This window comes from Toxotes jaculatrix, chromosome 13 (assembly GCF_017976425.1).
Source record: "Toxotes jaculatrix isolate fToxJac2 chromosome 13, fToxJac2.pri, whole genome shotgun sequence".
In the NCBI taxonomy this organism is placed as follows: domain Eukaryota; kingdom Metazoa; phylum Chordata; class Actinopteri; family Toxotidae; genus Toxotes; species Toxotes jaculatrix.
This window is the reverse complement of record NC_054406.1, coordinates 1,792,053-1,843,494: the sequence shown is the minus strand read 5'-3', so window position 1 is coordinate 1,843,494 and position 51,442 is coordinate 1,792,053. Positions and strand designations below refer to the sequence as shown.

The 51,442-nt window shown below is 43.9% G+C and overlaps 1 protein-coding gene across 2 annotated transcripts; it reads right to left on the bottom strand.

The window, feature by feature from the left end:
* Positions 1-1,349: 1,349 nt before the first annotated feature.
* fam131ba (family with sequence similarity 131 member Ba) lies at positions 1,350-38,970 on the bottom strand. Of its 2 annotated transcripts, XM_041053755.1 has the most exons (9): positions 38,821-38,970; positions 21,393-21,430; positions 7,320-7,538; positions 6,715-6,855; positions 5,071-5,226; positions 4,807-4,976; positions 3,561-3,695; positions 2,459-2,596; positions 1,350-2,308 (listed from the first exon to the last, which is right to left on the bottom strand). In XM_041053755.1, the coding sequence occupies exons 3-9, from the start codon at positions 7,522-7,524 to the stop codon at positions 2,078-2,080; spliced, it is 1,176 nt and encodes a 391-aa protein (XP_040909689.1). In that variant the 5' UTR covers positions 7,525-7,538; positions 21,393-21,430; positions 38,821-38,970; the 3' UTR covers positions 1,350-2,077. The 2 variants fall into 2 exon arrangements, with proteins under 2 accessions (XP_040909689.1, XP_040909688.1); XM_041053754.1 differs by lacking the exons at positions 21,393-21,430; positions 38,821-38,970 and adding an exon at positions 10,775-10,874.
* Positions 38,971-51,442: the final 12,472 nt, after the last annotated feature.

Sequence of the window (51,442 nt, the reverse complement as noted above, 5' to 3'; positions counted from 1 at the left end):
AGCACATTTGTTTGCTTGTCATCACAAACTTACCTTTATTTTGACAGGTGACAGGATTCTCATGTCCACCTGTGGTTTCAGACCTTGTTCATAAATCGCTCCTGCTCTTTTACAGACCACTGTTAAGCGCCGGATTTGAAAGTGACGCTTCTCTTTCTGGGAGTTGGAATGGAAGCTGCAGAGGTAATTTAAAGTCATGTGACCACTGGTGTAGTTATTCAACATGACTGACGTCTCAGTCATGTTGAATCTGACAGAAAAAGAAGTTTCACTTCTGCTCAGAAAATGCTAGATTCCATTTTTTGGGCTTCCCTCGTTTTTTACAGCGAGATGGATCCTCGGATGCGATGCGAGTGTCTTGCGTGCTTGAACATTTGATTTACAGGATGAGATCTCTGAGCGACAAGAGGACAAACAGAGGAGAGATGATTATCACAGCGTTTCAGGGGCATCGAGGTCTGGATCAATGGGGTGTCGGAGTGAATCGTCCTCTCCAGCAGATGTTGCATGAGTCTTTTTTTGTCTCTGCAGATGACATGGCTCTGTGAATTTTTGTTGTCTCACTGAGTTATTGATATTACTGCACTTGTGTCTCTTTCTCCATGATTTGAGCTCACAGTCACTCACAACCCTATTCACATGTTCATGTGAATTCAATAAAACATATTGTTTTCAAGGACTGTTAGGCAACATTTTTCATTTATCCAGCTGAACTTTGATGTTGATGTAGCATCAACAAAAACACACCGTTGGATAAGAACTCAAGCATAATGGCACTTGAATGGACGAGGGCACTTCTCTGCCTGCAGACAACGATGAACTCTCAGCATGGGCCGATGTAATGACTGGGGCTGTTGCAATGATCACAACAGTTAAAATGCTTTAGTGGAACTGATGACTGTTGCAGCTCGGTAAAGAAAACATCCGACCTGCAGCTGCAGCTTTAGGACCTGTTTGAATTTTTGGCTGTTTGACTTGGTTAGAAATAGGACAAAGTAAAGGGGCGTTAGGCCATGTTGCAGTGTGTGCAGTGGTTGTGAGGTTAGGGAGCGTCTGCTCTGATCTCTGTGAGGGGCCGATGTGTGACCTTCAGTGTGAGGACATTTTTCTCTGGCCCTCTCCTCCTCTGAAACACATGGTGGAACAGAACAGCACCGAGAAGAGTCTGTTTCCCAGAATATATGTATTTTACACACAAACAAAGCTACATTCATACAAACATACATACGTACATACTATACATACATACAGTCTGACATTCATACAAATACATATCAGTTTATTGGATTTTTTTCTTTTATTACAAAAAGCAATTTGCTATATTATTACTTTGTATACTGTGTTATACTGTCAGGGTCTAGGTCACTGTTAAAAAGCATGCACTTTCTTTTGGTTGTGTCCAGGTCATGTGTTTGCACATAACTCTAAGAGCGTGCCGCACGCTCAGTGTATCAGGTCAGAACAGCTCACACAGGCCTCAGGAAAACTGTCAATCAAACCCACACACAGTCAGCACATCAGACAGATCCCAGACCAGGTACATTTTCTGTTTTTTCTTATATGTACTTCTAGTGCACTCAGAGTTAGTTGCAAATACTGTTTAACCCAAGTCTGGTCCATGTTTGTTGTATTGCACTGAATTGCTGAGACGACTTTCTTCTTCTTGTCCTGTTTTTTCTTTCTTTTTTTTTTTTTTTTTGAGAATTTCACATCCATGTTTGCCCACTGTTCAGCTTCCAGTCCTGGTTCTTTGATTCCCTTGGTCCAAACTTATTGGTTAATCCTCACACAGCTTGTTTCAGCAGTCACTGAATTCAAGTCTGTCATTTGATTCAGATTTTATTTGTTCGTTGTCACAAACGTAATATTCCACCTTTCCCGTGGTAACTTATGGAGCTTCTTGGCGTATAGTTTGTGTTCATTACATCCAGCGTTTCCACCTGGAAAAGTCTTCTCCTCTTTCCTCCGACTCAAAGTGGGTAAATAGTTGGGAAGGGGAAGGGGTTGGGATAATATCTTGATTGATTATTGGAGTATTTATTTCCTGTTTTTGTCAGTCTGTTTGTGACCATATGATTCAGTTGGTCGCAACAACAACGATGGAGCCCTCCTCCGCTTCTTCGTCCTTCTCCTCCAGCGATTGGACGACGCAGGGCGTGACGTCAAACGGTATCCTCTCCGCGACGGGTTCGGCCGTCTGTGCTGGCAGTCCTGGGCTTGAACCTCTGGTCGAGGGGGCCTCCTCCCTCAGCGGGGACGGGGTCAAAGAGCACGGCTCCGGCTCTAAGGTTAATGTTACCTCTTCTACCTGTTAAGACAGGAAATGGTGCTTATGAAAGACAGTTTATACTGTCTAACTTTTTAAGTTGATCACCTTCATTTTAATCTTATTGATTTATCAGTTTTTAGGACACAGGAGAAACCAAAGCCAAGGGAATGGGGCTGGTTGGTAACTTGCCTTCGTCAGCTCCTCTTCTTCCTCTTCATGCTGTTCAGGGATGCCTTCAGATTCGGGTTCTGGCTCCTCACCGACGGTCTCCACCACTCCTCCGACCATTTCAGCCATCTGTACACTCAGCTGCCCAGCGATATCCACCTGCAACCAGGTAAGTTTATGGATTTGTTTCTTGTTGTTTGCTGTTTCTCTGACTTTAAACTGGAAAGGGATTCAACAGGTTACTGGCAATTTAACATGTAATTAATCAGCAAATGACATCAGTTCTTCAGCTCCAGTGTTTCCTAGTTTCAGGCAACAGAAAGAAGAAAGAACAGACAAATGCAAGGAGAGAGAAATGGACAAGCAGAATATGAGGTCTCCTGTGCCAGAGTCACCGTGGCTTCCCAGTGCAGGACATCAGAGAGAAAAGGTTGGTAGGTACAACAGGCACAGACGCTGAATCCAAATGCCTAGAGTTGTAAACTTGCGGACTTTACAGCATGCTACTCTGAAGACCAGGCGGATTTAAGGATATCCGTTGTCAGAATTCATGAAATCCGCTACAGGCTGTCATGCAGACTTGTGCCAGTGCTCCATGCAGACTTCCAGTCTGTCTCCTACCTTGCCGACTTCCCTGGCAGTTTTTCCCCATCATTCACTGCACTACAGATGCGTGCTAAATATCCCTGCTGATATAAACAAAGCCAGACCCAGAAGACACAAAAAAAATGTGAGATATCAATGTCAAGCATGATGAAAAAGATCAGAAAAACTAATCTAGTGCAAATTATCAACAAGAACTTGATATAAGAACTTTCACCACCTGAGACTCGCCTGACAGATGGGATCCAACAACATAAACCTTAGCTTCCTACAATAGCAAGACAGTATTAAGCGCATGATAAGACATGCTGTCATGGTCATGTTGACTGTGTTGTGTCACTCATTCTACAACAGTGACTAAAGGGAGATGCCTGTCCTGTTTCCCTGTGACTGTATATGCAGTCACGCACCCCTGCGCCCTTGCAAACTCTCATAGCTGCACCATCAGAATACATTAAACCATCATCTCGTCCGCAAAGTCCGTAATCCGACCATTTGGATTCAGCAGGCGAGTGCCTACCTGGTGCGCCTCGACCTGCGCAGCTCCCCACAGGTCACTTAGCCGGGGGTGGGTGGGAGGACCGAGGCTGTGGATGGTGCTGTTGGGAGTGGCTTGGAGGGAATGGGAGGCACTGTGTAGCCTGTGCTCCATCGGCTGTGGGCAGAGAGAGAAAGGAAACGAGAGAAGGAAAGAGAATTAACGAGGATTTACTGTGAAATAAGCTCAGTATATTTGGTTGCTGATCACTGTTAATGATGCAACAGATACTTGGCCAGTTTCTACGTTTCTTGTTTTGAAAACTTTTGTTTTTCCCTGGGACAAAAATATCACCACCCACCAGAGATTTAAAGCAACCTCCACAGCTCCTGACATTTCCAGCTGCTCATTAGTGGCCAACAATGCTACAGTGAGCTACTGCATCACAACGCATTTCAGCGAGGACGTTTTAAAAGCCTCATGATGCCGAAACAAATGACGAAGCACTTTCATTCTTCAGTCTCTGTCACAGACTTTTGCCATTTTCACTTCCCTGTAGTCACTAATAATGTTCTGCATCTACTTTTAAAATGTCTGATATGAGTCAGGGATGTTGCTGCAGGGATCAAGTGTCTCAGCCTCCTATGCATTGATTGATGCTCTGAGAATTGACTGACTGAAAGGTTTTATTCTAAGTGTAAAGTAATATATTCAATTGTCTCCTTCACAGGTGAAACAATCTAATACACACAGTAAAGCTAACAAGCTCATTTCCATTGTGTCTCGGATCAGTACACCTTTTCTAAGACACAGTCCCTGACCTTTTCAGGTTATTATTTCGTAACCCTCGCTTGTTTAATGAGCTCTGAGAATAAACCAATGCAAGAGTAGTCAACGAAGACGAAAAAAGTCTTTGGGTATCACAGTTCATGGTTCACTTCATTAGCAGAAAACCTCCCAGCAGCCTGAGCTGGAACTCAACTGTTGATTTACACAAACAAAAGCCACAGAGTCTGCACTTCCACCCAGTTTAAAGGAAACGAGGCCTGTCATTTAAAAATGGATTTCATTTCCATTAGCTCAACAGTTAGATCGAATATGATGCACGTTAAAGCCTCACGTCAGTGTTTCAGTATGTTTGAAATGGAGGCAACAACAGAGACAGATTCAAGCAGTGATGGCAAAAGTATCTCGCACAGATTATGTTTGTACAACTAAACTGAATTAGTTGATGTGTTTAACTTCCTGTATCAGTCGTCAATGTACATCAGTACACAGCACTCCTGACCTGCTGTTGTTGGTACTGCAGAAGCTGCTGCTGGTAGTGGTGAAGCTGATGGAGCTGTTGCAGTTGGCTCTGCTGCTGCAGGGTGAGTTGAGCCTGGTGCTGCTGAAGGTAACCACCCACCGTCCCCTCATACCCCTCACCAGGTGTGCCTCCCGCTCCATTGCTGCCACCTGGAACAACCATAAAACACTTAGTGCCTAGAGCTCTGAGACACCGTCGAGAGTTTAGAGACAAGATTTAATCAAGACGAGACTTGATCCTAACCGGCAGCCATGATGTAGGAGCCTGCAGCAGGTGAGGCCACGCCCGAGGGCTGGCTGGTGATCGGGTCCCAGGCGTCAGAGGACGACAGGCAGTACAGCCCCTGTGAGACGTAGGTGTGAGGCCAGACATCCGCAGAGGAGTGGTGGAGCACCTGGTCTGTACAGGAAAGCACAAGACAGGTGGGAGGCGTAAGAGAGAGGAAAACATGAAGAGGGAAAGAAAACAGAGGACAGAAAGAGGAGAGAGTGAAAAGGGGAAGGGAGGTTGTTATAAATGGAGTAGTGAGCGCAGGAAAAGCAAGACTATGAAAACTTTATAGAAACAGCGAGAGGCAGAGTCAGAGATTCCAATAAACAGCTGTTTTAGTTTCACAGTGAAACCAAAAGAGACTTGGGATGCAAGCACAGGGATGAACCTGGTCTCATTCAGAAGCAACAAACTGTAATAACTGTGTGTGATTATTGTATCTGCAGCAGTGTTGTTATTACACAGCAACGCTCAAACGCCATGGAGAAGAAACATCCCCTCAGTCCTAATGCTGATATTAGCTTTTTAATTGTCGTGTTGTGTGTGTGTGTGTGCTGAGTGTGTGTGACGGTGCTCCATGCCAGATAAAGCACAGAGCAGAGAGCATATGGTGTCGTTAATGAGAGCAGGGCTAAGTCCTTGTGCTAACCTACAGGGTCCCTCGGGGTTTGGGCAGCGCTCTGCGTTGCTAAACGCCGACAAGAACTAAAAAAGAAACTGTTTACAGCGCTAATCTGTGTACACAGCAGCACGCAAACAGATATCGTCTCATCGTTTCTGAGCAGCCAAAAAAGACAGAATAAGATCCACAGAATTGTTGTTCTGTTTTGATTTTTCTGAGGTAACGTGGCTGTTCCCTGTGAGGTTAGACGGGGTTTCTTAATCTTGCCTGAGAAAATTGCTCTTTCCCTTCCTTTCTCTCTGTTTTATCATCCAATGTGCAACTAAACTGAACAGACTTCTTACCACCTGAGGCCGCAAACCACAAATCAGGATCTGAGTTTGTTTCCCCAAACTGTTTTTTGTTTTTATTCAAGTGTAAAGTGAAATCCTCCTAACTTTACTTTGCATGCATTCCTTTTCCTCATTTTAAATCAGCTCTTCTTTTCGATTTCGGGTAGATTCTCTCACACAGGCGCTCATGACACCCCATCAGAATGTGTTCTGATATTGCAGAAATGGCAGGCTGTCATCTGAATTTGTCATTTGGAGGTTTTTGAGTAAGTGCCCAGTAGCAGTGAGAGGCAGGAGAGTGCAGCTGTGTGCCTGCCCTCCAAAAGTCCTTTACAGCTGGTTGGGAGAATAACTGACAGGGCTGTTTTTAGTTTCCAGTGGGGCTCTATTTTCCCAAACTGTGCATCTGAGCACAACAGTAAATGTAATAGTTGAATATGTGTGCTCTTACATGTGCTGAGAGTAGAGTATCTGTAGTGATGCTTTAACTTCAGCCCTGTCCCCTGTATTTAATCTCTAGCTGTAGGTGACAGTTACTGTACAATCCCAGATCCTCACACTGGTCCCAAATGTGTCTTCTATGTGGACTGCACCTGAATACTGCAGCAGTGACCCTTGTAGCTTTGCCCATGGCCATTTGCAGTGAGCTTTAAAGTGCAGTACCTCTGCTGGTGATGCTCTCCTGGTTGACCTCACTAAGGTGAGCGACGCTGCCCTGGTTGGAGCCGGCTCCCATACTCTCCCCGTCCATCGAGTTCCAGCCAAACAGAGTGGCCTCAGAGATGGCAAACTGCTGCATGATGCCTGCGCGGGGGAGGAAGAGTAGGATCAGCACTGATATTAGCAACAGCAGCATGTTATAATAATAATAACATCTTTTAACTCACTGAAAAACAATTAGAGACACAGAGCATAAAACAAATCCCAGTCCCGGCTTTGCTAACACTTACAGAAGTTAATTGCTAATGAAAGCAAACAGGGGGTAACAATAGGTATTAATCGAACTTTTGAGACCACCTGATGGGCCAGAACCAATTAGGTTTTCCAAATGTCAGTAAAGAAAAATGGTGCACCAGCGGGTGGAAAAAAAAAAATAAGGGAAAGTGTTTGCTGTGAAAAAACTTTATTGGCTTTTCCATAGGATACTTTCAAACCATGTAGATAACTGGTGTAAAACACAACTTGCTTTAATGTGACCAGGACTCGTTGTATTTATACTTTGAAGACAGTGCAGCACCTGCTCAGTCAGTACCCAGATGTACCCTCACCTGCAGCAAAGCGAGCCTCCTTCTCGCCATCACTAAGGTCGCTGTAAGCATCGTTCTCCATCCTCCTCTCCTTTTCCCTCTGCAGGTTGGTACGCCCCGCACCTCCCAGCGGCCCCGCAGATGGTTTGCCCCAGCTCTGCCACTCGATCATGTGAGCAACGCGACCCTGGGCCATGGCGGTGGGCTTGGTCACTTTGTCCTTCATGGAGCGAGTCACACCTACAACAGGTACAGGGGGAGCAGGAGGAGCGGACCAGCAACATACACACAACACACACACACACGCACAGCACACAGCAGACACACACAAACACTGTCAAAACTACTTCTGGCCTCTGCAGTTGACTGCATCTCCAGTTGAGGCTCGGGGAAGGTGGTGGGGGTTAGAATGACAATGAGAAACTGTGTAATGTTGGGAAAGTGGTAAATACATGTCAGTGGGATAATAAATGTATTGGTATGGATGAATGCAGGTAAATCTGTGACTGGTCATGGGATTATGACAACTACTTTTGTTTTAAGTCTTTGTTTAATCAAGGTGGGTTCACTCAACACAGTTGTTCTGTTTCAGCTTCGCTGGTCTGTTCGAAGCCTTCGCACCTGGAAGCTGCTCAGCACTTGCTGAAGAACAAAATCGTGTTGTTAATATTTACCCATCTTTTGAACACATCTGCCTCTAACCTTCAAACCCCTGCCGCTACTTACAAATTCTGTCAGTAGAGCTAAGCCCCAGAATATCTGCCACCAACATCAGTATCTTCATCAAATCATCTTAGTTTGTTGATTTAAATTATTACTTAATTTTCATTACTGATATTTTGCTTAAAAATGTCAGTATGTTAAGATTATGATCGAAACTGAGTGGACTGCAGAAAGTTGTTCTGCTCTGTAATTTGATCTTCATCTCGAGTCTTGGGGCCCAGCAAATTATGTAAAAAATTACTAGAAGGTCTGCTGACCACTTCAACATGTCAGCCTCTCTGGGATCTAATGACCTAAAAATGTAAATATTCAGATAACTTTCCGACTTAACACATAATTCTTGAATAGTCAAATAAATGAACTGAAGAATTTGCTCTGGTGAGTGGATGGGCTGGAGCGAACGAGTCAGAGGTCAGGGGACAGGAGCAAACCATAGAGACAAATTGGACAGGGCTGCCTGTGTGCTCGTTCGAGTTTGTTGAATTGAACAGAAAAGGCCGAGGATGATGGCTGAAACGCTGACAAACCCATATTAATAATTAAAGCCATTACTCATCTCCCGGTAAACAGAATAAACGAGACTCATTAGACTTTACGTAATTGAAAGCGTGTAACAGAGGCTGAGGGAGGCAGAGGAAAGTAATCCTTGGGTGTAAACAGAACATTGAGAAGGGTCCACTGGCAAATCTCTGCCCAATTAAGATGCAAATACAAGATTCAAACTAGGGACATATTCACTGAGTCTAATGCTCGCAGAGAGCTCGATCAATAAAAAATTAAAGTAAAAAAGGCATGAATAAACAGAAACAGAGCTTTGGAAATTGCTCCCCGGGTCCAGGGGGTAAGTTACAGGCTGAGTTATAAATAGAAACCGTTTTTCCCCTTAGACAAAGAGAGACAATCTCATTTGAAAATCAAACACTCCCTGCACAGTCTAATTGGGGATGGAAATAGGGATGGAAAGAATGGGGATGAGGGAGGGTGTTGGGGTCTTGGCTATTCAAAGGCTCAAAAAAAATAATGCTATAAACTGTTAAATGATGCCAACAGAGTTATTTAAAGTGCACACCAGACACAACAGAAAACACTTTTTTTTTTTTTTTTACACAAAAACTCTGAAGTGCTTACACTTAAACATTACAAAGCACAGAGCACTACAGTTTGAAGCACAAAGCAAGAGAGAGCACAGAAGAGGCACCAGCCACTCGTAGTCAAGACACTGCACAAAAGAGTCACTACTTCACAAATATGGGGCCACACCACCACCACCACCAGCACTGCCACATTACAGATACACTACATTTCCCAACACGCCTGTGGAGATGCTTCAGTAAGTCGTTAAAGTAAGTAATCTCACTTACTTTAGTTTCTCTGAAATTAAAGATCTGATTGGAGTTCCATCAATGACTCTGCGAAATGTGTCTGTCATTGACGTCTGTTGTTGATATCAATGGAAGAGAGGGGAAAGTAGGGAGTGATATAGGAAGGGGCACCCACAGGGGCGGCCATGTTGGTTCCAAGCTCCTCTTCCTCCTCCTCCTGCTCTAGAGTGAAGTTGTGTGTTGATGCGAAGGTCGGTTTACAAAATCAGCCATTTGTGGCAAAGGTTAAAAGATAATTCCTGTTTTTTTTTTCCGGGTGTCAGATGATTCTTTTGGATGCAGGCAGCACAGAAACCAAGTCAAAGTGATGCAGAATGGAGTTTTTATTACACAAACAAATGTCAAAGGAAGAGTTGCTCTGGGTCATAGCCTATGACCCAGAGCAACCTATGACTCATAGGTTTCACTGGTTGAGTTAAACCCAAGTGTAGCCTTTGGCATTTTCAAGGTTTATAAGACATGTCACTGAAACCTCCCTGCTTTGAGTCTGACCAGGGACCTCTGCTGTCTGTCCCTCTCCCCTCAGAGGGAGACATTTCAGCTGTCCAATGAGGGCGTTAAACACAAGGAAAACTATGGCAATTCTTTCATAACCCAAAGAATCTTGCATGACTGGCAACTCGAATGGTATTGGATGTGTGTTCAAAATCTAATCTAAAATCTCATTGACAATTACATTTCATTCAGGCCTTTATGATGTTGTAAAGTCAGCTGCTTAATGACTGGCTTCTTAATTAGTTCTCCTTGATAGTTGTAGGCTAATCTGGTTATGTGGAGCTGGGATGGTAAGCTAACCCAGATCGTTTTTATGATGAAGTTATTAACTGTCAAAAAAATACAAGGTTCTCTGCTGGTGGAGGAAGGTTTTTTTATTTCATGCAATGTTCAAACCTGAAAAAGATTTTTTGGCTCCACTGTCTTAAGTTTATCTAAACCAGTACGATGCCTCTGCTTTCATCTCTTATCGGCCTCTGAGAAAAGTTTGCGGAAGACACAAACTCCATTCTGCAGTGGGATGAATGCTTCGGTTGCCTTGCAGCAGCTGTACAGACCTTAACATAGTAAAGCTAATGCTAAATGAGCGGTAACACTTAAGAGATTTAAATTTTAATTGCAATCGATACGAAAATAAGTTGCTGATGTTGATGATGTGCTGAAGCTCGTGTTGATCATATGGCTGCTGCGCTGCTCTGGCACCAAATAACCATCTGAGTAACACACAAAAAGAAAACCAAAAATTATCTTTTACTCAGCAGGGAAAGGACGTTTGGCCCCTGTCAGTGCTCAACAACAACTTCATTCTTGACCGTCTGTGGAGCGTGTGGAGGCAACATGGGGGCTGTTTTACCATCTAGCAGCACAGACACACACCTGACACACCTGACAGAGAGGACTTAGCCAGAGCACCGATCCCATATGCGTTGGTGGACTTCCTCTTGAGACGAGGCAGAATGGAAGTAGTGTCCTCCATGGACAACTAAAGAGACAGGGGAGGGAGGTGAGGTGTGGTTGGAGCACAGAGGGTGAATAGAGACAGAAATAGAGTTGGGGCGGGAGGGGCAAGGATGTAGATATGGCGAAAAGATAAAAAATTGCAATGTGACAGGAAAATGACAAAATAAGAACAGATGAGAAAGAAAGAGATAAGTGTGAGAAAGGAAATGGAATAAAAGAAATTGAGGTGAAGAGAGCAGATGATTGAAGATTCAGAAAATAGTTTGAGAGATAGAAGAAGACAGGAGGGAGGTTATCGTAGAAGGAACAAAAAAGTACGGTTAATTATTCAAAGACCTTGTAAATGGCTTACAGGGATCATTGTCTGAACAGAAGAGAGTCATAAATATACTGTGGCTAAAAGGAAAAATTGACGCTTAAGTGGTGATTCAAAAGAAATTTAAATGGACAACAGGGTCTTTTGTGAACAGAACAGGTGCTAATTTGCATGAAGTCCTCATGAAAACGTGATGATATGGAGCAGTCACTGGTAGATACGATGTGTAGAGCTGATAATACTCAGTAAAAAGCTTGTCTACGATTTAAATTGTTAAAAGCTGTGATGGATGGATAAATAATGGAAACAGCGACCAAGAGATTTATTCAGTCATTCGGGTACATTTTTAGCTGGAGATCTTTATATGATAATGAGAGAATGTGTTGCTTGTTCTGTTCAAGGATGCGTCTTCAGGACAGAGACAGAGGCCTAAACAGTGGCCCTCCCTCTCGCTTGGCCTTCCTCTTGGTCCAAAGCGATTTCTTTGGTCCTGACATGGTGCATTGTGAGTGCAAGTGGAAACAACTGAGAGCTCATGTGAAGTGTAAACCCACGGGAAACGTTATTGGTTCTTACAACCTCCAAGGACTGTATTAGGATTAGGACTGTGTGATATTTATGGCTAAACTGACTTCTTAAATGTATCCCACATGCTGTTCCTCTCCAGGGCAAACTTAATCAGTGTTTGGAAAACTTTTTAAAAAATTAAATTTTAAAGCCAGAAAGAAGAAGAAACAGGTTTGTAGATACTCCACTGAAACACTAAGTGCACTCGACAGCTCACCAACCTGAAAGCTGCTCACGCTTGTGTGATTTCTACTGTACTTCCTGGCACCAGTGCTCATGGCAAACCAAGCAGCAGACTAATGAACACAGAGACAGATCCCAGCTCTTAATGAGGTCCTCCCAGCAGCTAATTACAGTGGGAAACAGTGGGGAAGGCGCGTGGACTCTGTTACACCGGGGGATTCTGTGATAGATGTGATGTAATATTTTGAGTTAAAGTGCATTAATTACTGTGTAAAGGCGAACTGATATTATCTGCTCTCTCTGTGGTGTGTGAGTGAAGTATCACCCATGTGTTATCCTATCTTCTTTTTACCCTCTGCATGTAACAGGAGCATTACATGGTGTAGTAATACAGCAGCCAGTGAGTCTGGAGGCATACAGATGTTTCTATTCTAGCAACCCATGATCGTGCATTTCACCTCCATTTGTCTTTAGTCCACTAGAGTCTGTTCATCCTCAAATGTAATAAACCAGAAGTGAACACGTATTTTATAACAAAAACAAACATCCTTCTCGAATCCCCTTTGCTCCTTCCAATCTTTCACTGTCGTACTAATGCGTAAAACAACAAAGCTCTGTTAGCTTCCAGGCAAAATAGATCTTAAAGCTACTTTATATTTTTAGATTAACATTAAATCAGATAACTGCTAACAGACTCTCAGAGAATCATTGCAGCTGTACAAAGCTTCCTAGCCTCTTTTAGCTAATTGTTTTGGTTTTACAGCACTTTTACTGAGTGGTTCAGGGTCAGAGCGCTAATCGCCCCGGGTGCAAACAACAAATAAGCCATTATTTTCAGCAAAACAGCTGAGGAAAATCCACTGCACGCTACCCACCCACCACCAAACGGCAGACAGGAAAAGTTAAGAGACCAGTTTGTCAAGAAAGTGGAGCAACTCTCAGCTAAATGTGAGGATATTTGAGGATAGAGTTCAGATCAAAAATGAGAGTGAGCACACATCAGGGCAGAAACACAGCTCCATATGAATAATAATTTTGCTCCATATCTGCTGGATGTTTAGGTGAATGTGACAGTGATGTGCCAGAGTTGTGTCCTTGTCAGCTTATTTTTTGTTCTGCGTCACCATACTAACAATGTGTTACTCTTGCACGACAGAAAGGAAGTCTCCACTTCATCATAAGTTTGATTTCAGAGAGAATTTGTTTGACTTTTATCCAGGATTTTGTGTCAGGGAGCTTCGTCCGTGTAAAGTCAGTCAGCGCTGCCTTTGGGTCAGCGAGGTCTTTGTTCATTATTCCATTTCTCCTGACCTCTGTTGCTTGAACAAGACGTGTGTCTATGGGAGATTATTTGCCTCCAGGCGGCTTTGAGTTGAACAAAATGTACAGTGTGCAAATAAATTCTGCTGAAGGTATAGAAACCGCTGAGTAGTGATGCACTTCATCATGCAGTGCTCTGAGTGAAAACCGAGACTTGTAGGAAGGCCTCAGTTGTGGATAAGATAAGCTTATTACAGCCTGTTATCTGTGACTCTGTGTACATATGAAGCTTGCAGTACAGTAGATTAGCAGAGGGCCAAGAGAGGAGACGGATGTGAGAAAGAGTTTAAGGGGAGAAATAGAAAAACCGGGGGATAAAAGAGAGGCAGTGGGAGAGAGAGATAAGCAAGAGAGAGAGAGAGAGAGTGGCAGGAAGGGGTGGAAGGATAAACGAGCAGGATGTCAACTCGTGTTTTCAAAGCTCAAACTCAGGTGGTGGAGGAGTGATGGAGGGGGAAATGACAAGAAGAGGAGATTTAAACAAGGAGACTTACATTGATTCCTTCCCAGGAAAACTCGGCACGGCCATGCTGGGGGAGGGAGGAGAGGGGAGGTAAGGGAGAGGAGGAAGGACAGGGAAGGGAGGAGAAAAGTACAGGAAGGTACAGCAAAGGAGGGAAGAAAAAAACGGAGATTTAAAAGACGGGGAGAGAAGACTTGGAACATAGAAACTGGTCTTAGGCCTTAACCCAGAATTAATGTCTGTGCACCTGGAGCTCACAACCACAGTAAGCTTAGGAATTATTATTTTCTAACTCTAACCAGGGACTTTTACCAGTGAACTGTGCCATGTAGATACATACATGGTACATAGATACAGATATAGATGCATGTAGAGACAGATGGACAGGGAGCAGTTTCTGGAATAGGAGGAGAAATATAGTAATTGTGTGTAGTCCTGTGTTTGTGTGTCGCCAGCTGCACCGTCCCTCTTTGTCCATGTACACTGCCCAGAATGTTTAGGTAACCAATGGATACCATTCAGCAGTGACCCTGTTGCCAGGGGCAACAGGAAATCTGATGGGTGGCCAAACCTGGACACCATTTATTTTGTGTCCTCATACACGTGCACATATATATCCACAAACAGACAGTCATGCATGTTCGCCACACATGTACAGCAGAGACGAGACAAGCGAAGGGGACATTTTGGAAACTGCGGTTGCTCCAGAGAATTTAAATGCACTGCTGTCAAAAGGATTTTTTCTTCTTATTTTTCTAACATCAGGCCCTTTGTCACTTTGCCCTGAAGACTTTCTCCACTGGCACTTTAAGCTTGTTATCGTAGTTGTACTGTTCAAAGCCACAGATCACAGACTGCACGGGAGGTGAAACGGAAAATGCCCTAAACTTTGTGTCAAAGTAAATGACAAACTTTATCTCATATCCTCACAAAGCTGCTGCTGCTACTACAGACGTGGATCAAACAGACCTTAGAGACATTCAGGAGTGTAATTTAGGGTCATATGATATGTGATTTTTTTTTTTTTTTTTTTTTATCTGTATTCAGGGCACAGCTTCAGTCTGATTTTCCTTTAATGCTTTGGCTTTATGTTTTTGTACAGTAAAAATTTAGTGAAACTATAGTTTCAGTAGTCAACATGACCACCCAAACCTGGTCACCAACCAGGGTCTCTCGTGTCTTAGTCTTTGGTTGTTTTAGCAGACCACCACTGTGGTCCATGTGTAGGTATCTGTGTAAACCTGTGACAGCGTGTTTTAGCCAAGCCAAAGGAAGGAATTTCAGTTTTCTGTTGAGCTTCATTTCTGTCTGCAGAGAAGTGACCACACGCAACAACAATAACAAACAGACCAAAACCGCAGCGTTTCACTGTGACTGGAGATGCTCTCTTCTTATTACAGCTCCAGCTGTTTGATTTGCAGATGAATTTCAGGTGGATTCTTACGTAACGCCTCATCTGGTGCAGCTGTGAATGTGCATGATTCATTTCATTGTGTTTTTCTCAGAGGAGTCATTAAAGATAAGATATTGTAGGAAAAGGTAATTGAACAGGTCAGGTGCCGTTTGGAGACGTTATCATTGCTGGTACGATTGGCTGCGGTATGGACCTAAGGTCATCTAAACAGCACAGCAAATGATAATAGAAATGCTAATACAGTAATAACGCGGCTGGTGGAGCTCATTTGAATTTGGCAACAAAAGAAAGAAAAAGAAAAGAAAACCTGTACCAGTGGTGATAAAACATTACGATGGAGCTCGGCCTCTGTCTCTGTATTTATTCATGCTTTAATCAGCAGCTGCTGGGCACAGAGACTCTATAACCAGAATATCTACATGAATGAATGTAAATTTGAGCCTGTCTTGGTTTAAGGCCTTCCTGGCCTGATTAACATTTTTCATTTGTCAAATAAAGGGGTTGGTGAGCAAATTGAAACCATGGGCGAGCCGAAACTGAAAGCTAGAATTAATTCTGTCTTCCTGCAGGCCCCCTTCCGCTTTCTCCGAAGCGCCGATGTAATATTCGTGTCAAAGATGTTTATTTTCGTGACAAGTGAATGAGGAATAAGAATAATCCTGCTCTAACAAAGCAGCCCCTGAGATGTGGCACAGGGATTTAGCAAAGCCCTGAACAAGTCACCGGTCTCCTTGTTGGGTTTTTGCCTCAGATCCAAATTAACAACAACGGGGAAAGATCTGGGGAATAATTCATGCAGATGCAGTAACAAGCACACCTGGGTCAGAACTGGACTCCAGCAAAAATCTGCTAAGAAACAACTTCTGTCTCTTTTTAACCTTCATTTATTCATGGGGGAGTTTTTCTGAGCAAACTCTAACACTCACTGTGGAAAACTCGCACAGCTGACAGACTAAACCCAGCTGATTGAATAATGCTTTATTTAATGTCTAAAGCGAGTGAACATGCTCAGCAGTGCAGCTGCAGCTCGGACTGAAGAAAATTAATCGTTCACTTTCAACAACCAGAATAAATCACTCACAGATCCGAGGCAACCGACGAGGAAACGTCTCACTCTGATCTAAAACATGATATTTTATTATTCATAAGGGAAATATAGTCAACAACAGGAATATATTATCTCGTGCTTTTGAAATATTTAGTTTAGTGTTAATGTATTCAGTGTTAAAGGGATTTTGAGTCATCTGTGACCTCTGTCCACCTCTGTCGGTGTCTTACACTGATAAACATTATCTTCTCTTCGACTCTCAACGTTGCTACAAGACTGTAAAGAGAAAAAATACCAGCTTCAAATAAGTCGCGCTGTAGAAAGGGTTTATAAGTTCTCACTTATATGTTATTGATCAGTTTCTGATTTGTAGATCAGTAATAAGCCTTTTGGGTTTTTCAGGTTGTAAAAAGTCTCTTACCTCCTCCTCCTCCTCCACAATGACACTTGCTTTGTCTTTGTAGTTATTTAATTCATTGAAGGAAAAAAACCAGCAAAGCCTCTGGAACAGAGGGTGTTTATTAACAGCTTATTGAGATTTACAGCTGTAGCCTTTAATGGATTGTTTTAATAACTCTCACTTATTAACATCTGTAACTGCAGAAATGGCTCATTAGAAAGTGAGAAACCAAAAAATGATCCATAAAGTCTGCAGATGTCATTTCATGTCAACCTGTGCAACAGTTGTTGCAACATTTCTGTCTGGATTAAAGTGGTCGACCGGCCACCTTTGCCCTACAGCTGCGCTGCTAACATGGCTAGAAATGGAATTTTCTTCAGTTACATAAGTCAAAGAAACAACAGAGCGAGCCTTAAAATCCTGATCAACCAATCCTGAGCAACTGACCCTCTAATCATTCCGTCCTTGGTGCTGATCAACGACCCCGACAACCTCTGTAGATAAATTATTTTCATTTTGTGCTATGGAGCAGAAAACTGCAGGTATTACCCTCTAAATTATTTAGAAAATGAGAACACGTCGGGGTTCAGGGTCAGTGTGTTGCTCACATAAAGGAAGTAATAACTGTGTGTGTGTGTAGGAGGTTTCAGCCATGATTTATAATGGGCAAACGTGCGAGATGCAAGTGGTAATAGTGGTGTCATCTGTGTCCTTGGACTGTGTGTGTGTGTGTGTGTGTATTGTTAGCACAGCTTGCGTCAGAGGTCTCAGGATTTGGATTCAGAAACACCCATCGGTGTGTGAATGTTAAGCTCTCATGGTCAACCAAGGACGAAAAAATCAGACGTCATCGCCACCTTTTGTAGTGTGTGTGTGTGTGTGTGCGCTCATATTTTTTATTCACATAGACTCCATAAAGTGTATAAGAGCTGAGCTCTTCCCCGCCGCCTCATCAATAGTGGATTTTCCTGAATCGAAGTGAGACGCAGCAGCATTGTGCGAGCCGAAACTCAAATCCATTCAGCCACGATAACACTGACGGCCTCTCAGTAAACTGACATTCTCAGCTCAACATTTAACTCCGTGCGCTGCCGGTTAAATCAGCTCTTTATGCCGCTGAGAGTCTCGCCTTTAAGCATTTTCCTGTAGCAGACACAATAATAACTACCTTCTATCCGTCCGTCCAGTCTCTATACTTATTTGTTCAGGGTCATAGGGTGCTGAAGCCTATCCCAGCATGCAATGGGCCAGATGCAGGGTACATAACTACTTTCCATTGTGGTTGTTTTCTTCTTTCTTATAATGTTTTGTACTGTGGCACAGTCATAACAGGAGCATGCTACCAAATATTTCAGTACATGCAGTGATATATACAATCATTCTAACTGTGTATGGGACAAGAACTTTAAACTTAATCTTATTATAACAACTGTTGATGAAATTTAAAGTTCTATTCAGGTAAGAATATAAAAACATATTTTTTCTAGCTGTAATTGTGAAGTTCAGGAGGTTTTAAATTAAACTTTCAGAGCTGTGGGATCATCTTGCGAAAAGAGCAGCAACTCATTAAAGGGTTTTATTAGTTTTAGTGCCACATGATGTGAAAATGCATTTTCAGAAACTTTTTCACGTTTGAAAAATCGTTCAGATCCTGGTGGGAGAATGGAAACATTAAGGAAACTGTAAAGTGGTGAAATTTGTCACTGCAGCTTTTAAGAAAATGTCTCTGCGGTTTCATCTTTCAGAAACTCATTTGAAGTCTAAAACCCTGGTACTGATGCCGATGAATTAGACTGGAGCTGCAGCTAAATCTCAGTCAGACCTGTTTGTGTTTTCCATCCCCTCAGTCCGACGTGTGTGAATTTGGAAGGTGTGTATCCTCAGAGGAGACGTGATAGGAGCACTCAGTATCGATCGATCGGACTTTTAGTAGAACCACAAACAGGCTGGTGTTTCAGCTAATGTGCCTTTGACTGAGACTAATGCAACAGGGATGTTTTCCTCACTTTAGTTGACACTGTTTAATGTACGAATGTGAGTCCAGTAACAACATAAGTAAACAAAATAATGAGGAAAGGCCTGTGAATGCTGCAGTTTCTACAGCTTCATTAGCCGAAGCTAATTTTTACGCAGGTTTGTGTCGGAGTCTCGTAAAAATGTGTTGTTTTCATCTGTTCGGATTTTTATCTCCGATTCTTCTCATGTTCACAGCCTGTGTTTTCTTTTTTTTTGTTTGTTTCATCTTTTATAATGTGTGTTTGCATTCCCGACAGTGTGTGCAGTATTCATTTTGTCTGTCAGTCTGTAGTGTTTTGTTTATCGCACTTGTTTCAGAGCCCCCCGTTGCTGACTCGGAATCATCTCGCCGAGCTCCTGTATTGTATTCTATCAAATCCCTCTCCACCTGCTGGCCTCTCTCTCTGCAGGTCTATAAATTACGCAGAGGAGTCGTGTTTGAGGGAGTAAACACGTCGAGGGCTGCCGTGGGATCAGCGCTCAACAGGAACAGTACTTGATCGAAATGAATTCTGCTACCCACAGCCACCGAATGTCAACACCGAACCAGATTTCTTAAATATGTGTTTCTGTTGACGGCAGTGATGCAGGAATCACACTCTAAAGAGGCCACAGGTCATTTCTGTCTTGCTGTCACTCGTAAGCTGTAATTAACTTTGCAGTAAAGCAATGATGTTTACGAAAAGACCTTTAAAATATTTCTACAGTAATGAAACTGCTGACGCATGATGAGCCTCCAACCCTCTGTGTAGGAGGAAGAATGACAACACTAAAGAAAAGAAAGCAGCAGCCAGTGATGGAAAAAAAAAAAAAAAACAATAAGATGGATGTCTGTGTTTTTGTCTCCCTCTCTCTCCCGTTCTCTCTACTGCTCTCTCTCCCCAGGGTCCACAGCTGAGAAGTGATACATGGCTCAGTAATAGTCTGAGCCCTGGGGGGGAGCGGCTCTGTGGCCTTGGTAAGAGACTATCAACACACACACACACACCTTCGCACCCAGTCACGCACAGCCAGTCACGAGAGTGCAGGCAGACACACAGGAGGACACACAGGTTTGACTAATACAAGCGTCTGAAGGCTGACACCAGTCTTCTCTGCCAGTGTCTCCTCACTCTTTTCCCTTTTTTTTCCATCTTACTGTGAGACATTGAGACATATTCGGTTGTTCTCGTTAATATTCTCCTCATCAGCTTCAAAAAGCTTCTGAAACCGCACAGCACAGTAAAATAAAAAGGCAGCGAGGCTCGACGCCATCGATTATTAGTGAGGGATCATTTCACCAAACAGCTGATAGATACAGAACGCGTTAGGACAGTGACACATTTTTTGTGTTGTCTCTGCATAACATTGGATTTAAAATAAAACGGTGACTGTGAAGGAAACGTGCTGACTTTCAACTTTATTTTGATGCCGTTGACATTTACGTCTGATGAACAGTGTAGGAACTGTAGCCTTTTTTACTGCATAGCCCACAACCTTCCTGGGCTCAGAGGAATACGAGGGGAGCCTGTCCCTGCTCAGACTGGGTGAGAGACGGAGTACACCCTGGACAAGCTGCCAAACTATCAGACAGACAGAGAACTCACACCTCCACCAATTTAGAGTCACTAATTAAGCTCGACTGCGGACGGTGGGAGAAACCAGAGTTCCCTCATCGAGAAGCTGTGAACACACTGGCTGGAAGATTCAAACCTGGAACCTCCTTTTACGTTATTTTTTTGTAATCTTCGCCTTCGTTGGAGACTTGCGAGTACGGAGACACATGAAATGAAGGGGGAGAGAGATGTGTGGTATGCAGCAGTGTTGCAGTCACACTGTGTGTGCGCCTTGACCGCTTGGCCACCAGGACGCCCAGTCATCTTTAATATTTCACTGACTGTCTGAAGTCTGTAGCTCTCAGACATCCCCGGTGATTCTGTGCCAGACCAGTACAACCACCATCTTCTTTTTTTTTCCCTCAGTCTGGCCTCCAGGAGTAAAACAAATAAGCAGGTCAGTGTTTGACCAGTTAAAAAAAGAAAGTATACAGTATTAACATGGATACCCTCAAATTAAAGCTGAAAGACAGCACTTTGGCCCAGCAGTCATTAAAGGGCTTCTGCTATAACACAATCAGACTCACAACTGGCAGAACCAGAGGAATCATCATCGTTATTCCACGCGTTCTTCTTCCATGTCAAAGCCTGGCTCCTGCATTACCCACAATCCATTGCAGCTTGTTTTGGGCATGCTGTGCTCAAAGCAGCAGATGTGGCCTACAGATGTTTTCATTTTCAGACCAAACCCACTCAGTTCATCAGTGTTCACGCAGAAGGCTTCACAAGAGGCTACATACACTGTATTCTCCAAAACCTGGAAAGACACTGTGACCGTGCCACAGTCCAGTGTGTACAGAGACAAAACAACTAAAACTCTAACACGTACCTGCACACACACACAGAAAAATCCACGCTCCACACATTGTGAAACTGTCTTTTCTTTTAAAGTTTAGATCTTTGTGAGCTTTCTTGAGGCCGTGGCCTGGCCGTCTAACAGCAGGAGGCAGTTCTGGGTGAGTAACAGCGCTTCTTTTTCTCACCTCTGAAAGATCTGAGGAGACGTGAAACGACACTCTCACGCCACCATTTCTGTCTGAAGACTGCTCAGACGTAAGAGGACAGCTGAGGACACCAGCACTGTTGTCTTTTATGTTCAGTCACACTGGCTTTCAGCAAAATGGGAGAGTACTGTAGGGTGAGGTGAGCAGAAACGGTGGCGACATTAAAAAAAAAAAAAAAAAAAAAAAACAGAAGATGACAGCATTTTACCTGATCCCCATCTTTCCGTACCGGCACCGCGTCCACTGCTGGTGAAGCAAAGAAAAAGAGAAACAGAGAGAGAGAGATGAATTTAAGATAATTTCATTGTCAGGTACTTCAGTGGCCACATGCATCAAGCCATGTGCAGAAAATACAGATGCAAGAAAATCGAAAATATCAGCCCAGAACACTCGATTGCTTTGTCTCAGCCGTGTGTGATAGCAGAGAAACAGGGAGATAGAGGAGTGAGCGAGGAACGCTGACAGAGAGAGAGAGAGAGGGAGACAACAGTATGTCAGACTGATGCAGCCTTCAACGTGCCTGCTGAGGGAAAATGACAACGCTGTCCAGTATTTCTCTCTCACACACTCGCACACACAAACACACGCCAAGCTAAAATTAGATTAATTATCCACGCCAAGCTCTGGCACACAGAGGGCACAGCCAGTATGAGTCACGGAGGCCAGAGATGATTCTGAAATATCTGAGGGTGATGAAAGGGGAAGACATTCTTCTAGTTATTATCATAACTAATGGAGAGCTACTTTAATAGTTTAGTGGTAATGAAACAGAAAACAGGAGCTGTTATTTTCTGGCTGAGCAGAAAAGCCAGAACCTGAGGGTTTGGATCGTCGCTGACTTTGACCTCTCCTTATGTCAGATGACGACCTTGAGTCTGACATTAACAGTGTTTTCAGTTTTCTAATGCAACATGTGAAAAGACTTCACGTAACTCTGGTGGATCACCGTCTTCCGTGTCTGTCAGACTATTTAACTCAGCAGTGTTTCAGTAACATCACGCTGGAAGTCGCAGGTTGTTAGCAGTAGGCTCGAAGATGCTTTTAATGCCGAGATGACGTCAGCTTCCTGGATTTACTCCTCGTCACGGTCATTTCCATTTGTCCTTGTCTCTCCGTACTCTCTCTCTCATACAGTTTTGATGTGATTGGATGTTGTTTCAGTTCCTTGTTTACACTAGCTTTGGCTGCTGGTGCACACACACTGCTGTGTAATTCAGTGCAAAACAAACGGTGAATGCTGTCACAGACAAACTAAACAGGCTGCGCGGGTTTAGCTCAGTTTCAGTTTGATGTCGGACTGAGATATGTGCATAAACTTGAAGCTTCCCTTGCTTGACCCTGTACTTGTGAGTATGCTTTGTCACCCAGTCCACTGTGAGTGAGCGGCACTTTTATTACAGACGTGTAGATAGAAGAATAATTCTACACGGTCTGGAGAAAATGACACCAGGATTAGTGTGGTGAGTGTTAGTGGTGGCTCAGACGATAAACGGGTTTAGATTTCGAATGTAAGGTCACTGCGTGGATTTTCAGGAAAAGTCGGAGGAGAAAGTGACGCCGAAACGTCACAGATGACTGGGAATCTGTGACGGATCGGCAAGGTTGAATAAGAAGAATGAATGAATTCTTTATGTGTGCACTATTAATCTGTTTAAGGAGAATCCTGTTTGTGTTTGCACATGTAAGCATCAGATCCTTGTTCACCTGTAGTATCACTTGTCAGGCTTATCTTCCATTACTGGCAGTTTAAATGGAGATGCCAGGTGCAGAATATATCGTTAAACCACAACAAGTGCTCATGCAGCCAGACTTTAAACCAAGGTGGGTTCATTCTTAGTTAGTTGTTAGAAAAATAACAGACTGATGCAGGCAGTGAAAACCAGCCAGCCACTGATCCGAAACTTTGAGAACTTTAAATCATGTAATCAGGGATATGAGTAAGTGTTTTGTGGCATCCCTCCCACTCTGTCTGCTGAGCTGTCCTTGTTGCTCCTGCTATGATTCAGGTGCTTTGGGAGCTGATGTGGTTCACCTGGTCATCCTGGGCCCCGAAGGCTATAAAAGCGCCCAGTAGCTCATTTTTTTGTCTGGGATCCAGCTGGCATCCACCCTGAACGGTTTCCCTCTTTGATGTGGCAGCACTCGGCTCGATGCTGATTTTTCCGCACTTACTCTCTTAATTCATAACCAGCACACTAACGTAATTATAAACACACTCACATGGTCGTGTTGATCGACTCCGGTATTTCTTCTTGAAATCACCATCTTTTATCGGAGCATTAAGATGAGTGAAAATGGAATCTTTGTCCACTATAACACTCAGAGCCAGCGCTAAAATTAGATTAATTATCCACGCAATGCCTTGGCACGGGGGGGGGCATGACCTGTATGAGTCAGCGAGGCCGGGGATGTTGAAGGATATTAGATTTAAGTGGCGATGAAAGGAGAGGCTTCCCCCTTGTTAACACAAATTATAACCTACATCTCTAATATCTGGTGGTAAGGAGTGAGATAAGGCGCTGCCTGGCCTCCCCACAGCTCCTGCTGGAGCCGGTCGCCGCAGGAGACACCAAAATACTCAGAGTCAAGTGCAATGAAATTAGTCCAACTTCAGCTACAAATAACAGAAGTCAAGATGAGGGTGCTTGTGTAGAAAATTGCTTAAGTTGTTGAATGTCACTATAAGATTGAGTCAAACAGGAATGGTCTTGAGTTTTCCTGCACTCTCATCAGCAGAGCAGTTCATCATTCAAAGCTTAAAAATCCTCTTTTAGCCCATCGCCTCTCTTTCTTCTCCTCTTTGATGAAAAGCTGATTGAAGTGGATTTAACAGCTGAAATCAATAAGGCCGCCTCGACTCACTTATCAGACTACTTCGTGCTAATGGCCGATATTTCTTATGTATTGTATTCTCAACATATGGCCCAACATCCACATCGATGCCGCCCGCATTGATTTCGTGCTCTCTGCCAGGTCCCGCCCCCGCTGAAGGGAGCGCTGCCAATCTACAGTGCCTAAAAATACCACAGCCTTCATACCTCCTTCAATGGAGACTTAAGCTTTCCATCCAAATCAATATCAATAAAACCCTTCTGGGTAAAGGGCGGAGGTGGTGGAGGGGAGGGGGGGGCGGGGTTTGTCGTCACTGTTCAGAGGTAGAAGATACAGTCTGGAGATGTTGTGCTTCGTCTCGAGGGATGAGAAATGACAGCTCTGAACCGAAGTCGCTCCGAGCAATCGATTCGTACAGGTCGACAGAGCCTCCTGAGCCAGAGAGGAAGCTTGGTTTCAAAATGTTATGCATCCATTTGGCAAGAAAAAGAAAAATACTCCAAACAATTACTTACACTCTCTAAAATGCTGCTGGTGTCTAAGGGGGAAGAACACCCTCAGATACATTAACTGTGTTTAAAAAGCAGTGATTATATATCCCTGCATTTCTCTGTTTTTCCCTCCTCTTGTTGATAACTGCCTAAAAGTCCATGACACGATGACACATCCAAATTTTCCAGCAGCTATTACAGATAGCAGTGAGGCTGCTCTGCCCTGATGTACTTTCATTCCCATTTCAGGTTTATTTCACCAGGCTGGTCCACTCCGTTATGATATTTTCCTCCTGGGTAAACTTAGCGGGGGGGGTTTCTGAAATGAGAGCGTGCTTCAGACATCGGCGACAGTTTTGGTTTCGGTCCCGGCGAATCAAAGAGCGAGGAGTTCTCTGTAAAGTCGCCAGTTAGCGTCAGCATCGATAACAGAGAAATCCATTATCACAGGGGATGAACAGAGAACCATTTCTTCACCCACAGGAACAGAGACGAATGTAATGTGTGCTGACTGTTTTTAATTCAGTCTCTCGTTTCCACTTTAAAGCTGCAATAATCAGTATTTTTGGCCACTTGGGGGCAACAGGTGCAAATTGGGAAAACAACACATATCAAAGTGATCAGTTATTTGGAGTGTGGGTTGTGTCCACCTGATGAATGTAAGTCCAGTGTTCACTCTCTCAGTTGCTTTGAGTGCTTCCCAAAGCATTGTGGGATAAGAGGTGACATGGAACTCACAAGCTACGTGGAAAAAAAAAAAAGGGAGGAGTTGAAAGTTAAAAGGCTTTAAGGAGACGTGGAGGTGACGTAACGTGATTTGTTTGTTTGTTTACAGTGTCTCTGTGGCGAAATAACAACGTCATGCTGCTTCTGACTGACCGGCTTAAACGACAGAGCTGCCGTGGAGGCCATTTACTCCACACACCACACCCACACACGGAGGCAAATACAAACTCTCTCTCTCTCTCTCTCTCTCTCTCTCTCTCTCTCTCTCTCTCTCTCTCTCTCTCTCTCACACACACACACACACACACACACACACACACACTCTGTAGACCTCTGGAGCTGATGGAGCTCCTCACTGGAGCCACATGGGATGAAGGAGAGAGGCTGGGAGAGTCAGGGAGGGAAGCTGAAGGCTCTCAAAGAGGCAGAGAGGGAGAAACGAAGGGGAGGAACAAAACTCAGAGACTGATAAAAACTCAAAGATAAGATTACCCAGAGTTCCCTGCAGTACCTGGAGGGGGTGTGGCTGAGTGACTCTGGATGGCTTCTCTTCAACATTTGTGTTTCAGTGATAAACTGAGACATTCGTGCTAGTTTGATAATGTCTCAGTCGTGTTTTTTGATCAGCTGATCGTGGAATAATCTCCAGATGCTCGCTACCTGCCCAGCCCCAGACAGCTGTGACTAGCTGGTGAACATGGTGGAGCGTTTAGCAGCTAAAGAGCCAGATATTTCCCCTGAGGAGTCGGTGAATTCCAAAACAGAACCAGAGGGAGAGCCTGAAATTTGTCAGGTGGCCAGAAACACAACTCCAAATGAATGTTAACGTTGCTGTGTGTCTGTTGTGTAGGCTGTTGTTTTCCAAAGTCCAGTTTATGATTTATGTATCCGCGAAGCCACTGGACACACTGATCGTCCGTGTGCAGCTCAGGATTTACCTTACACGCTGACAAGCGTGTGAACACGCCCTTGAATGCTCAGAGTTGTACAAACAGGACCACAAGGCATAGCCATGTTTTGAGTTCAGGACCAGACACTTTGAGGAAAACTGGGAAAACACTGGTGTGAAAGATGCTAATACTCATCCATGAAGTGCACTTGGTAATTGATCTGACTCAGAGTTTGATTATGAATTACAGAGTGTTTTCTGAAGCTGCAGTGTAATTTTTAGCTGTTAGACCATGAATCATGCAGCTCAGAGCCTCTGAGCTTTGGTACAGTATGTGTGAGGCTACTGACCTTTGAGGAAAATGTCATTTGTGTTTGTTCAAGTCTCCAAAGTCTCTGCAGTGGAGTCGAAAAAAAACAAAAGACCATCAGATGTAAAAGGAAAGACCTTCCTCCGTATGACCTCAGATGTCATTTACAGTCATGTAGGTTTCATTAAAAAAATGTTAAGAGCTGTGAAACTATTAAGATACGGGTAGAATCCAAAAATAGCTCTCGCTGTTAATCTCTTTAAAACGACCGCGGAACAGATTCTCAAACTGTGGCAATCAGTTCTGTTATTATGAGAAAATAAAGTGTTCTAATATACAAAATGGGATTGCAGTATTTAGTGTAGTGTATTAATTTGCAGATTGATAAAGAATCAAAGTAACAGAAGCAAATCAAACAACAACAATGCAAATTGAACATTTTGTCTCAAAGCAAACAAAAGAAATAAACTGATTCAAATTAGTTTCTGAATGCAGATGAACCGGAATTCACACACAGCGTATTTGAAAAGAGGCAGTTTAGGTTTCCACACAAAACAGCCACACAGTTGTTTTTTTGTTTTTTGTTTTTTTCTTGTTGTCCTCAGAAAACCTCTGCCACATTTTCCACATGCTATTCTTCTGTAGTCTGAAGATTACGAGGCCACGGCTGGTGAAGATGACGGTGCTGCTTGTTCTAATCTGTTTGGCAACAAAGCAGAGGGTCTGAGGGAAACGAATCTGAGACATCAAACTATGACGGAGCAGTGCCGCCTGCCAAATGGCCTGCTGGAGCTGCATGCTTCATTTAGCCAATGAGAGGTTTTACCACAGTCAATCCGCTGGACGGGTTTGGAAACGTATTTGTTTTCTTTTCTACTGTCAAACCAACATTTGAGATTTACATTGAAAGAGTCAGAGAGAGATTTGGGCTACTTTATTAAATCTGTCTTCAAAGCGACAATAGGGAAGATATTCATGGAGAAATACATGAGTTTTATCAGCATTAAACATGAAAAGGAGCTGCAGCAGAGAGGAGGGTCGCATCTCCACTGGCTATGTTCACGTGACACCCTAATTTTGTCCATTGCAAGGAAACTGTTGTTATAGAGCCACAAACAGAGGATGTCTGGGAGAGCCGTGTTCTTTTCCTGTTTTCCCTGCTTTTTACCATAAAGCAGAAATTTGTCCCATTTAAAAACTGGAAACTGGAACCAGATGATGTTTTAGTTGACAAATTATCTAATTGATCAACTGATTATCAAAATTGTTGATTTTCTGCCAACAGAGAATCGACCGATTGTCTCAGCACTGTCTCAGAGCTTTGTTTGATTTTCAGTGGTATAAAGCCACTCAGATCAACAGCGTGGGTAAACATGAATGTCCCTGCCGTCATGTGGGTTCAATGTTAACGTGGAAACCAAGAAAAAAAAAACAAAACATAAGGGATTGGTGAAAAAGCACCAGGGGAGGAAGGGATGAAGAGACTGAAAGAGCAGATTTGTGCTAGAAATTGTGCTACACTTAAAGTGCTGCCTTGCTTTAATGGCTCCGTAAGGACTAATAAAGCTGCATTACTGCACCACAGGGACACAGGTGAGAGAGGGCAAGAGGAGAGAGAGGTGAAACAGAGGGATGGACTGTAATGAACAAGGAAGGAATGAGAGGAAGAGTTTAGGAAGAGGGGAGATTAGAGAGTGGAGATTGATGAGGAAATGTGGAAAAATAAGAGAATATAAGTAGTTTTGGAGGGAGGAAGGAAATTCAGGGTGGAGGAAGAGGGGAGAGGCGATGGAGGGGTAAGGAGGGGAGGCAGGGAGAAGAGAAAAGGTAAGAAGAACGTAAAGGTGATCAGCTGGGTGGGAAAGAGGAAACTGCCACAAACAAGCCATCAACCACAACATGCTACACATGGACACAGTTACACACACAGACACACAAACACACACATACACCTGCACATGTATATTCACACACACACACAGTGAGTGTCTAAGGAAGGGTGGCATTGTGGGATGCTGCAACAATAGGTCCTGACAGCTCTCTCTGGCAGACCCTCGCCTGTCTGCTGCCATCGCTCGGGGCACTGGGTGTGCGTTTCCGTGTGGGTATGTGCTTTCCTTTGTGTGTGTGTTTCTTTGTGTGTGTGTGAGGTGACACACGGCCTGTGACAGTGATCCGAAGTGAAGTCTGGAGTCTGACTCACCTCCGCTTCAGCAGCGGATGCTCTGAACCGACACCAAACACTAAGGGAGTCCTGCTCACTGCGGCTTGTTGGGGTAATACCTTCGTCCATCCACCCATCCACTCTTCTGTCTGACTGTGTGTGTGTCTGTGTGTGTGTGTCTGTGTCTGTGTCTGTGTGTGTGTGTGTTTGTGTGTCTGTGTGCGAGTGTAGCATTTTATAAGATGTCTTGGGCCAACCCAAATTCCCTCGAGCCTCTGGAGGTTTCCGTTTGGTACTTGATGTCCCTTATGATCTGAAGAAAAACACAATGTTCTTCTTCTCTGTGCCATTGTTTCATCTGCTTAAAAGTAATACTAATACTTCCATTTTCATTTTGCTCCAACCCTGAAAGTCGAGACGAAGCGATAATAATTTATATACCATAGATTAATATTTACATAGACATAAATGTCTGTTTTACTTCTCGGTATCACTAAATGGTATAAAACAACAGATGTACAAATAATTTCCAGCGCATGAAAGTGATGTAAGCATTTATTGCACATTTCACCTTGTTTTGCTAGAAGATAAAACCCTAAAAATACAGAGAAAACTCTTTTAAACTTAAATTCCTTAGATCATAAAGTTGGACATTTCCATATTAACCACAGCGAGCAATATCCCAGGTTAACTGTAAATGTATCCATCTACAGTATCTACCTGGTGTCCTACCTGAACCATGGTCCTGTGTTTTCTGAGCAGGTAGTGGATATTAAAATACGAGCAGCTTCCATGAAGCTTTGACGGGGTGTTAAAGGCCAATAACAGCGTTTTACTAGAGTCTAGTTTTAATAGCTCGTGTGCTAATTCCTGGTCAGTCAATGCCACTGAAGAGCTGGAGCTCACGTCGTGCTGCTAATGTTCAGCGTGAGATTCTCTGCAGTTCAGACAGACACAAACACTAAGCTGTGCGCTGGCTTCCAGTCACGCTACTGCAGTTTGATTTGATCTTCTACCGTCCTCTCAGTGTGAGATCCTGTAAAGACATTTTCACACCCAGGAGAGAAAATGTAGTCACAGTAAATTTGTCTTTATAAGGTGATGTTTCAGCCTGATGCTCAGCCTTCCTCCAGGCAAACTCTGATTCTGTTTCTTAACTTAACTCTCAAAAAACAGGAAAGCTTTGTCAAGCCAAGCAGCTTACGAGGACTCAGAGTCCACGATGACGGCTGAGCAGCTCTTTTAAACAAAGACTTATTCCCCACATGGATTATACTGTAGGAGGCACGAGGAGACATGCGTCCAGCTTCGCATCAACAGTTTGTGTTTGTTCCTTTCCTGTTTCAACATGACGACACGCTCAGGCTCAAAGCCCGGTCCATAACATGGCTTTGCCAGTTAGCTATGGAAAAACTTCTGCCTTCTGACCTCATCCCCACCCTCACCCACGCCAACTGTGAGCCAGACCTCACCACCCTGGCACCCTGGACCAGTGCTGGACTTGGGAGCAAATTCCTGGCCCGGCCCCCCCCCCACACACACATACACGTCCTTCAGGTCAGAGATGCTCTTGGTCACCTGTCAATCAAATTATTGACCAGTTGCCTCACTCTGGGTATCCGTCGCCCTTTTGTAGCCTTGGTAGAAGGATCACACAATCCAAATGGATGTGTGCGCGCATGCATGTGCGTATGTGTGTGTTTGTCTACACGCACCGTTTAGCACACAGGGCATCTGTCAGTCGGTCTGTCAGCAGAGGTAACACGGTCAATATTTAGGAGCAGGGGAGGGAGGAAGGGCTTTCCTGTGTAAGGTGATGCCTCAAACACAACGGAGTGTTAAATTGTTTAAACAGAAAGCAGGCTTTGGAGAATACCGACACCTGTCAGAGAATACTTGAATAATTGTGTTACATTTTATCTCTGAGTTCAGGCCGATTCATTCTGTTGTTGTAGCGCGACCTATATTTGAAATGTCATCAAGGATGTTTTGGAGTTGATGCGAATGTTCTTCTTAATTTGTTGGAGGCTGTTGTATAAACAGATAATGAGTGACAACATAGTGAAACACGGCTATAATAATAGAAATATAACAGTTGTAGTAAAAAGCACTTTATGAGCGAACCTGTAAATGTAGTTTTCGTGATATCCTGCAGATTAACGGGACCGAATCGTCCTGTCAGAGTTGGTCAGTGAAAAACAGACCAGACCGTTTGACCGAATGAGACCCTCTGTGCTATCAAAGTATGTAGAGAGCCTGTAGATAAGCTTCAGCGCTCGTCTTGATAAACGTTTTTTATAAAGGGACAGTGTGTGCTGGAACAGACTCCAGCCCCCCCAGTGACCTTGGAGAGGGTAAGTGGGTTAAAACTATTACTTAATTAAGAAAAGTGTGTGTGGGGACAGTTTTAGCTGCTGAAGCCTGCTGCAGAGCCAGATCTGAGCCCCCTCTTTAAAATGTGTGCTGTGTTGAATCCAAAGTAAAAGAGTCGCTAAATTTAGACACTGAATTATTGAAATTATGTCAGTCCACTTGAACTGAACCACAAAGCAACACAGAACAGTAGAAACCGTAAAAACGAGCTGTGTGCAGTTTACTGACATCACCTTTCAGGAATTTTGAGTATTGAAATTCAAGCAGTTCAGTTACCCCAGAGTGCCGTTTAGAAATCGCGGTGCAGCTTTTAGTTACTTTCCAAGCTGCTTTGTCTAAAATTCATCTAGCACGGCCACTGTGATGCAAACTGAGAGGGGAAAACGGGAAACGAGAGGCTCAGAAAAGACGCGCCTGAAGGAGGAATCACCTTCTTTTTCCATTACTGGCCTGAATCGATTTAGTTAAAAATAAAACCAGCACAACTCCGATCCCGTTGCATTCGCAGATGACCGCACAGGCCAAGTGTCACATCAGATGCGACTTGCATCATCCAACCTGTGTTTATTTATGTGGAAATCGAGCTGCTGTCTGCCCAACACTGAGTCTGTTCTTTACTCTGAGTCTGAGCTGTTTCCTGCCAACGGAAACACAGAAGCCAAAACAAGGCAGCACTTACAGACTGATGGATCAGATTTCATCTCAGACGGCAAAAAAACAACACTGGCAAACAAACGTCTGTTTAATGTATAGATTTCGCTATGAATATCCTTGTAGTAGTGATAGTTTCTACGTTAGAGAGATGACAGTGATTTTGGAAGCACAAAATCCTAGTGTGCATATTTACATCTCATTGGACCTTTTTGTCAAATGTACCATTCACCGTTATGAGCATGTAAAGTGTGGGTGAGCAGCTAACCTCTGCAATGTTACTGCTCGTTGATCCATCCAATGCTGTATAATGACCATGCTGAAGCAGGAATTCTGTTAATTACCGGCTTCAGGGTTCAAACGTGAACGAAATATTCATGATTTTCACTCAGGAAAAAAAAGACCTCCAGCTGAAACAACAAAAAGTTGACTTATCCAAATTAATCACACTCTTTACTAAACAATTGGGCACTGATTAAGCACGTGTAAATGTCTCTGTTATTAAGACTGAAGGGGACAAACATCTGGCTGGCTGACCACCAGGTGGAGCACTTTCAGAAAATCAAAAGCACGGCCATCACAGATGTCACTGCTACTGGACTCCAGCATAAACTTCTGCTGTGAATTTCTCAGTAAGTTGTGAACAAGCCAGAAGTACAAGCAGCCAGTGAGCTGACTGTACAGATGTTAGCGGTACGCCAGCTGGCAATGCACACACTGATTGTTAGTGTTTTGGGTCTCGGCTCACTCAGCCTCAGACCGGGGTTTCCAGCTGTCACACTTTCAGGCGCTGTCTCTCACTGTGATGCCAAATCAGAGGAAGCCGCTCAGTTTTGTTATTTGGGTTTTTACAGCTCACCTCATCTCCACGCGTCAGTGCCAACACTGGACCGTGAATATTACAGAGAACGTAAAAACCACGGTTAGCTGGTGGAGGTGAGCACACACACAGACCGCTCTGAGAGCAGAGCTCACTCGGTTTCAGGGCCTCGGTTTGAATCGTCCATGGTGGATTTGCAATGACTCACATCTTTGTACTGATTTTACATGCATCTAACGTACGCTGTGCATTCATCAAGAGACTTGAAACACTGACATATCACCTTATGAAGTTGATATGATGAATATCTTTGCAACCAGCTGCCTACTTACACACTGAAGAGACACAGAGCGTGACAAGTATTCATGTGTGTTTGTGTCCACCTGCTCTTGATTTTACTGCAGTGGAAACAGTAAAGTTTTATTAGCATAACACAGCGATTACCTGGATTTTTAATGTGTATGTTTTGGCAGCAGCAGGCGCACTCTGCTTTAGACTGTAAACTTTAGAGTTTGTCACCCTCACGGTGAAACAGTAGCTCCTGCTATTAGACCCTCAGTGAGAACAACCCGTCCCACTGTGCCTCGGTGTATGACCTTCGGCTTTTTTTTCTTCACTGTGTTTTAAAGCCAGAAGTAATTTTTAAATAAACAAGCCAACGTTTTGATGTTGAATGAGAGTCTGCCTTCACGTGATCGTGACCAACACCTGATATCCTGTTTTGCAGAGTCCAGCTGCATCTGCGCTTCACTACGTCAGCATAAACAAGAGAGCAGCAGCAGTGAAGAAGACTCAGACAGCCTCCATGCTGCTGTGCCTGTTGTCAGCCGCTTTGCTGGATTGGGATGGGGATCTGCTGGAAGCTGTTCTTCCAGACAAAAACAGAGCTCAGGCTTCCAGAGTTTATGATGACAGCAGATGGTGGATGGAGTGAATCAGAAAAGACAAAATCACCTCCAGCGTGTTTATTCTCTTCCAGCAGGAGGGAGGAGAAGCCGGTCAGTCTACTTTTGAACGACACCAAGGTATTATTGGTGATTTGCTCAGAAGCACCTCTCTTTCCCTTTGTGCAGATATTAGCAGCTAAAATGTGCTGCAGACCACAGGTCGGAGCGTCGGCCGCCACACGATCTCAGTCTAAACACGCAAATCTCATCTCAAATCAAAGTCTGCTCTCACAAAATGTCATGTTTGACTAAAAGATCTCAACTCAAGCTTTCAGCTGGATCGCATGGTTTTCTTAAGCGGACAGAGTTTGCTTGGCTGTCATGGAGATGGCTCAGTTTCATCACGTAACCCAAGTATGATTCCAGAAATATCTGTAAATATCAGGACATATGAAATGTGCCAAAAGTTGGGTGAGTGTTTCTATGGAAACCGAGTATTCATGTTAAATAATATTTTACATGTGCCACGGTGCGTAACAGGCGGTGCTGTCTTAAATCCACTGGGCCCCTGTGACACTCGACACCTTTCTCTAACCCATGCACTAACATGCACTAACATACTTTGCCTTTGAGCCTATTTGCCTATTTCTATAAGACGCTCTGGTATGTCAGACCTTTCTAGCAACTGTTCCCTTTCAAGACTGAAATTACAGTGTTTGGTGTAATGGTGTCTTACAGAAATTACACAGAACATTTGTTAAGTCTGTAGGTTCCCTGAGATGTTGGATCCTGAGAGGTTCGTCTCTGAACAGATATATTTAGGCACGGTCCAGACTCAGCTGCACTGCAGTGCAGATTTTGTTTTCCAGGTAAAGTGGTCTGACATCTGCTGCGAAGATCACTCTCACGCAGTGGATGTGAACGGCCTGCAGTGACGGTTTACAGTCTTTCAGCACATCAGGCAGACGGAGAGAGAGAAGATCCTCTTCCCTGCGATATCTGTCGGTTCTGAGCAAAGTGCTCGTCAGCCTCAGATGTCACTGCTTTTCCAGCCCAGAGCGGAAGGTGTGGAGATGGAGAGCAAACTGCCTTCCTGAAAGCCTTTCTGTGTGACTGTCCTGCTGCCTGAGCGATGACTTCCACACAGCAGCTCTACTGTAACTGGAGGATAATTGAGTGTAATGGCAGGCGGTGATGCTGTGGTTAAATGGCACTCCACAGTAAACACACGGCACTGAAAGACTGAACCACGATGATACTGCAGAATCACTGAGGTAACAGAAAAATACAATATGAAATGAATTCATTCTACTAATCTATTGTGTTGTTTTCCACAGATCACCAGAGAAAAGAGACTTTGATTCTCTCACACAGAGTCAAGGGTGAGATGTGAACAAGAGAGGAAGAAATACAGGGAGAGAGAGCTGCTGACCGATATTTACTGTAACGTTTTCCCTCCACTCCCCTCCCTCCATCTCTCATTGACCTCCCTCTTTTACCCCGGATCTATTTTTAGCAGCATCTGCTCTAACTCAGGCGTAATATAAGAATAGATGTTCCTCACAAGAAACGCAGCAGGAAATATTCTGCAGGCAATAAGCTGGTTCATTGGAGGGGGGGCTGTCCCATCACCCTGACCGATTTAACGAGCTCTGTCATGTAGCACATCACTGTTTTCAGAGATAGTTTGTCTCTTGGTCCTTACAACACTTCAGTTCAACCCTTGAATCTGAGTTGCTTTTACTGAAAGAGGCGAATTTATTGGCCCATGAAACATTTATTTATTTTGGTAAAAGAAAACATTCCTCTAACTGAAGATGATGATGATGATGCTCTTTTGCCTTCGCTCTCTCCTCTCTCGTTCCCTGCCTCATCATGGAGCTGCTATGATATTGCCTTTGTCTGTTTTGGTGAAGAGGTTTGATTGTGACATTGGCCCTTTTCCCATAATGCTGGCTGCACACTGCCAACATTTTCTGCTTCCTCATGCTGCAGAGCCAGAAAGCATCCCGAGCTTATATACATACTAGTTAAGTCAGATGAATGGAGGCTATCAGGGAACTTTATCACTGTCATTTGTTGAAAAAAAAGAAAACCTCTGGGAGGACTGGGGCAGGTGGGTGGGTGATGGTGTCACCTCACCATAACAGGTCCTGGATCCAACAACGCTGCCACTGTCTGTCCCTGATCAAGGTCACATAAGATCCATCTATAAGAGCTGTTTTATGTCTTAAGACTGTGGTGTCGCCAACTCTGTGAAACTACAGTTCCTGCATAACAAACCAAACTGACTCTGGTACCTGCAGTCTTAGACTCTGCACTGGAAACAGCTGCTCTGGAAGCAAAACAAACATTGGCACAAAATGTCTTGGATTGTTAATTTATCAACCGTCGTTTGGTACCATACAACAGTCCTTTAACAGCAGCACATTTTATTTCTCAGTCTTCCCTGTGTTCAGTCCAGATTTGAAAGAAAACCGGAAGCATTGCTGCAGACTCAGTCGACCTCGCTCTCATCTCACTCCTCACAGTGTCTGGAGCATGTTTCCAAAAATGAGAATATCAACCAGAGCGCGATAACGTGCCCAGCACATTGCTAGTGTAATATGCTTTGATCTACTTCTCACTCTGCAAATAATGGAGAGAGAAGGAGAGGAAGGGAGGGAGAGGGAGAGAGACAGCCAGAGGAGATAAGATGAGAGCAGAAAGCTAAACACAAAGGGGAACACACCCACTTACGAAACCTAAAAACACCACAATGTTTTTTTGGCTCTTCACACCACAAGCTCCAGCTCTCTCAAAAAAAAAAAAAACCTCCCCACAGCCTCCCCCTCCTTATCGTTCCTCACCAACCAACCAGCATTCCTCCCCCGATCCCTCGCCGTCCGTCTGCATGGCTCAATGACAATCAAAGGTCAAATTTTCCCTCCCCTTATTTATTTAAATCCCCCAGCAGCCTCCATTTGTTGTCATAAAGGAGCTGATGAGGCTTTGATGGAGCATTTAAAAGACAGAGGGAGGTGATCGTCCTCTGGTATAATGTGTGTGTGTCTGCATACATGAGCATGTGAAGGCAGGGCACACCAGCTGTATGCTTCTGTTAATGGGAAATGATGACACACACAGGGAGGAGTGACCACGCTGTCCTCGAACAGACAGCAGAGCAGTTTGAAGTGTGTCTCTTGGGTCTTAGTGTCTGTCATGAAGAGGCTTCTATAGAAAATTAAAGCTGTGTGTGTCAGTGTGCTCTTGCCTTTCTCTCTCAGTGAGGACTGGATTTAGACCTTGAGAGTGAGGACAGTTTTTGAAAGTGGGGACATTTTGTTCTGGTTTGAGGCTTGGTTTTTAGAGATAAAGTCAAACTAAAATTTGAATCCAGATTTCCCAGTGGTGTTTCTGACAGTAGCAGTTAACTGACGTTTGAGAGGCGATGTTGCTCAGAGATGTGCCTTTAACTTTGTCCTGGTGACCGTAGCCATGCACAGCCAGTGAATATTGATAGAAGACATCTTTGTCTCTTTATAAGGACTCACAGAGGACTTCCAGGTTCTGTTCCTATGCTAGTAGCTAAAAATCCAGCCTTGTATCAGAGCCTCTTCTTGGTTATGTATCATCTGCACTGATTCTTTGTTAAGTTTGTGTTTCACTCAGAAAGAGGAAGCTGAGTAGTTTAGCTTGCTAACATTAGCACTGATTCTCGCTGTCTTACTTCTCGTTCATGTTATTTCCTGCACACTCAGCGCTGTCTTCGTCCCTCACTGGTAAATGCACTGCATTTATAAAACGATTTAACCCAGAACGCTTTCAACAGCTTTTACAATTTGGCTCTCATTCACCCAGGCCACCAGGGTACTGCCCTGGCCGCCAGGAGCAGTGTGAGGCTCAGTGTCTTGCTCAAGGACACTTCAACACGTGGACATCAGGAGCCAGGCACTGAGCTACAGTTGTACAGAGGACGGGGTGTAGCTAGCATTAGCTGCCTTTCTTTCATTGGTCTATTAGTTGTGAAGACAAATGACCAGAGTGTTTAAACTCTAACACTGTCAGCCCCCAGGCTGGTTAACGGCCTGTGTGGAGCTGAAGTGAAATTAAAGTGTATTTTAGTTCCTGTCCACACTGATATTTCACCAGTCAAATTACAAGTCACCTGCAGAGTCAGCTGGCACCAAAGATTCACGGCCCCCTGGAGTAGAGCAGACTAATGTAGGGAGCGAAAAATTAAAGTGAAGTTTCTTCTCTTTGGTGATGAAAGTCAAATCAAACAAACTCCGACGAGACGATAAATATGCAGATTTCTTCTTTTAGTCTCGTTATTGTCATTGTTCTTATTCCTGCTGAATTTTAATTTGAGTTTGACTTAAAGGTCTGACTTAGATTTAGGGTTAATGGCCAATGCATTGGGACAAAAAAAAAAAAGGTGGTCCTCAGAAGTATAGTGTGGGATCGTGTGTGCTGTTGCCGGCATCACTGACTTTGCAGAATTGACCTACATGTGCAGAGCGTTCAGGCTCACACCTGAGTTTACCGAGCCCGGTTCTGACTCATCCTGCACGAGTCTGGCTCCAAGCTTCCTGCTCATAACTGTGTGTGTGTGTGTGTGTGTGTGTGTGAGAGAGAGAGAGAAACCCGGTGTGCACTGCTTGCGTCTTCAATTTATTACGTCGTTGCATGACGCACAGTAGAGAGAGACAAGAGGTGAGGGAGGAGAGGAGGGAGGGAAGGAAGGGAGGAGAGGAGGAGGAAAGGACGGAAGGAAAGAAGGCATGAGGTGAGAGAGTGGAAGGAGGGAGGAGAGGGGGGAGGAGGAGGGCACAGGAAAGGAGGGAGGAGGATTTTCTCAGACACCCAGCATGCAATGACCTTAGTTTTATGTCAAGGCGGAGGTCTCTCTCTCTCTCTCTCTCTCTCTCTCGCTCACACACACACATGCACACACACTCTCTCTCTCTCTCTCTCTCTCTCTCTCACACACACACACACACACACACACACACACACACACACACACACATTGCCTGCCTGGTGTCATCCATGTGGAGACGAAAACGTCAAGCCGCATCTTATTCCGCTCACATCCCTCCTGCTGCCTGTCTGTCCCGCCTCTCCCCTTCTCGTCTCCGCTCCAGCACAGACACACACACTCCTGCACACACTGAGGTGCTATAGTAATCCCTATAGTAAACTATACAGACACTACAACCCCCGAGAAAGAGCAGAAACCCGCCTCTGAAGCGCTGCAACTCTCTGCGGGGTTATTCTAAAGTATCAGGCTGTAGGAAGGTGATGTCTTCATCTGTGCCTGTGTCTCATCTCCTGCTCTTATCATCTCACTTCTCTTCTTCTGTCCTTCTTTTTTCGCATCTCCGCCCTAATAAACCAAGGAAACGCATTCCTCTATCCGTGACTTGTCTCCATGCATCCGTCCATCCATCCATTCACTCATCCATCCACCCATCCCTCCACATGGCAGAATATGAGGCGGTGTGTTCTTACTGATCGTCCGGGATCCTATGCAGCCCATGTTGTCTTACAGAGGCTCGTACAGCTCGGGGAAAATAAAATCCATCCGTTCAACGTGCATCTCTCCCCGGATTTCTCTCTCTCTATCTTTCTCTCTTTGCGCTTTCGCCTCTCCTCTTCTTCTTCTCCTCTCTCACTCCCTGTTCTTCTTCTCTGTCCTCCTCTCCTCCGTATGTGAGAAACAGAGAGGGTGTGTATGTGCGTGTCATCCGCGTCGCTTCCTCTCTCTCTCTCTCTCTGCCGTACCGTCATCACACACTCCTGTTTCCTCCAGTCATTGTCGATGTCGCTCTATCACACTCTCTCTCTCTCTCTCTCTCTCTCTCGCACGCACACATCCAGTGCAGACAGACACACGAAGACAGGCACACAAATGCAAGTACAGTCAGTCTGTGAGAGGCAGACGCGCTGAAACACAAACGTGGAGGCGCAGCGTAATTTTCAAGCTGCCGATGTTTGTGCGGAGTTTGCTAATTAATATAAATCGTTAAATAATTGCTGACGGACTTTAAAGATCGTTGAATTCTGTGATTTTTCACGCGTTGAAATAGATTTTCACCCTGATTTTACGTCCGTGTGCACGAAAAAGTCAGTTGACAGTTATCAGATAGTCCAGGATTAAACACAGCTCAGAGAGGATGGAAGATAAAGGGAAATGAATAAATGCACTCAGCTGCCAGTTTCTTAGCTACACGGAGTTAAAATGAGTTTAGTCTAATAAGACAGTCCTACAGTAAGTGTAACTGCATTAAGGTTGTAATGTTCGGTGATTGTTGAAACAGTTTTATTGTTATACCCTCAGGTATAATTATTTTTGCCCTTGTTACCTTTGCTACAGTCACATTAGCCATACATTCGCCTTCATGCAGGCTGCAGGCTGTGAGTTCGACTCCCAGACAAAGTGATGTATAAGTCTGAGACTGCACGCGATTACCCAGCAGCCTCGTGAGGTAGCTGTCTGCCCTCTGCCTGCATGGATGTCCAGTTGAATAGTCCTCAGTCTGGGATCGAGATGGACGATTAATGCAGCATAAACTGGGACGTGAGACTGAGACAGTCCAGCTGTGAACAGCTTGTGCTCAGTTGTTTTGGTCAGTGCTGCAGCCTGTTGCTAAGAACTGTTCAGTGAAAAGGTTCTGGGTTTTTTTTTTTTTTTATTAATATCCCACAGTTCAGAAACAGGTTAACTGGTGACATGTGGCTGTCTGTGGTGTGAATGTTTGTCTGGTGACTTGTCTCAGTGTCCCCCTGCCTCTTGCCCAGTGTAAACTGGGATATGCTCCAGCCTTATGATCTACTTGTGGGCTCTCTGTTCTTGTTAGCCATGTTTACCCTTCTCATTTAAAATTACAGTTGCATAAGAGTTGAAATCAACAGATGTAAACACTGAAGTGCTGACTAAAGTCTGGAACATGCTTCTCCAGGCTGCACATGTAAGTGAAAATACAGGAGAGACATTCCCAAACAACGGTGTGGCTGTTGTTTTGTACTTATACAGATTTAAACATAACATTTAGGTGTCGTTTCTTTTTCAGTTTCAGACTCACCTCCCAACACATTTTGATGTAGTTTGCCATAACACCCACCCCTCTGCAGACCTGTGTGCAGAACCAGAACTCAGCCTGTAAATTAGCTTTTTTTTATCAGTCAAGAAAACCTGACAACTCAAAGCAATGAAGTTGTTGTTTCTCATATGCTACTGACCAGATCGTGAGCATGCAGGGCGTCTAATTCTGCCTCAGTGCTTCCTGTGCCGTGGCTTTTCCGTGGATGGCCTCATTATCGCTCCAGATTTCAGAGTCATCTGAAGGCCTAAAATATAAATCCAGTCACATTAAACTCATCTTAACACACGCAAAGAAACGCCTCAGCTCCGACAGAGACATGCTTCACCCATCATTTGGTCTCCGACGCTGCCCCCAATGAACTGACTAATGTATAATTTTTATATTCATCATTGCTGGAGGATCTGAAAGTTTTATTCCGCTTGAGTAAAGGCGAGCAAGTGTTGATACGAGCAATATCTGATGCATGTAATATGTATCACACTGGAGTCTGTTTGAGTCTGCAGCCGGGCTTTCCTCTCTTTCTCTTTCCCTCCCTCTCTCTCTCTGTCTCGGTCTCTCTCTCTCCTCTCATCGCTCATCTGTCTCTCTCTAACAATGCAGTACAGCTGTTCTCCTCCTCCAAACATCTCTGCCCTCGCCTCCCCAGCTGCCTCCCCAGCTGCCTCCCTCCGTCTCAGTCTCACACAATCTGAATATGAAAACGTGCAGTGATTCAGCTGAGTGCGGGGCAAGGAAGGCGCCACCGACTCTATTAACTTGATCTCCATCTCAGACAGAGAACAGAAGTGCAGCCCTGAACTCTACTCCCTGAGCTCCTCACTCAGTAAATATACAAACGACTGAGCTGCTGAGACACACGACTTGCAGAGTTTTACAGGCTTTTTTTTTTTTTAGCAGATCTTCCTCCACTGTTTGTTTCGTTTGTTTCGTCATCAACAGAACAAACATAACTATACAAACCATAACTATAAACTTTTTACTGTGGGAGATCTGTAGAAAACATTGCACTAGCTAAAGCTGCCAGATAGTGAGACAGGCTGTGAACAAGCCGATAGTTAACCCAGATTATCTAAACCACTAAGTGGACGAGGACAGTCGGTCCATAAACTGGTTGATTGAGTTCTTGAGTTTCTCATCTCATCAGCCGCAGCCTTCCTAAACCTCAGCAGTTAACTTGGCTTCATAAGAGACAGAAATGATTGACCCATAAACCATTTCTTCTGGAGTGAGAGGCAGTAGAGTAAAAATATTTGTTAGCAGGAATTTGGCAGAGATTATTTTTCCCTAAACAAGTGGACGTGTCCTCCAGAAATCTTGCTGTAAAAAGATGCATCAGCCCCTCAGGTTTTATTAAAAGTGACCTGTTGCTGTGGCAGCTCTTCATCTTGGCTTTAATTATAGCTGCCCCATCAGACCAGGCAGCGTGATTCTCATAAACACCAGGACACGGTGCCAAAGTGTGTCATCCTCTGTCGTCACAGTTGTACCAACACAGCCTGAGATGTTTGACGGATTTACAGTCCTCTTCACAATCCTGACGTCACTGAATGAGGACAAAAAACATAATTACTGATCTCAACACGTGCACTAAGGTCAGAGATCAGGCCGCAGCCACAGAGCAGCAGGTGGATGCTGCTCAGTTTCATCTAAACGCCTCAGCTTTGCCTCCCTGACAGCAGTCGGTTTTTATGAGAGCAGGTTATATGTTTCAAACAGTGGATAATCTCATTTCAGAATATATATACTCATTTTGGTCCAGTATTAAGTATCTGTCATTTTTATTTTAGTGTCTCTGTCTCGCAGTTGAATAAGCGTTCAGCAGGAACAGCTGAGAGCTGCTCGCTGGATTCTCAGCTTTGTGATGCCTCAGCTTTCCCTGCCGGCTCAGTCTGACGGCTGAGATGTTGACAGCAGGGCACAGTAATGAATACCAACATCTCTGCCGCTGTACGGAGTGTGTGTAAATGCAGTTGTGCTGCTTTCAGTACTGTTTCTTTAACCCGTTAAAGCCAAATCACCCAACGCGGATGTTCTGTGATGATGGATAAAGCAGTGACGCAGCTGTTTAACATCTCAGCTTTGTTTCGTCTGCAGACTTTATCAACAGGAAGGACGGACACGTCACAGTACCACCCACACTGTTTGACTGGCAGGTGATGTCTGGGAAGTGCAGCGCAGAAACACCAGCAGAGCAACACTCAGCAACAAAGAGGAAGCTGGAGTCAACAAGGTGCATGTGAGGAACTCAGTTCTTCTCTGTTTTAATAAATGACTCGTGAAAAGCTGAGAATGTGTGTTGTCAGACATAAATGTATTTATAACTCTATCATTTAAAATAACAGTATCTGACCTGAGTGTATAAAGCACGACACCTTCATATTTTTCACAGGAACTATAAAAGTGCAGTATCCAGGTAAAAACAGTCACGTGACAAGTTTGAGACAGATATGACCATTAGAACATAATGTCCTGCATACGTGAACATGTACTGTACAGACTCTGTCTCTGGAGCTCTTTACTCTGATCACAGGAAAAATCGTTTACTCAGATTCACTAATTTAAAGTTGTCTTTGGGGAAGAGCTGGAGAGCGTGTGGGTGGTTTTTGGTGAAGAAGTATTAACATCTTATCTGCACAGAAAAGAAAACCAGAGATGGAGAGGGATAAAGAAGAAAGAGCAATGGGAATTAGAGAGGAAGGAAGAAACACAGGAGGAACGAGAGGGAGGTAAAAGCCGAGCAACCGTGGATGCTTTCCAAATAAAACTCGCCTGAGAGAGTGAAGAGATGGAGGGATGAAGATGAGGAGAGGAGGGAGGGAGGAGGAGGAGGGAAAAGTCTATGAGTCATGCTGAGAGATGAGGACAAAGAATTCAGGCAGAGAAAATTTATGGGGAATATGAGCTCCTGTAGGAATAAAAAAAAACTTGAGATGGAGAGGAAGGAGGGATGAGGTGGTTAGAGGTTTATTAGTATTCTAGCTGAGAGAGAGGGAAAGAGAAGAAAGAGGAAAGGAGCCGGAGGAGGAGAGGTGGGGAGAGCTGAAGTGAGAGGAGGAGAAAAGAGAGATGGGTGAGGTAAGGTGAGACGGAGAGAGAGAAAAAAAGAAGCTGAAAAAATAGAGGGAGCTGACAAGAAGGAGGAAAGTGATGTATCTGCATATGAAGACACATACAGTGGCTATTTATAGCTCTGTGTGTGTGTGTGTGTGTGTGTGTGTGTGTGTGTCTGCATGTTACTGTTTGTGTGCATGAATACATAATTGTACAGCTGGTTGCTCGTCTGTTGGTGAGGGGATGTATGAGGACGGAGGAAACGATGAAAGGCCTTTCAGTGGACAATGGTTGTTAAATTGCTTTTTAGTCACAGAACAAAAAGAAGAAAACCTCGTGAAGGACGTTGAAAACTCAACCTCCGTGTTAAACAGTGTCCGTGTTTTTGTCCTTTTGTCCTGGCACAGGCCAGATGTCCTCACAAGGACGAAAAAATGAGGAGAATCAGCCATCATTCAGCTTTACTGGACCGAGGTACGACTGGTGTTTGTCCGCTTCTCAAAACTCTTTCACCTCCCTACTCTGTCTGTTTCTTTTTTTATTTTTCACTGGTGTTTACATTCAGATTAATAGAAAGAACCTTTTACTCACCATACACGGAAAAACATCCAGCGGTTGGGAGAAAAAAGTGAAGAGAATAAAAATTATGGCAAAGAAACATTTGAGAGTAACATGAAAGTGTTCTGACTAACCTAACTTACAAAATAAAATTCTGCACGATGCCCTACTGTTAGATTTTTTCTCCCCTCCTCTCTTTGCTTTGGGTCCTTTGCTATAAATCATCACTGACCGACACACTGAGTCACTTCTCTCTGCCATCTGGAGGCTTCGAGGTTAGCTCTGGGATTAGCTTCAGGTTAGGTGTCGATGAAAGAAAGCTGGCGAGGAGGATCGCCTTCAGAAGTATCTCTGTGGTTCTGAGTGTGGAGGCCGGGGCGGGTCAGGACGAGGTGAGGGCAGCAGTGTGGTCGTCTGCTGGGTAATCCTGTCCTTGGCAGTCGCAGAGGAGGACTCACTCCTTAACTGCTCACCCCGGCTGCTGCCTCCACACACAGGGTCTCCTCTGCAGGATGACTGTTATTAACACAGGAGCTATGAGTTATATTAATAATCAGAGTTTTAGAGACAGGAAGAAGAGGATTTAGTCTTTATCAGTGCCTCTTTGTATTTTTTGAAGTTTTTCCTTGTTCTAGAGATGATAGAACGTGTTGTGTGCTGTACAGCATGTAAAACTCCCCCTGACTGCAGTGCCACATGTGAGCAGACATTTGAAACGAACACATTACATGAAGTGAAGGATCTCTAACACGCCGAGTCTCCACCTTCACTAATGGCCATGATGCTGCTTCAGAGACGTACATACATTATTACACACTGTAATTAACCTGCCTCGTTCAGCACCAACAGCCTGCTGCTTTAGTTCAACCCTCACACAAACACATGACCCATCAGTGCTGTGTTTTCTCACCACGGATGACTGCAGCATCATAACGTTCACACACAGTCACATACTAACGCCCACACACAGAAGGAAAACACACACAGACAAAAGTCCAGCAGCAGCAGCAGCTTATATGGGCTTCACAGAGCTCACAGTAAATGCCAGAATGATTGATCCCACACTTGAGTCCGACCGAATCGATGCTCTTTGTTTTCTGCTCGCAGCGTCATCCTGCTGATCGGCTCCCCGCTGCTGTGAAATGGCCTCTGAAGCCACATCGGGGCCGCACGTCAGGCTTCTGAAACCAAAACAATCGACTTGTGAGGTTGGAGTTCACTGCCTCCGTGTAATGGAAACTGTCAGAGCGCTCATCTGGTTGTTTCTTCTGGACGGTGTGGCATTTTCACCAGCTGCAGTGTTGTTTTCACCTTGTGAGTCTGTGTGTGTCATCATGGTAAAATGTGGTCCTGGAGAAAATGCTGGACTTTTATGCACAGTGCTTTCTGGATCCACAGTCCATGACTAAGAGAGGACAATAAATAAGAGCTTGAAAGTTAGACCGGAGAGCTCTTTGAATTGTAATCTGAGTGAAAAGAGCAAGGTGACATGATGAGATGGTGACGCGGAGCCTCTTGTTAAAGAAGTGAGTGACTCAGCTCTTCTGACAGGAACTAGTCTCGGTTATAAACGTTCATGTCAGGGCCACAGGAACTAAATTTTCCCAATGACTGAAATCACAGAACCTGACACCTCAAACAAAATCACCGCACAAGGTATATTAAAACATTAGAATGTAAATAATGTGAGGTGAATGTCTGGTGATGTTTCTGCTGGGTTTTGGCATCTGTAACGGAGCAGGAGACGTCAGTAAATTCACTTCTCTAATTGAAGCACTTTGATCAAATACTGCCTGCTTCCGCTTTGTCTCGTGGTTTTTTTGTGAAAGCCTTGGCAGCACAGTGGGCCAAGAAAGTTTTCTGCCGCAGACATTGGCTCTTCTGTCTCTACACACTTCCTCCTCGCTTTCTTCCACCTGCTGAATCAGGAGAGAGATGAGGCAGCAAAAGCTGTCAGACTTTATGTGAAAGTCAAGGTCCATCTTAAAACAATCGTCACATGTCTGCATGTAGATAGAAACCAGTTGTGCTCGCTGCAGTCATTCCTCCTGCTCTCACCAGCCACTTCTCCTTAAAGTGCTTCAACACTTTGACAAGTGTTTTGTAAAATCAAGATCTGAAAAACACAAGTATTCACCCGAAACTTTGTCCTTCTCATCACAATAAATGTGTATCTAATTTTTTTTTTCTGACCTCAGATCAGCCCTGAGTCTCAGTCGCTGCAGAGATCGGCAGAAAATCAGCGGTGACGAGCTCATCGGCATCTCTAAAAATCTGACAGAGCCTGAGACAGTACGAAGCCCAGGTGACACATTCAGTTAAGTTAGCAGTGTGAGTGTGTGTGTGTGTGTGTGTATAATGTGTTGAGATAATGTGAGTGAGACTCTTTGGCTCCCTTCATATTATGTGGAAGTCAATCTGTCATCCTGCAGCTGTCAGTCTGTGTGGAGGTCACGGCTCCTCAGGTCTGAAACACTTCTGTGTGAAAAGATGGTGAAATATATATGAAGGCTTTTGGCTTCATCTTCAGTCTTTATCTTATGAAGTCACTTCTGTCTATAACGGAGTCCTAAGTCAAGTCACGGGACACAAATGATGTAAAATAAGTAAAACAAACAATGACACACATTTGTTTTTTTTCCTCAAAGCACATTTTGGAAATGGCAGTGCAGTGAAAATATTTCAGCCTTTTACAAATCACCTGGTTTAAAGGATTTGAAATGAATGTTTGTGTCTTGAAACAATGAATTGGTCAGTTTACTGCTCCAGAATTTCAGGTTTCTTCGCTTCTACAAGAAAAGTAGGATTTTATAGATAAAATCAGTGGCTGAATTGACAAGATGAGAAGATGATTTACCGAGCACAAGTGCTCTTTTTCAGCAGTTTCAGAAAATTACAAAACCCTGACTCAGTCTGGACTCAGTCTGCTGATGAAGACCATGCCATACAGTTTAAAACAGTTTTGATCATTTTTTTTCTTAAAGATCATTTTTTTTTCCCACAAAGTGCCAGCGTCACTGTCCTCAGAATCAGATGGTGAGAAGCTTTTCTGTCCTCTTTTCACCTCGTCAAATTAATTCATGAACAAAAAAAAAAAACAGTATTAAGTTGTTTGATAACCTCACGTAACCTAACATAACCTGAAAAAGTCAGCCACTTAAGTACAGAAGGACAGAATTCATGAATAAAAAGATTGATGAGTCAGTGGAAATTTATTTTTTTTAAATATAATAATATGATGATGATAATATGACTCATGTTTGTGAATAAACCTTTATTTAAATGTCATTTTGTTCTTTTTCTGTGCCACAATGATTCAAATTCACCATTTCTTCAGCGCGAACTCATAAACAACCAGGTGAATGAATTATGAATGAAAAACCCCACACAGTCCACCTCAGCCTACCTCAGCCGCATCCATCCCATCTCATTTACCTCTGCTCACCTGGTTTCCTGCCAGTTATCCCCGCATCCTCTCTGCAGAGCTGATTAGAGGCCCCTTCCTGTAACAGAGGACAAGACAAGGACGACACGCTCTCCTTCTGCCAGGAAAGCTCTTAGATTTAGTCGGTGTGGCCGAGGCAGAGGCTGCAGCTCGATGAAGACGGATGGTCCAATCCTGCAGGGGGGAAGGTGGGTTAAAATGGCCGCCTGCGACATGGCAGTCACACAGGACTTCATTTAATGAGATAATCACAAACTGCTCAAGTTTCTCACTTTGATCTGCAAGTCAGCTGTTGTTTCATTTCTCTTTGTGTTCACACCAGGCCTGTTTGTTTGACCTCTGGACTCAGTGTAGAGTGTGAAAATGAAATTCAAACGTCACTGGCACCAAGTAACGTCAGAGTGACAACTAAAAATGAATTTCTTGGACTTAAGTAGTAAACAGCTGTGTAATTTATTAGGAGTCTAAATAATCTTAATTTACCTCAGGAAATGATGCCACAGTGAGGTGTTTAGGAATGAACGTCTGAATTACCCTGCCCAGGGTGTACCCCACCTCTGTGCCCCACCTCTGTACCCCACCTCTCACACACTGTCAGCTGGGATCAGCTCCAGCCTCCAGCCCTCCCACCCGCTGTAGCAGATAGAAGGACTGCAGGGAACCATTCACACCTATGGACAACTGAACGGCCAACATCTGCCTGTCTCTGGACTGTGGGGGGAAGCCAGAGTACCCAGAGGGAACCCACACTGGTTTATCTCCTGGTGCCTCAGCAGGTTGTTAACATTTTCACTAGAGGGCGCCACACTGCAGTGAAAGAGTGAACTCCTAACTTCACTCAGCTGGACTGTGTATTTGAGTTTATGTGAGGTTTTTCTCTTTTGGTTCAGTCACTGAAGGCTCAGTTCACCGTTCAGGTGTCTGCAGTTAAAGAGTTTTCTTCTTTTTTTTCTCCTGCCTCTTGTCCCGGCTGTGCACCGATCGATTCTCCTCCCACACCTCCCCTGTCTTTTACGTCTGTCCCTGAACCTCCTCTGGCTTCTTTCTCTCTCTTTATCCTTGAGGTTGTGAGATCAGATCAGTTCAATGCATCTTTATTTGTGTGGTTCAGTTCAAGCATTTAGACATCGAGGAGGACGAAGTCTTGTGTGGAGCCCTAAAACTGACAAAACGGAAAAATATAAACCTTTATATTTCTTTTTAAACTCAATGTTAATAATTGATCTAACTTTATTGATGTATTTAATCATTACTTTTGGCTTGGCTGATAACCTTTAACTGGGTCATGATAATCACAAAACAAGCGTTTTTATATACAAAATGTGACAGGTCATTATATTAAGCTAAAATGCATGACTGACCAGTCTGAGGATAAAGCTTTACCTCGGTGCGGTACCTCCCGGTGGCTCAGCGGGTTTCAGCGCCCACTCCCGTCGTCCAGACTCCAGTCTGCTCCATGACCTTTGTGCCTCGTCTTTCTCTTTCTTTCTCTTGCACCTACTGTCACATTCACTCTTTAATGAAAAGGAAATGCTATAAATGTCATCAGCTGAAAATGAAATTATAAAAGGTCATCTCCATAAACAGCCCGAGCCTCCTGGGGCGGCTCACATTCAATCATTTCAAGTTAAAAAGATGCAGATAAAAACAACACAATGTAAAAGTGGTTAAGGTGATTTCCTACTTTCTTCTTCTTCTTAATTAATTATTATTATTGTGATTTTCTTTATTGTTTCCAGGAAAAACGTCCAGCCTCTTTGTGACCTGTCGGTAGCCTGACCTGAACCTCGAGATTAAAAAAATGCCCTGGCGATGGCCCCGTTTGTGAGAAACGAATATATTTCAAGGTACACATTAACATAATTACTGATTAGTGAAATAATAAGTGTCACAGCGTAAATGAACTGCAGGTACTTAAATTTATTTGCATTACAGCTCAGCCCTACGGAAAGGGTTTGGATTTTGTTGACCTTTATCACATCATTTCACATAAACAGATGACACAGAAGCGCTGACAGTGAAGGGGTTACTGCTCCAATAATGGGCGCAAAAATCAAAATAAAGAAAAGCTGTGGAGCTCTGTGCAGTTCTGTGCTCGTGTTGTTTAAGGTCTCTGTGAACATCAGAGAATTTCGAAGACCTTCAGAGGGGTCACAGAGGAAAAGCACGGCGGCTCAGGGCAGCAGGATAAACACCTGAAAACATGTTTGTGTGAAGTTGTTCCGCTCAGGAACAGCGACGGCACCAGGTCACGAAGAAGCTCTGAACAGTCACAAACCAGTCGTCGAATTTTGGACCAGAATCCAACGCGTTTATACAATGTGAGAGGCAGAAAGACAAATATCAGACAGGAGGGAGCGAGACTTGAATTATTAACCAGCTGTCTAACCACAAGGGTTGTCATGACAACCAGGTTCCCTTTTTTTTTTTTTTTTTTTTTTTTTTTTTTTTTTTTTTTTTGATAAAGCATGGTTGTGTGCGGATCATGGGAATTATCAGTGCAGCTGGAATGTACCACTGACCAGTGACAATGCACGTCTGAAACTGGTGAAACTGGGCCCAGGTAAGTACACTGTTACACCATAACATGCATGCGCACACACAAAGGAACCACTTTTATCTTATCTCAGTTGTTATTTTATTTGACTCTTTTTGTGGGCTGTTAAAGTTTTATTCAAACATGCAATCTGAGCTTCAGGTCGTCTTTGTGTTCCAGGCTCTCTCGCCCCTGACGGCGTCTTTGACCACTGCGTCATCCCACCGGGTGTCACACCCTCAGACATGCTGAGACTATATGAAGAGAACTCGGCGCAGGAGAAGGTTGGATGTTGTATTTATAGGCCGACCTTTACTTAACCCGGCGCTCGCTGACTTAAAGAACTGTATGTTCATCGGCCTGCAGGGTGAGAAGGTTCTGGTGAAAATGGAGCAGGTTTGGATCCCACACATGACTCAGAGCTTTCTGGCAGAGAGGTGAAACTTAACTCTTGGATTCAACACTGATTTAAAATTCTCTTTTTTTTCTTCTTGTCAACAAACCCACGAAAAACAATGACAGTGAATCCACTGCTGAAAGCAACGACAAGAAAAATACAGAATAGCACCATCCTTATGTTTAAAGTCACAAAAAATAAATCTCAGTACAATAAAAAAGTAAAATAGTCAGCAGACAAGAAAATATTCAGATGTTTGATTCTTACAGTCAGTATTCAGAGATTTGAAAAACTTGCCCCAAAAGTCATAAAAATTATTTTTGGTTGTTGACACACCCCCTTCCTTTCTTTTGGGAAGTTCAGCTGGCTCCGGTTGCCTAATAAATTGCTCTGCCCCCTCTATCAGTAAGAACCTGGGCAGATGTTGCACCATTGTGTTTGACCAGCGTGTCGACAGAATATGGTTTATGTGAGTTATGATCCGTGGACTGATAATCCAGGAATAGACTTGGACAGAGATTTCACACAGGCAGTTTCTCAGTCAACAGAAGCATTACAACATATGTCTTTGTTTTTTAGACGTCTTACAGGAACTTATAGCTGTGGTTTCAACCGTTTTTCACTGACTGACTAGAGTTGTTTGTTTGTCATGATTCAAAAAGATGTAATGTATGAATTTTGTCATCATGGTGTTTTCTGTGTTGCTTCGGTCACTTGTTTCTGCTGAGGCTGAGCCCATGCTGGAACATGAACGCGGTGATTGTAGCAGTGGCAGCGGAGCCGTGTCTTCACTCTAACTGCTCCTTGATTACAACTCAGAGGCTGATATTCATTAAATGCACCCAGCAGGTCTCCAGGCATCACAGAACAACAAGAGACAACAAGAGAAATTTTCTTGTCAAAACATTATATCACTTTCACCTCAATCACAGAGATCAACTTGTTTATATTTGTTTTGCACTTGTAAGCACTTTTTTAAAGGTTTTTATTAATGTACAGTGTTTGTCAACAATTATTATTAATGCTGCCTATGAAGACAT

Coding starts and splice junctions, on each gene's coding strand:
- fam131ba (XM_041053754.1), bottom strand. CDS start 10,874: ATGGAGGACACTACTTCCATTCTGCCTCGTCTCAAGAGGAAGTCCACC. Junction 4,977..5,070: donor CTCCTACATCATGGCTGCCG/GTTAGGATCAAG, acceptor TGGTTGTTCCAG/GTGGCAGCAATGGAGCGGGA. Junction 2,597..3,560: donor CGCAGGTCGAGGCGCACCAG/GTAGGCACTCGC, acceptor ACCTGGTTGCAG/GTGGATATCGCTGGGCAGCT.